Genomic DNA, 72,089 nt, shown 5'->3' on the forward strand with positions numbered 1-72,089 from the left:
CCCCAGGGCCCCCCCACAAAGCTTTCTCCAGCTTCCCCCAGGGCCCCCCCACAAAGCTTTCTCCAGATTCCCCCAGGGCCCCCCCACAAAGCATTCTCCAGCTTCCCCCAGGCCCCCACCCCAAAGCATCCTCCAGCTTCCCCCAGGCCCTCTCCCCAAAGCATTCTCTAGCTTCCCCCAGGGCCTGCCTGCCTGCTGCCTGCTGCCGCGGTGTCCTCCGGTATGTGCCGCGGCTCCCAGCTACTTCTGCGCTTTCATAAGGTTGCGCCCCGTGCGTGTGATGTCAGCACGCACTGGCGCAACCTTATAAAAGCGGAGAAGTAGCGCCACATAGCGGAGGACACCGCCAGAGCCGGAGGAAGTGAGGGCCCGGACTTGATTAAAGGGGGCCCGAGCTAAGAAAACTTTAGCGCGGCCGGGCCCCCTTTAAAGCTAAAAATGTCCGGGCCCGGGATGATTGTCCCCCCTGTGCCCCCCTGATGGCGGTCCTGCGTGTAGCTACATGGAATGGAAGCAAAGATTGGCCTGAAACTATGAAAGCAGGCATTTTCTCCACTTTGCTCCGTGTAGCTACACTCAGGCAGAAGATGTGATTGTCAATACAGCTATACAGAGATGCATAAGGGAGCGGATCGGTTTCTCCCAGCCTGCAGAAAAAACATAGGCAGAAGGCAGTAGAGCCAACACCATGCCCGGATTTGTGGAGAGGCCACAAAGGCTCACTTGGCGAGGTCGCCGAGTGAGTGGATCTTCTCCCGATATCCCCACCTACAGGTGTGCGTTATCAGGCAAATGTAGGCTAATTCGAACATGCAGAAGGTTCTGAAGCAATCTTATCTTTCCTTTTCATCCTATTCAACAATCAGTGCACCTGATGAATCTGATGGGCACATATACTAGCAAAGCATAGCCGTTTGTTAAGGGGATCAACAAACAAATTTGCTGTATCCGGTTAGTGGCAAAACAATTGAATTGTAACGGCAGCAATGGGTGCAGTCGGTTCGGGGACTTCATCAACGCCAAAGCGATCGAATTGTAACGGCGGCAATGGGCGCAGTCGGTTCGGAGACTGCATCAACGAGCCAATGCGGGCCCTGGGCCAAACGATCGAATTGTAATGGCGGCAATGGGCGTAGTCGGTTCGGGGGCTGCATCAACGAGCCGATGCGGTCCCCCGATCCGACTAAATCTTTTAACCTGCCCGATCGATATCTGGCCAATTTCAGGCCAGATATCGATTGGGCATGCCCCTCGTTGGTGCCCCTACACGGGCGGGAATGCTGTCGAATCGGTCTAAGGGACCGATATCGGCAGCTACAATCGGCCCGTGTATGGCCACCTTTTGTGGCCAGCACCTACCAATAGCAATGGCAGGTACATGAAATTCTAACAAATAACCCCTGAAAAGCCACTGGTTGCCTATATTTGATCTATCCATTGAAAATTTTTTGTTTTTGTTTGTTGATCCCCTTAACAAATGGCTATGCTTTGCTAGTATATGTGCCCATCAGATTCATCAGGTGCACTGATTGTTGAATAGGATGAAAAGGAAAGATAAGATTGCTTCAGAACCTTCTGAATGTTCTTGTAAAATCCAAAGGCATGTAATGCTTGATACAAGACCCCTGTCATACCGCTGGATATGGCTGCATGGTCAGTGATAATAGAAGCGTCTCCAGACAGACAAACAGTCCCAACCCCCACCTGAGACAGGAGCATGAGTACACAAGAGATTGCTATCAGCATGGAGCCTGCAGCTTTCTCTATATTACATGGGGTCTCAGCCCCTCACCCTGCCCTTGGAGGGGGCTGTCTAGACAATGTTATGCTGAGAGTACTTGAGACCTGCCTTCACCTTATCACTGACAGTAGGGGCCCTTAGTGCTTTGTAGGACTGTTCATTCATTACCAGAGCCTCTGGCAGTGAACGTGTTAAATGAAAAGGCTTGTCTTTTTGGACTAAGCTGTCTTTATTTAAGAAAAGTTTTAATAGCTGGTTTGTTTCTTTTCAGTAAAAGAACTGAAAATTATTTTCAGGTATTAAAAAAATCTGTAAACAAAGTATATTTGTAAGGTCTTAATGCCCTCTTGCTTTACAACAATTTTGTGGGGTCAGAGAACATTTTAAAGAAAAAAGAACATTACTACTAATATTACTAATAAGTCAAGAGGGATTCTGGGAACAAATTTCTTAAGGCTCCTAGAAAAATCCCATTTACATGGGTTTATCCTATAGGCTAAAGCTCACCCACTGGGTTATTAAAGCAAAAGCCAGGATAATAGCTGATCAGATTCCCAACTACAGACCGGTTTCGCCCTTCTTGGGGCTCATCAGTGTAGTGCAGGGTTTTCTGATCAGCTTAGGTAGAGCCAGGAGTGGGGATTCACGAACAAGTCAAAAGGGTTGAATATAAAAGATACTGTACCCCTTGGAGAACAAATTCACACCATGAGTGTGCATGTGTTCCTTTATGGCCGCAGCATGGCATAGATGTCAGCTTAGTACTTTTTGAAAAGACACTAGGCGTCAAATGCACTGAGCTATGTGGCCTTTCAGCCAGTTGCTGGAATTTCAATTTAAGCAATGAAATAGAAAAAGCTGGGTTCCCCTACCTGCCCCCGTAGCAGAATCCATCACTGATGTAGTGTAAAGGAACCCTAAATCTAAAATAATCCAGTGATCCAGTGAAATATAACGTTTTGAATTTCCCAATATAAGCTATTGTATTTAGTAGGCCAGGTAAGGCATAATAATAATATTTGTCATAATATTAATTTTGCCATAAATGTATTTGCCCAATGCTTTTACAAATTGTGGCACTGGCCCAAAAAGCAGCCCAAAGCAATTGATGGTAAAGCAGCAGTCTAATTAAACTAATAATTATTTTAGCATTTTTCAAATGCTTATTTGCTATCTTGCATATTAGTAAAAGCCAAGCCTGGTGGGTAGACACATTGGGATTTGGGGCTAATGCTTATTTAGCACGCTGGAAATTCATGTAAGGCTTGCCCAGCCCCAAGGCCAACAGACATATAGATATAACTACAATGAATCTGGACACTGCTGTTTAACTGGGACATCCAACCTACCTATATATGTAGGGGAGCAATTAACTCTAAAATAAGTTACTGGTTCATATCATGTTAAGCAGGTCTGGGGAAATAAATGTGGTACAATTCACACTAATAATAAAAAAAAATATTGTACCATGCCTGCCTGGTGATAGAATTTGCTGAACAGTGACCCTTTAGGGTAGCAGAATATGAAGGTAGTGAGAGCAGAATTCCTAAAGTAATAGTTAAATGAAGATTTAAAGAAACTGCTCAGTTCTGGATAAGTTAATTCTTGAGAGTTAATATTACTATCTGACAATAACAAGTATAGCTACAAAAAGTTTCATAATATTATTTAATTGCCCTATGCCTACTGATTACTAGTGGTGTTATAAATGCACTTGCCACAGTGTGATCTTTATGCTTTCTTTGCCTTTTCTGCCCTTATAAAGGCCTAATGCCAAAACCTTTATTATTTGTGACTTTTTCCAATTTATTAACATTGGAGACACACATCACTGGTGATGTTTGTCTCCAATGTTAATAAATACACCCATCAGTGTATGGCTGTAATGGTGAGAAATGCATATCATCGTTTTAACTGTTGATCACAAACCAGAAGAACTAGAAGGGGCCCTGAGGTATTTGCTGCTGTCAGTGGACTACTTGAAAGGATTGTCCTTTCTAGTGGGTGCTGTCTTTTTTAACATAATGTTTACAATGTATAATTGAAATGTTAGGCTTTATGTTTCAAAGGTGTGATATTCTTCTCCAGGCCATTTTTGAGAGAATCTTTCTAACTGAGCCTTTCTTGGATGAAGGGCTCTTTCTACAGCCAACTTAGTATGATTATCCTTTGCTTTACCAATAAATTGTCTCGCTATATGAAGTTTCCAGCTTTATTGCTGCAATGTATTCATAAGTTACAAGCACTGCATTGTTTCACAAATATGTGTTTTTATCCATCTACAACCAATCGGCAAGCGATGACTGGGGTGATTGTTCTGCAATTACTCTTCTGCCTCCCCCACTCTCACTGTGCAGTTGCCAGTCAGTAGTGGAAGACCTTTTTTTGACCACAACTTTGGCATGATGGTGCAAGTGGAAATTGTATCTGACCACAATGCAGGTAAGAGGATGTGATTTCTCAGTGCACTTGTGAGTTCCTGTAATTTGATTGCATTTGCCTATAAAGCACAGATGGGCTGGTGGCCTACAGATACATAAACGAGTGTCTCTTTGCTGCCCAAGAACCATTTAGCTTCTGTTGTGTCTTTACTCTGACCCATGTGTATGAAAACAGTAGTTTAAAACCTATATGGTTCTTAACAGATTCTTGGATTAGTCTTCAGAAATGTTCCCTATATATATATATATATATTCACAAAACTTGGACATGTAGGCAGCAGAGGTAAATGGTTCAGTAATGGAAAAAGGATGTCTTTATGTGTATGTGGCCTGCTAGGGCCAGGGCATGGCATGCCAGGCCCGCTGCAATTATACAGAGGTATAATGCACAGGCTCACTTATATCCTAAAATGCATTTTCATGCATTTTGCATAGACAATTTAAAATTGGGGCTGAGCTTTACCCAAGCAACAAGGTAATGTCACAAGAACCAATGCTTCCGTCAAATACTTATATCCCATTTCAGGTCAGAGACTGCAACCTGAGGGTTTCCTGGTATGTTTCTCATGTCATGGCAGAGAGAGGATTATTCCATTCATCCGCCCCCAGCCTCAGGCTGAAAAGGAGGGAGAGTGAGGGTCTAGGGAGAGGGAGGTGGCAAACTCCCCCAGCTTGGCTATCCAAGATCCTGACTAATAACATGTCCTGGCTTCTGCAGACTCAGCAAAACCGTATACAAGAGTTACTGAAAAACAGAAAGGGTAATTATCAGAGTGAGAAACAGAGTCATTCTCACCCTACAGCAGGAACACATCACTGACCAAGTATTCCCACTGCTGTTCCTTTGGCAGTTACTCATATAAGTGCATTGCATAGTAACATGATATTCCAATTGCTGTCACATATATTGCTATTCTTTTAGCTGTGGCAGACAAATATGATATATTGCTAACTCTCATATTCACCCACATTAATCTCGCTCCTTTGCTCTCATATATGCTACTGCCAATCTTATTGACCACACAAGTTGCTCCTTTTGCCTTGACTTCCCATCCAGGCTCTATTACTATATGAAATATAGTACAGATTATTTATTCCAACTACCCCCTTTTCTAAACTAGGGTTGCCATTGGGTACTATTTCAGGAGGATGCACATGATCAGGATCTTGGTCCCCAGGAAAAAGTGTCCCTGTACAGTCGTCACCTTCAGCTACTGGCTTACGAATTTCCATATTCCTTGGGCTATAATATTATATATTATAATATATATATATATAATAATACCACATATCATCCTATAAAACTATACCTATCTAAGTGTACATGTGTGGAACCTTTTATCTGGAAACCCATTATGCAGAAATCTTCGAATTAGAGGAATGTCACCTCATATAGACTTAATTTTAATCACATAATTCACATTTTTGAAAATGATTACCGTATATACTCGAGTATAAGCCGAGTTTTTCAGCACAGAAAATGTGCTGAAAAACTCAGCCTCGGCTTATACTCGAGTATATACGGCTGACACTGCTGACATTCAGCGCTCTCTGACACACGCAGATGTGATGGAGGACGCAGGGTGGGGGCCGGGGCAATTCACGGGGCGCACGAACGCCACTAAGCGCTCTGATACTGGGGCTGTTCCTGGAAAGACGAGCCTGTGCCTCAGAGCCTCATGTTAGAAGTCAGCTCTAGAAGTTGCCAGTTTATCTGCACATTAACACTGATGGGAAGATCACGCGCGCGAATGTCAGGAACAGTAATTCTGAGCCATAGCCGGCACTGTAAATAATAGTGTTATCAGCGTTCTTCCCATCAGTGTTAATGTGCAGATAAACTGGCAACTTCTAGAGCTGACTAACATGAGGCTCTGAGGCACAGGCTCGTCTTTCCAGGAACGTTTGCGTTCGCAAATGCGTTAGTGGCGTTCATGCGCCCCATGAATTGCCCCGCCCCCCCTGCGTCCTCCATCACACCAGCCAGCTGAGAGAGAAGACGCGGTAGTGGGAGCAGTATGGGGAGCGGTAAGCCTCTGTACATAAAAGCTTTATTAAAAAGCCTAACCATTACAAAGGAAATAAATTATTTAACAGAGACAGATTGTTGTTTGTGCACAGGCTGCAATATATTGATGGCCTCCTATCGTTCAAACATTAGTAGGGCATCTTTAGTTACAGTATCCTGATGCACCACAGTTTCCTTAATATTGTTCTGATCCTGTTGTTTATCTGGAGTCACTACCAACAGTATAGAGCACATTCACTAAACATCATTATGGGTAGAGCGATAATAATCCATTTATATTGATTTTCTCATTTATTCATGAAAATAATAAATGTATTAAATCAGATTAATTTAGGACAAATCTAACTCTCACATATACCTTCATAATAATTTATATAGACCAATATCAACACTGATTAACTATACAGGAATGATACGTTGGGAATAAATTGCTTAGATCTGTCTTTTCTTTCTTTCTATATTGTTTTCTAAACCTATATTTTGTCAGTATAATAGATTTTTAGTGCTGGTTTTATCTTACTTTTACAGCTATAGCTGGCAGAAGTTATGTAAATTTGAATTAAATACAGTAACATACAGTACCGGTACTTAATAGTGTAAATGACTTTCATATATGCATAGTGCCCATAATGACATAAGGAAAAAGGACATACCTTTCCCACCCTAGGCTTATACTCGAGTCAATAAGTTTTTCCAGTTTTCTTAGGTAAAATTAGGTACCTCGGCTTATATTCGGATCGGCTTATACTCGAGTATATATGGTACCTTTTTATTTGTAATAATAAAACAGTACCTTGTACTTGATACACAACTTAATTCAGGCTTAATTCCCCTGCCCAGAGTCTCAGTTCTCTCCTCTCTCCTGCTTCTCCCTCCCACCAAAATGCTAAGAAATCCCTCCCCCCTCCCTTGGGAATCTGTGATCTCAGCTATAATGGCAAGAGCTGCAAACAGGAAGCAATGCAAAATGGCAGCTGCTGTCTTAAGCAAGTGGAGAAAACTTCTAGGGCTCTTTACTCAGGTATGGTAATGCTTTCTGCAGAATAAATATATTGTTCTAGGTGGCACTAATGTGGTGAATCTATTGGCAGTAAAATGTTTAATTTATTTTTTAGTAGAGTTGTAGTAGTACGGAGATCCAAATTACAGAACGATCATTTATCTGGAAAACCCCAGGTCCTGAGCAGTCTGGGTTACAGGTTCCATACCTGTACCTTGTTTGCTTATATATTTCAAAAAATGTCAGTTTTCAGTCCCAGGATGCTCTCTTTGGCAGATTATGGACTGGCACCAGCATGGTATGTAAAAGTGTATTATCTGCCTTGTGCAATATCAGTCTGCACTTGTGAGCTGAAATGGAAGTATGTTGTTTTTGAAGCTACAAATAATACAAAATTGGTAAATAATTAATTGGCTTTAATGCGTGTATGAATTATTTTTTTATTCTTTTTCATCAGGTATTTATTTCACATTATCACATTTTGCATTGCTGTATGATTTGGAATATGTTGACCTGGGAAGTTGCCTCTGCAATGGGCATTTCCCATTTTATAGAACAGAAAGGGTTCATGGGTAGCCCATGGTCATAACACTAAAGGTAGGGCATAAAGATCCATGTAAGAAACAAATAGAGACCAGTAGAGAAAGGTGCTCCGCAAGCCTCCAGGTTCATTTTATCAAATGTAAATAAAGTTACAAACATAACGTGTACATGCATAAATATTTTTCTTTTCGTTCAGGGGGTTATATAGAATTCCTATAAGAGAGAGTTAAGGGCCCATTCAATAAAGGACTTCAATGTGCAAATAAAATTAGCACAGTTCTCCATGATGTTATCTACAATTCAATATATTTTCATAGAATTCTAGATTGTGTCTACTGTTATTAGGCACAAATTCTGTGCCAGATAGAAGGAGCTCAAAAATGAGTGATGATGGGTAAATTGTCAATAAATGGGGTTTTGTGTGTGAATGAAGGGGTAGCATGCAGGTGAGAAATCAGTATGCAGTTACATGCCATTAAAGTGTTCAATAGGCAAACAGAGCAACCACCCAACAACATCTGAATGTTGTTATATAGTGTATGATACAGAAATAAATCCTCCCCTGGGGTCTGTACATAAGAGAATGAGAGCCTCAGGTATCTTTCTCTGACATGTTATAGTACCTGTTACAGTGTAGATCGGGAAATATCATAACTTTACCTTTCATATACAAATGTTACAGTTTTCTGCTGTGATTGAGTAAATATCTTTGGAGTAAACCATTAGCAGCACCTGTAAGTAGCATGGATGGTAAGCATATGTGATCAGGTACAGCAGATCAAGATGACAACAGCAAGCCAGATAGATAGATTCGTTGTTCCACATGCAGCTTTTCAGCTATTGTTGAACTATCCCCCTTAGCACCCACTGCTGTTAGTGGACTGGTAGTTGTAGTGCAAAAACAGATTTAGGGTGTAAGTTGGACCATCCTACTTTTTAGAAGTATTATAACCAGCAAAGTATTTTTTGCTCTGGGAGCCAACATAACTAGAGACTCCCCTGGTAATTTTGGCTGTTCTTATCCTAAATCATTTTAAAAGAATGTTCACACACTGCTGCCTCTCTCCCAGATGCCCTGCTCTCCTCCCTGCAGAATTGAATGTCTCAGACGCTGGTTGGCCTCTCTTTACCCTGTAGACTGTTCTCCCAATAATAAGCACAGCAGTGTGATGGATCACTTAGCACATGAAATGGACACAATACAGCTGTGTGATGCACTACACTCTTCTCTTCTCTCTTTTTAGATGTGGCTTTGGATTGCTCTGTGAGGTCACCATATTAGACCAGTGTAGTGCCTGGGGTTTTACGTGTATATATGTGTATGATGTGGACAAGGAACTCTTTTATGTTGAGAAGGAGGTAGACTCTTTGAAACTGCAGATGTTCAGGCCACAGCTGGGAGGTCTCTGTGATGAAGCAGTTTGGTATGTTGCGGTGAAGCCAACATAAATACATACATGTACATAGAGTTGTGCATATATTTAGATCTTTTTCTGAACAAAAGAAAATCTTGAAGCACAGCTGAAGAGCATGTAGTGTAGAACAAGGACAAAAATGCAAGCTGGCTCTCGGGTGGCACAACTGTCAGGCAATAATTTAGAGTAGCAATTTCAAACATCACTCTATCTATGGCCCAACTGCAGCAGCTAGTTAACAATACTCCCAACATTTCCTAACACAACTAACCTGCTGGAGATGTTAGTATTTGTAGTCCAGTAACAGTTGGACAGGGCACAGTTTTGACACCATTGGCTTAAATATGCTTGAGGTCAGATGATGAAGCTGTGCAGTGAGGCATATAACTAGCATAGAATGGGTTAACTTTTTTTACTTTACAGACCAATAAATGTAAAGAGCTGTAATCTCTGTGCAATGCTTTCCTTCTGTCAGGGTAAAGCTGAGTCACAGGCAAGATGGCTACACAAACAATATTACTGCTAGATAATAACTGCCATACAGTTACAGCAAGCAGCTAATTTGGGGCATTCCTGTGGCATCTATAATAATATTACAGGGACCCAGTCTATGTAGTGGTGTAAGGAGATTATTCCAATATCTGCAATATACGTCTGCCTGCACCTGGGTGGAGGCAAAACTTCCAAGAGCAGGCAAAGTAGCAAGCTGGTGCCAGTGGAGGGGCTGATTCTTGACCTGCATTTTTTTTTTACAGTGAGACTAGGCTTAGGTGTTTTCATAAAGTCACAAGTAAATCGATTATTTAATTTTTCTTATTAAAATTATGTATGGGTCTATTTGTGTGTGCTGGGGTTTGCTTGGAAAGGTTGAACTTGATGAACTTTGGTCTTTGTTCAACCCAACTTAACTATGTGACTACAGTGTGAAATATCTGTAGTCTCTTTGTCTTCAGGGTGAAAAGAACTTAAACGGTTGTTTGGAGGTCTTTATTTGGACGCAGTAAGCATTTTGTGGGCACTGTTATTACAGGAAACTTTGCATCATCATCAATAAACATTATAGGCGATAAGGAGGGGGCAAAATATGAAGAGTGCAGTGACATCTAGGAAGTGCTGAATAGAAAATGAAATAATTGTCTGCCCATGCTCGGTGTTGATTTGTAGCAAGTTGTCCCAAAAACCCAATCAATTTATCGCTACCAATCTTCTCATGTGACATTACCCTAATGCATCTACACTCCTGGGCCCCTTCAACTGCATGGGAGAGATAGGTAGAACTTGGCTGGTCAGGAGTTGAGTGGAGTGGAATAAGACTAGGAACTAAGAGAAAGCTGTTAATACTGAGAAAATCAATTATAGTCTAAAATAGGTTATGAAAAAGGTGTTTCACTTGCTTTGGAATAAACTTGATGAAGACTAGTACGGAATACAATGGATTACCAGACTGAGCATAGAAAGTAGATGAAGTATAACTATTGTGGAATTAAAGGACAAGGAAAATTAGTGTCACTGCAGATTGGTGGCATCCCCCAGAAAGTCTAATCACACTACCCCCTTCCTTCCTGGGGGCGAGGTGACCCAGCTCTGGCTACTGCCTGCACTTTCTGCCCTCCCGACCAGATTCTATCCAGATGAGGCCTCCGGTTCCTGCCTCCCCCCCAGTTCCTCGAGGCAGATCTGCAGCCTGCTACCCCAGGATAGTCTCACACACAAATACAGAAACACACACATATTTACACACATGCATGTGCAAACAACATGCATTTTGCCAAGGGCACACACACAGTATAATTTTGTGATTTTTATTTTACTGCATTGTGTGTTTGTTTTGCCGGAAAGAAATGATTTATTGCTGTTGTGAAAAGCGTTTACACAAACTGCACTGTGCAATACATTTTTTTGTATGTTATTTTGGTGATTATTTTTCCATTTTTGGTGATTTTGTTGAATTGTTTTCCATTTTATTGTATTTTCAGTTCTGCATTGGCTTGATTGCTTGTTTCTGTCCGTAAATCTTATTTGGCTAAATAGAACTATCATGCCTGGATTTGTGACGAGGCCACAAAGGCCCGGGCCTAGGGCGGCAGAAAGTTAGGGGTGGCATGCCGCCCCGCCACAACAAAATTGTGACATTTTGCTCCCATACGGAGCAATGGGGACTTCTCCCCACTGCTCCGTATAGGAGTTTAAATTCCCGCACATGGCGGTGCAGCGGGGGAGGTTTGTTCACGCGTTCGTGCATGCGTGCACGGGGGGGGGGGGGGCGCGAATGGGGGGCGGCCTCGGGGGTCCAGATTTGAAATCCGGCGCTGAGAACTATTCAAAATGTGTTTAGGATTTATTTGTTTATTTAATTTGTTTTATTGGGTTTTTTGTGATTTTTTTGTATCCTGCATTGTTCTTGATCACTTGTTTTTGTACTGTGAATATTCAGTGTGCTACATTCTTATTTGGGTCCTCTGCCCGACATGTAGTTTGATAAATCTATGCATAAAACCACTATGTTTAGCATAGCTTTGCAGTTTAGTAGTTTGCAACAGAAAGATGAATAAAAAGATGAATTTACCCATTTTGGATTCAACAGAATGTGTACATTTCAAAATTTTTTTCTCGGGGTTGACATACTTATTAGCCACTTTTACTAACCATTTATCAGGCAGTCTATTTTTTTACTAGAAGAAATATATATGTGGGTTATAAATTGGAAGCACTTTTCAGGTATTTCATCAAAAAAAGTTATTTTGAAAAAGCTTTTTGGAGTAGAAAGACAAGGTTACCCATTTTGGATTCATTCAAATGTGCACTGTCCAAAAATATATGATTTGGGGGGTAAACATATATTTGTTGTTTTACCCCATCATAAAATGTGGTAAATGTATTGATTTGAAGTGGCCTCCAGGACAATTTTAATGCACTAACTTTATTTTAGGGTCTCTATGTGCTAAATTCTATGGTAATCCTATGCATAATGGGCATCACACTGTTTGATGGACCTCTGGGAGATGTGATGTTAGAAAGTGGAAGCTTTTAGACGATTTTTCATAATTTTCATAATTTTTATAGACACTGCTAAGTTCAGAAAAACTTTGATGTTTGGTAATTAGAAGTAGAAAGACATAGTTACCCATTTTGGATTTTCAAAAATATGTGGTTTTCTTGGGTAAACCTACTGTTCCAGAATTTACAGTTACAGTATGCTTATTTCTGCTGTAATGCTTTGGAATTTTAGAAATTTACCACAGGGAATTTATGATCTATATACCTCCTAAATCTCCCTAAACCTATACATTGGCACGTTGGATAGATATAAGGCTTTCCAAATCAGTTGGATTTTCATGCATATAATAAAATATTTTTCTGGTATAAATCCATATGTCATGAAAAGTAGCAATTTTTAATTTTGTTTTTGCTATTTAGAGCTCTAAATCTTGTTCCAGATATGGAAATACACAATAACTCAGACTTTAAAAGCCACGGTTTTACTGGAAAACCATCCCCCCCCAAAAATGGATAGTTTTCCTAGGAAATGTCCCTAAAGTGAGAAAGCACATAATGTTCAAAATTCTGCTGGCAAGTGAATTCTGCTGCCAAGTGTTTACTTTTTGCTCATTAGTTCTCCAATTTGGAATATGAATTGATAGAAATTGTCATCAGGTTGTTAAGGTCTTGTTGAAGCTAGCAACAAAGCAATGATAGGCATGAATTTGCAGTTAAATTCTGCATTTCACCATCAGTGAATTCTTTGCGAACCGCCACAAAAAAAATTTTCAGAATTTTCACAGATGTTTTGGCTAATGCCTGTGGCAGTAAACCATAGCACCCAATAGGCTGTTTTGCTTTTAAACAGGTGACAAGATGACCAGTAAATTTTACCTGCTGATTGGTTCCTATGGGTTAAGGCTCCTGTGCAAACTTAGTGGCTTTTATTACATAACCCCCTAGTCTATCTCAATAAAACAAGATACCTTAAAGTGTTTATAAAGTTAGTTAAAATAGAAAAATAGTAACAACTAGGGTGACACAGTGCAACAAAAATGTATAAATAATAACCAAATTCAAGTAACCACATGCGATACTAGTTTATATATAAAAAATGTATTAAAAGGCTGTACTCTTGCCCCATCTGCAGGCCACCATTATTTTTTACATTTTAAAAAAAAATGCTCTGAATATCCTCACACAATATTCAGAAGCAAAAAATGTGTTACCTATTGGCAGTAATCCCATTAGGCATTATGTCAAAGTTATTCTGAATTCAATGTTGGAACCCTGATATAGAAATCAAATTAAAAGGGCACAAGAATGTCAGCTGTTACCATAGCAAAGTCACAGTCTTATCCAAAAATGCTCATATTATAATCCAAATATGTCAATTTGTTTTTTAGGTTATATGATCAATCAATTCCAACTAGGATGTTCCTAAACTCAAAATACAAAAATATAATCCAAAATTCAAACAGAGCCCAATTTAATAGACAATCACCAAGGCTAATACAGACCATGATATTAACTCATCATAGTCATATTGGCAAAAATCCAAAGTTAGGATCTGTGGATAACCCCCACATTGCTCAAGGTATATAATTGATATCACAACCCCAATCCCCACAATACTTGGGGAATATGCTCACAGCTCCAACTTTTACTATATCATGCACATTATACCATTATACATGATGACGCAAAAAGAAAAGTGTTGCTCTGCACAGACTCACCCCTTATTAAGTGCCCGTATGTAAACCAAGGAAGAAGCCAGAGATGGGTGCTGGCCCATTACATGTAATGCTCCAATGCTATTACAATAGCTAGAAAAAAAAAAAAGGGCCGCAATTCTCTTAAAACTGATCCTTTATTCATAAATTAAATCTACTGTGATGCAGACAGCCTACCGTGTTTCGAGAACAACTCTTAATCCAAAAATGCCTGCATCACGGTAGCCACTTATGATTTTAATTTCTGAATAAATGGTCGTTTTTTAAAGATGAAGTGCAGCCCTCTTTTTCTTTCTCAAGGTATTATACATGATGATGTTAAAAATCATCACTCAGTTTTTAGGGGGAATAAGAAATCAACCCATATCAAGTCATCAGTGACCTGTAACAACAAGAGTATTTCTAAACATTAAAATATTCAAAAAATGCATCAACCAGATATATAGTGTGCATTATCTATAGGAGGATGCACACTGTATATTTGTATTAACCAACTATATATTTGGTTTGATTTGCATTAATTCATTTTTACTGCAGCTTTCATGGGAAGGTACTGTATAGAGAAACATATTTAAGAGAGTGTCTTTCTAAATACTGAAACCTTCTCTCCTTGGTGAATTGAATCCTTATTATTATTAATTATTAACTATTTTTGCTGATATAGGTCTAAGCTGTTATATCTCTCTAATATAATATGCCAAGTGTTCATTCCCTTCAGCCATATTCTGTCCTTAATGATACATTGTTCTGCAATAGCTGAAGCATTTTGTGGTTCTGATTCAGCTATCAAAGATCAAAATGAATTAAGAAATTGTTTTGTTGCTCAACATGCTCATATGCCCCACCTGGTGGTAGATATGAGAATAGCATCCAAGCAGGAGAAACCCAAATCCTGTGTTGACATTTGCAACTTGGGAAATAACATTGAGTAGGGGAAATAAAAGCTTATCTAAAAGTATAGTGCTGGCTCCTTCTGAAAGCTCAGAATCAGACACAGTGCACTGAGGTGGCTGCATATGCACCAATATCACAGCTAAAATAACACATTTGTTGGTTAAAGAGTAACATTTTAAACAGTAGAGTGAATTATTTGCTATGTAAAAAGTGTAATTTAGTTTAAAAACTGCACCATAAAAATCACGACAGAATCCCTTTAATATTCTGGTTAATAATAATGGAAGGCAAGAACTCTAAAACACCTTAAAGATTGCCTGTGTTATGTACTCAACCTCAAAAATAACTCTTTTAAGAATTTCAAGCTATTCTTGTCTCTTTTTGTTCTGTTGCGGCAGGTCTTGAAACTATATGAACTCCAGTATCACAAAAGGCAAAGTCCTCTGGAGCAGGTTACAAATAACTGTCTGGGTTTTTCTATATACAATGTTAGAATTCACCTGACAAGAAGGGTTGATTCATCGCTTACTATTCTATTTAGGAGGCTTAGTCTATAATCTGTAGTGTTTTCCATCCCTTCAGTTTTCTGCTATATGTGGACCAGTTAAACCTCCACTCAGTGGTCTCAACATAAAAAGATGTGCAATGCCTCAGGATAATCGACTCTTTTGTTGAGACACAGTTCGACTCTTGGTGGATGTAGATGGGATTGTTTCCTTGATGGGACGAGATTTTTTGATAACAGAGTTGCGGCCACGCATGTTGGGACGAGATAGTTTCTGAAGGCGCTCTGGGAGAAACAAGAAATAGAGGCTGCAATATTTGTATTTTGACATTAAGGGTTTATACAACATTCTATTTTTAACTTTAACAACCAGATTGAATATAGAGTATACACCCAGGGAGACTGGTGTATGAGGTTGCATATTAAAAGGGATTATTTTTACCACTAAATGCATTTTATGCATAAAATGGGTGCAGTGGTTGTGCATTGATGGCTTTCATTAAAGGTACTTCATTTATGTCCAAAGATGCCTCTTGCACATCCCTATAGTTGCATTTGGCTCATGTGCATCCATCATGCCTCCTGTTCAGACCTGCATGCAGGGGCTGTATCAATACGTGCAGCACACTTGCACCCAAAGAATCACTCACAGATGTCATTGTGAAGCTGGACTTGACGCCATCCATCCCAACAGGCAGTTTTTGGCACAATAAAGCATCCGCTTAACTACAATTGTACTTGTTTTGATGCATTGCCCAATATCGTGTCTTCTTTCTCAAGTTAAAGTACTGTACATGCAGGATATTTGTACTATAAACATTCTGTAAACTATTATGCCTCTGAATGACTCTGCTTTCCAATGGCCTGTTCATACCTGCTAGCTCTGGATGGCGTTTCCCCAAGTTTTCTAACATGGACTCATAGCGGACTGGTTCTGAGCCACCTCCACCTGTGCACAGAAAATAAATTTTATTAATAAATTGCCTTTAAAAAACAACCTGCCTTGACTTTCACTATTCCCACATTCTTTCCAGAAAGCAGCATTGTAGGGAATGTACTCATTTCCCTTAAATCTGCATGGTACAAGACCTTTTCTGTCCAACATAACAAAAAAAAATATATAAAAGGGACGCAGTGCAAATGCCACCAAGATGTTATTTTACCCTGCTTTAGGAGTGTTTTTACTCCAGTAATTTACCTGACAAGTTGCCTGGAATTGCCACAGATCACTAGATTGTACTTGGATTATTTAATTACACTAATGGTACAGGTATGCCACTTCCCTGTCTAGTGGACTACCCTAATGGTGTTTCACCTGAGAGTTATAGTTGCACAACACCATCCACCCTATGGGAGGGCTCGCGTCTGAGAGAAATAATTTCATCCCAGAGATTTGGTGTAATGCGGTTGGTTTTGAGGTAAATAGATCGGCCCCAGTTTACCATAAGCTTATACCTGCATGGCCATGTCTACCATTTTTGTAACCAGGTATAGTCCCAGAACTGAATTCCTTTTTCTTTTTCTATTGGAAAATAATTTGTTGTAGCTGCAGAAATGGAGACTTTAATTAAAAGAGGTGAAATATTGCAGAACTAACTTTAGGAGTTGCTAAATCTAGAATTTCCCTCCTAGTGGGGCTATTCAGTAGGTAGGTTAAGTGAGAATTGTAGTTATGTCCAAAAGCAGGGGGTTCTGGGAGCTGTACTTCTGCTGAATAGCTATAAGTTAAAAGCTTGCCTTATCCTATATCTCACCAATGCCTCAGAATATATAAGATTTTGATAAAATATTGAGCTTACGAATAATTTTGACCAGTACGTAACAATGCCGTTCCTTCAGGTAATTGGTAGCAATATCTTGGGATCCCTCCAGGTCACTGAGATTTACTAAATTACCAGATTCATCCAGGAGATCTAGGGAAACTGAAGTGCATATGTTAAGGAGGAGCTACAAAGATAAACTATTACACAGTAAATCTATTTATTGATTCTGTCTTTAAAGCCTGGAATGCACAAGGTTTATTGGCAGATCTGTAAACAATCATTTGTTGGGCCAGACCTGTATCTTTGCAGTTGCATTAAAGGCCAGATCAGGCGTGGCAGCCAAGTACTTTATTGGGCTGACAATTCTAAACTTAGATATATGATATACTATGATATACAACTGTTTAGGCCATCAATCACAGGTCGTTGTATTTTTTAATAGGCTGCTGACAGAAATCATTACTCCATGTATAATAGTGACATGGCTCTATAGGAACAGATATTGTTTACCATTTTGTGTATGGATATTTACTGAATGTTCTATTATGTGCATGAACAATGGCTGTTTGCATGTGGCTTTCCTGTAATTCTTACTTATACAATATAAATGGACATGAGTGCTTTGCTCCTGACTCAACTCTCATTCTTAGTACTTACCCTCGGGCCCACATTGACTCCTCTCCCTTAGACTCTCTACCAGGTTTACCACTTTGGAGTTTGGGTTGAGTATAATCTGGTCATCAGCTGTGAAAGAGTTAACATGCTGGAGTTAATTCATTGGCGGAAACCCTGCTTGTTATTTTCCAAGAACAGAGAACTCTGCTACCCTCTTTATCAGTGCTTTGAAAACTGCTGAACTATACTGCTAACATAAACGAAAAAGAAAATCTGTGAATAGCTCCTTGGTAAAAATACAGAACTCCATTCTGGAGTGCAAGAATCTTCAACTCTGGGTGCTCATGGTGGCGCAGGGTGCAAAGTTCAAAATATATTTAACCCCTTTTGCATTTCTGTAAATTGAGTTTTGGTTTAATATGAGCTGACAGCTCTGTGTTGGAATGTCTTGGTAAACTACAACAACAACAAGAGGTTCTCCACTTACCCATTATCAATATATATAGAGCATTAAGGGGTTTTTAACCTTAAAAAGCAAGTAAAATGCAGGTAAAACTCAGTCCCTTTGTTGTGTATGATGTATATTGAAGCAGTAGAATTCTTATTGAATCTGATAAAAGTGAGTGTAGCACTGGCCAGACCGGGCATGACTTTGACATAGTTGGCCAGCTTGAAGTTTATTGAAATATATGGACAAACAATCTCTGTTTTGCTTTAAGGGGAGGGCATATCTTGGTAGCTTAATGCACAGAATGTCTTAATGTCCTATATATATTGGTAATGGGGGAGTGGAGAGGACCTCTTGTTGTTGTCTATATGAATTTTGTGGACACAGCCTCATTGCACCCCTGCCTTATGGTTTAAAATTTGGTGGTGAGCACAACTTTCCCTTGTCTGGTAAACTATGAAACATTACTAACTCTATATTGCCTCAATATACACAGTATTCCATCGTGGTGCTTTTGGGCCAGCTCTGCACAGATATAAGTACTGATTTATGCAGATTACAACACAATAAGTTCATCAGAACCACTGGCTAAACTGCACTTTCCTGGCCCCCTGTCCCCTGCACTATCTCCCTCACGCACAAGTAAATGGATCTGACTGCATGGCTTCAGGCAGGATGGAGGATGCCAGGGGGATGAAGGGCCTTTCTGCCCCCCCCCCCCAGACCTACTATAGCGCTAGTTACGCCAATAAGCTGAAGAACAAATTTGACAACTAATCTGGCATTTCCTAACACCCCATCAATGGTTTCTGCTTATGCAAGTCCTTCTGCTCACATCCTTACCTCCAAACTTCACAGTTATAAACATTGCTGCTTTCCCTTCTGCTTTGTCCCAGCTACCGATGTTTGCAATAGGCCTTTAGTCCCCAGCTCCCTAGAGCCTTATTGGTACAGATCCGGCAGTGCTCTGTTATAGATCTCTCCACAGTTATGCGTTCAGTCTATTCAGAATAAGGTCAGCAGCAGCATTGCAGAAAGTAGGCAACATGCCCATATTTTCAAGGTTTCTGAGATAAGAAGGAGAAAACCGACTGAAATGGCTTTTCAGCCAAACTGAGCAGATTTATGTCTGTAGCAAAATCTGTTGACTGTGAGCTGTCTGGAACTAGTCAGCATGGAGGATTTTTGTCTTGGTATCTAGAGGCAACAAAAGGTTGTGTTTGGAAGCTTGTAAATAACCCCTCAGGGCTTTCACACTGACAATAGAGGGTGTGAAAGGATTTCTGTCTCTAGTTTAACTGGCTTCCCATAGCAGTATGGTATAAGTGTGCATTCCCAGGCCGCCCATATAACTGTACATAACAAAAACCCCAGTTTATTTGCTGGCCGTGACTTTGGAGGTGTCATTATAACCATTCAGCACAAACTGTAATGTTTTCGTACTTGTTTAGCTGAATAACATGACACTTTGTGGGGGTAAGATAGGAATTCAGCAGTCAGTAATAACTACGGACATTCCAGAACAGCTGTCAGCAGATTATAATGGTAACTATAACACAACACAGGGAACGTATGTGAACAAGGATAATAAGGCACATTATACATATATGAAGTCTTACAGAGGTGAATAGTGATCATATTACCATCACACTTCACAGCATGTAACTGTATTATATTTCATATTATTTGTCAGTAGCAGAAGCATTAAGGGAAAAATGTGTGTTGGATGGGCTGCAACTTTATGGGCCCTCCTTCTGAGCACAAGGACCCTTCTTTCAGCATTTGCCCTCCCCCCTACATGCCACCTACTGTTTATTCCTTAACTTTGCAGCTGTGATTCAGGGAGAGAAGATGGTACAGGCAGGGGCGCAGACCCAGGTCAGTGTGGCCCATGAAGGCTGGGGTCCACTAGGTTTTTCCCCAGTATGTTTCCCCACTGACAATTAATTAATACTAGTGGGAAAGGATTTTCAGGACTGCCCACAGCAGCACAGATTTACCGCAGGCCACTAAACTCCTAACATGCCAGATAAACAACAAACTGCAGAGAGGTCTATAGCAAGAGAACATAGATAAGAGAAATTAATTCATACTTACCGAGATTTTCCTGGCCATCCTCCCTGGCAGCATAGCATTTGGGTTTATCCTCTACCAAATGTTATGCTGCCAGGGGATGGCCAGGAAAATAAAAACCTGGCTTCACTTGCCTAGACACAGAGTACACAGTGCTACATCCCTCCCAACTGTCCCGATTTTCACGGGACAGTCCCTCTTTTGACAGCTCAACCGGCAGTCCCGGATTCTTACTGAAAAGTCCCTCATTTCCCTTTAATCTCCTGCACTGAAGCTAAAAAAGATACAAATTTAATTAAAAGTAGCTTTTGGCAAAGAGCCCAGAAATCTTAACGAGCATCAAATGCACTTGGAAACATTGTTTCTTACTTTTAATTAAATAAGTAGCTTTTGGCAGAGAGCCCAGAAAGGTAAAAAGCCCCCCCTGCACTGAGATACAATTGTAACTAATAAGCCAAAAACAGGTCTTTTGGGGGAACTGAGACTTGCAGCTTAAATGGCAATTTCACCTTTTTCAGCAAAACTGTAATAACATATAAAACTGGACCCCAAAACCCCCAGAAATGTGTTCAAACTTTAAATAACCTGCCAAATTTAGTCAAATGGGAGTGGCATTTAAGGGGTGTGGCCACAAAAATGGGCGTGGCATTTGATTTTGATCCCTCTTTCCATTTTCAAAATGTTGGGAGGTATGGTGATACAGCCATATTTTTCCCCACAATGCACTGTTTTTTCTCAGAATTCCGACATCATTGCCTGATTCTTTTGATGCAATTTTGCAGTCATGTCTGCTCCTGATTCTTTAGGCGAAAGGGTGCTGAGGGAACCCTGGAGTTACTGATGGGTCAGGAGGTGGCAGCAACTTTAGTGTTCCCCTGCATCAATAGGTGCATCAATAGGTGCAGCAGCACCCGATTCGGAACAGAAGGCAAGATGGACTGAGCAGCACTGAGCACAACTAAAGGGAACTGCAAAGAGCGCAGGTTGATGCAAGTGACTTAAATAAATTACTGAGAAGAAAAACTGCAAGTTGCACTGCACTTAGAGACATTAAAGGGCCCCAGAAATGTTTTGTATAGTGTAGACTTTTTAATTGCCTCGAGAGGGCAGCAAAAGACTAACTTTCATATTTACTTTTCTGAAGTGGTGCATCCAGAAGACAGTTAAATAAAGGGAATGACATTTAACCTACTAAAGTGACCACCAAAAGCCCTATGTGCAAGCAAAGAGGTTGCTGTGGCATGGAATGCAAGCTCCCTACAATGGGAGTCAGGGATTTATTCCACTAGCCTCAACACCCAGTGGTGGGAAGCCATTCCTGCCACATAAACAGAATTAGAATAAACCAGGCAGAAAGCAACCAGCAGGGGTACACACACACTACAAAGACCCACTGGGGAAGCTTAAATAAATCCACTGCCACCCTGTTCCATTTTAGACCGATGTGTAATATGGGCAACCATTTTGGCTAATCATATAAGCCAGATTCAATGCTGCCATGTGGAAAGGTTTGAGAAAAACATTACTTTTGCACAGACTGCTGCTTCCAGACACTAACGTGCCATACTGATTTTCTCTACATCAGCTAAATTATGTAATTGAAAATATCTGTTCTATAAAATGTGGGAAACATATCACTAGCCAAGTCTATGGTGGAAAGATTTAAAAAAACTATAAAGTGATCCTTAGCGTTAAGCAGTATGTGGCATTCCTATCTGACAGCTTCGGTTTTGAACAGAACTAGAACACAGTGCTTATAGGCTATGCACATGAGTGTAAAGATCACATTTGCAACTATTACTGCATTTACATTATCAAACCTATGTGTGCAGCCCAGTGCTTGTGTAAATGAGAATTTTGAGCTACAATAATCTCAAGGAAGTAAAAAAACTTTGAATGACTGCAGACTTCTGACTATAAAAGGAATTAAACATTCAGATGTAGTCAGCATCAAATTGATCCATTATGGTCTATTGTAAAATCACTGTGGGTTACAAAAATTCTGCCCCACTAGCACTCTAATATTTTATACAAGGAATACATATTTTGAACTTTTCAGAAATATGACAGTATAGGAATTACTAAGGGGAACAGATCTATATTTACTGTATAAATCATTAAATTACCCTTAGCAGACAGGCTTATATCTTTACATTATAGGTAATTACAGGTTACAACTAAATATCTGAAGCCATCATGTATCGAAATGGCTCAGAGCCTACTATTCTCCTCATCAACAATACCTGAGAATCATGACCCAGAAGCCTATTCATCCTCTCATAACTGAAAATTCTATGTTTTTGGATTAGTCACTTTTACCTGACATTCAACCCTCTTCCTTTGCTCTTTCCTGCTAACTCCTCCTCTTCCTTCCTTCTTAATTCAACTTCCCTTTCTTCTCTCCTCATGTTCTTTTCTCTGTTATATTGTGGGCAGTTTTTTAGGAAACGTAAATAAACGGCACTGTTTAAATTTTTCCCGTTTCTATTAATACAATTTTAACTGGCAGTTATATGTTTAGAGTGTTAAGATGAAGATTTTTAGGATCATGTAGTCTTCCTCCATAGATATAATGGCAAAATCTTTGTGCTGTAGTAAAGCCTAGAGCTTTAAAATAGGACATGGCATTTCAGGTACACAGAGGCCTAAGCAGCACCCCCCATATGCTATGGGATATCTATGGCATCTTGCAACACTGTCTTTGGCATTTGCCAGAATTTACAGATTGACCCAGCCTGTAGCATAACAAATTTTATCTTGAACTTACAAGAATTAAAATGGTCAGCACAAGAATAACCTAATCTAAATGACCCACAAAAGAGCATTTTCTTTATCTGTTGAAATATTTTCATAAACCCTACACAAAATCATTACAAAACATTACATGTAGGCCTGTGGCACTGACAGAGATTTATTCTACCCTCAGAATACCCCCCCCCCCCCCATTGCCATCAACACTGAGTTGTGTAAAAAAGCTGTGACAGGCAGCACAAAAGCCATAAACACAGAACAGGAAGCCACATGTAGGTGCAAGTAAGATACCCCTGGGGATTTGTTCTGCATCGGCAATGAAGCTACCAAGGCTGCCAATCCTGTACAGATGGGAAGGGCATAGAGTGCAAGGCACAAGCGGATCAAACCACAGTAAATATATGTTGGAGTTCTCAGAAAATCAAATAGAGCTGATATTAACAGCATGTTTTATGGCTTATATTAACTATAATCCATTTGCCTCCCTCTGCTTTTTGATGTTAACACGCTGAACATTTGCCAGAAAAAATACACAGTGGTAAACAGAAATGTAAAATCTATGGTGCTAAGCTGTGGTGGAAAAGCAATTCCCCAACTAATAACAACCTAACTTCTTCATTTCATGAACTGCATCAGTGTCTGAACCGAGCATCAAACACTAGATGCTTGGTTCATGGCATCCACATTTTATGGGACAAACCCATTTATTTTTCAAAAACAAAGTGGGAAAAATATAAATACACCATTTATTTGGGAGAAGTGCTGGGTTAATATTAGCACTGAAAATCAGTGTTGTATCTACATAGGAAGCAGACCCCACAGCTTTGGGGATGCCCAGGCCTGCTTCCTTTGTAGGGGGCCCGAGGGTGACCCACAATTTACGTGAAATCGCAGGTGACCCAAGACATTTTGCTTGCTGCAGGTGACCCACAATTGTGCTCAGGCCACCAAGTTACTCCACTGCTGAAACTCTAACATACAACCCACAAGAACACAAAAAGGTAGAATTAAAGGGGCGACTCACTGGAACCATTAATGTAATGAAATGTCTTATTTTTATTTGCATAAATGGGAGGGGCAATTATGTATAACTTGATGTGTAAGTGATTGAACTGACAGAACTCACAGGTTGACAGGTTTTGTGGTTCCCCTGTGCCTGTCTTATGCAAGATGGACCTTTTCCAGAGTCTTTGCCTCATGTCCGTCTTCATATCTGGTAATAAGATACTAGGGGATGGTTTTACATTTGAAATACAAAAAATAAGAGTGAAAGAGTCTTTAATTATATCTCTTACTTGCTAACTATCAACAAATATAAAAATTATCCTTACTGTTATTAATAATCATATAATAATTATTATTACCTGCATTCAATTCCTTATACCCACTTAGCAATTAGTTGAGGATGTTCTGCCATTTAAGACTAGATATATGCACTTTGAGACAAATGATCACTCTAGTAAAGGTCCTTAACAATATGCCAATTTAAGTTTCTGTTTATTTCTGTAACAGGATGTTTTGCTCAGCACTCAGTGACACAGTCTCCATCAGTGACCGTCTCCCCTGGACAAAATGCCAAATTGGGCTGCACCCTTGGAGGGGGTCTCACAGTTGCTGGAAACAGGGTGGTGTTTATACAGCAGAAACTAAACAGCATACCCAGATATATTCTATACTATTTCACAGAATCCAGCAAGGGTAAGGGAGAAGGAGTCCCAGACCGTTTTGTAGGGTCAGGCTCAGGCAGCATTGGATACTTGGATATCTTTGGGGTCCAACCTGAGGATGATGCCATTTATTACTGTGCAACATGGACTGGAAGCCAGTACACAATGACATTTAAGCATAGGGAAGTGAAACAAATACTTTTTCCAAAGAACAATGCTCTTTTAAAGATATAATACATTTTCTTTTGGTGCAGCTAGAGTGAAATCTGAGGAGAATAACTTTCTGCTCTCATAGCTAAACCAAAAAGCCTACCTTGAAAGTCAGCTGGGGTAAGATTTCAGCTAAAAATTTATTTTCTGTGCTAGATAAGTAAGGGGGTTTGAAATCAAACTTTCCTGCGACCACTACAATTATTTTTGCATTATTACACAAATACCCATGGGCAGATATATTTCAATATCAGTTATGTATGTAGTGCCTGACATAGGCACACTGCAACCTCTAGACTGTGCAACTAAATGCCCAACAAGCTAAAGGACAACCGAGGAGATGCTCCATATACCTACTCTACCCCACCCTCACCAATACAGCACTGCCGAATACTGCGTTGCATTCATGTGAGAAGCACATGTCCATTCTGGAGTGGTAAGAACTGTTTCTAGGGTACTAAATGCAGGGCAGGAAACAAAAAAATGGCAGTTTGCGCCTGCACACTACCCCACACTTTTCCTATTCAAAGATCTGTGCCTGAATCTTTAGGCACAAGTCCACTGTGCACATTGGTGCTGGCCCCCATGGGAACTCTAGAGCTACTGCCAGCTTGAAAGTGGAGGTAGATCCAAGTTTCCCCTATGTCAATACGCATGCTGCATGTGACTTGGAATGAGAGGTTGGGCAGGTGCCCAACTATATGGAACTGCAAGGAAAGGCTCTGGACGCAAGTACCTGTAATGAATGAGATCAATTCATGCAACATTTACATCCAATTTTGGTAGACCACAACTGTAGTTGTGGTTGTAATTGAGCCCTATAAATTGCAGAGGGCAAAATATGCAAAATGGTAGCAAAGTGCTAGTGCACTATGCACCACTGTGTTATTTTTTAGGTGGAGTTCACTACCCAAGTATCAACAAAACACCAGTGCATAATGAAATGAATAAATATAAAAATTTGAAACATTGATACAAAACATTTATACACAACAAGATTTATCACACATACTGGCGAAATTCAGTTTAATGCAGTGTTAAAGCACTTGGCAGAACGATTCTATACCTTTCCTATTTTTTAATGTTCTCCACTTTTCTTTCTTTGTTCTTTTTTCTCCATCTTTCCTTTAACCTGTTCTTTGATTTCACTAAAGGGGTCATTTATCAATGTTTGAAATTCATTTTTTCTTTTAGTATTCAAGGTTTTTTTTTTTTTTTGCAATAAAATTCCTAAAATGTAAATTATGGTTCAAAAACTTGAATTTCCGATATTTATTAAGTGCAAAAAAACCCCATAAATTTGAATGTAAAACCTTGGCATATAAAAGCTTACGAGTTTAAGTAGAAGTCTATGGGAGTTGTCCTAGGCAAGCCATATTTTCAGTTGTAGATTTTTGAGTTTTTCAAGTTTTTTTTCAAGTTTATCAACAAGTTTAATATTATTCAAACAAGTTTAATAATAATAAACCCTTGAATTCACTCGAAAACTTCATGGATGAAAATCACTGGTGCTCAGTTAATTTATTGAGTACATAAGTATTAAGAGTTAAGGTTCAACAGCATCTAATTACTCAGTTGCCAAGAGCTTAGCTGAAGGTAGTGAAGTTTGCCTCTTTACCTGTCCTCAACCCAGTTGGATGAGCGATAGTTTTCTCCCTACAGACCAATCAAAAATGGGACTCTCAAAATCAGGTTGGAGCCACGCGGAGTTAGTGGAGGAAGGGGGTCGTTTAGCTAGAACTCTCAGGAGAATAAATCAGTTGGCCACCGGTGCTTCTTAAAGAATATGATATTTCTCATTATTAACAGAGATGTAAAACAATTTCTTGGGGGACATTCATAGATGATACAAAACAATTATTTAGCATTTATTCATAAATATATTTTTTATCAGAGCTTGATTAAATCAGGTTCCAATGACAGAATGAGAGATAATTTCTGTCAGAAGTAACCAGCCCCAAGTACGGCCCTCCAAGTACTCCCTCTATGGAAATACCTCTATCCCAAGATCTGTACGCTTGAGTCCCTACGCTGCCAGGTGGCACCCAGGATTACTAATCCTTCTGTTTTCCTTGTCGGAGCATCAGGCTACTCACTAGCTACCCTAATCCTAACTCTTACTCCTAGAGTGAGCTCTAGGAGCAAGAGTTAGGATACAAACCTACTGGGCCTACCTCCGCCCAGGCTCTATCCACCTTTTCTAAAAGGTGGGATCCAAAGAGGCTTCTACTTTTAAACATTAGAAACATGGCATCTCCTTGCCAGTTACTGAATTGCTAGGAAAATACTTTAAATCAGGATAGGGAAACATATCACCAGTCTAACTGTAAATTTGGAGCAGCTCTTAGCTGTTCAGGACCTGCCTGCCTAAAAAGTGTAACAAAACCTTGAGTCCCATACTCTGTTATTATACCTTCTAATACAGCGGTTCTCAACCTCAACCCTTTTGGGTCGAACGACCCTTTCACAGAGATCGCCTAAGACCATTGGAAAACATATATTTCCGATTGTCTTAGGAATAATTTTATGGTTGGGGGTCACCACAACATGAGGAACTGTATTAAAGGGTTGCGGCATTAGGAACGTTGAGAACCACTGTTCTAATATTATATCAATGCCAGAACAATGACACTCTGGTCTATGGGAGGAGCTTCTTAACTGCACTCAAATTTACAAATAATTTGCATACAAGCAAAGAGTATTTCTTTGAACATTTAAGGAAACCACTTTAATTTGAGCCCTCAGTATTTACTGTAAATCTACGTTTCTGTGCACAATGTCCAACATACTCATACTCCTTCTTCTGATGTCTTTCAGCTCATGTAAGCTATGGAAATGCATATCCAGGACTCACCAGGGATGTTACACATTTCTACTTTCTATAATCATTTCACCATCTCATTTCAGGTTCTGACTCTCAGAATGTTGTGGCTCAGGAGTCTGCAGTATCAGTTCTCCCTGGTGGAAGTGTCGGTCTTTCCTGTAGTTGGACAGGAGGCTCGGTAACTGGCAATAACCACCCATGCTGGGTACACCAGACACCTGGCAGTACCCCTAAGCTTGCAGTTGGAAGTTATGGTACTGGCAATCAGAACTATAGACCCTCATGGACCCCAGAACGATTCACTGGCTCAATCTCTGGTGGAAAAGCCATTCTCTCTATTAACAGAGCCCAGGCAGAGGATGATGGTGTATATTACTGTGCTCTGTGGATTAGTAGTGCTCCCACAGTGTTACAACTTATTGCACAACAGAGACATTAACTTCCTTTTTTCTTTTTCATAGAGACTTTCTGTAGAAGCCAAGTAAGACAACTCAAGATGTTCTAGCAGAAACACCTGAAAATAATTTCGTTTGGGGCTATTCCAGTATTGCCTCCTCCCCAAAAACGGTGCTGATATATAGACAAATTTATATAAATATATGCACATATTTAAAACTCCATGCTAACCCTATAATACAATAATCCACCACAACCATAAAGATAGAAATACAGAGATGTGGGTTACTCACCTGAAACAGAATGCTCCCAGTTAAAAAAAAGTAAAAAAATCTAAAGGAAGTCCCACACCAGAGAGGCCAATCAGAAAGGGCTATCTAAACGTGGCCATACACAGCTGATTCTAGCTGCTGATATCAGTCCCATAGACTGATTCGGCAGCTAATCAGCCCATGTAGGGGCACTAACAACGGCCTGAAATCAGCCAGAAATCAGCCAGGGTTTAAGGGAGGCTCAATAGAAAATGTAAGGTTTGATATAATATCCTATATTTTCATATCGATATAATCATATATTCATATATGCATGTATTTTGATAACTTTGATACACTTTGATGCTTAGCATATCATACTCCATTTTAGAAATGTATCTCCATTTTGTAACAGCAACCAGCAAGGCTTGAACATCCCATAATAGTTGTTTTTCCCAAATAGTACCCTTGCACAGCTTGCACCTTGCGAAATATATGCCTTGAAAAACAAGTTAATCTTATCTATGCACTGACGCATCTTCTACTCCTTGTGTCCTCCTTAAAATTCCTGCCCTGCATTAGCTGTCCTTGAAGGCCATCTTTGAAGCTAATGAGGTTCTACTCTATTTTTTTATAATGATTCCTTTGTATCTCCAGTGCACAAGGGGTATAAAAACTATGATCACATAAGAATAAACTGAACAAGTTTGAACTTCCATTGTGGTTGTGTCCTTCTTGTTCCCGTATATATATCCTTGTCCTGGCAGGAGGTCTCCCACGGATTACTAAATTTACAGTTTGCGGTCAGGAACTGTAACAGAAAACATGCACTATAAAGACGCTCACCTTGCCATATCCATCCTCTGCCTCTCAAAAGAGCCAGTCTTCCGAAGCTCACCCAGTATGGTACCTGCCACCTCTGAACAGGGGAGAGCTATATGCCTAGTAGGAACCTGACACCATGCATTTCAAGTGTAAAAGTGGACTACAGAACTAACCAGAAAAAGTGTGCTTAACTCAAAACCCTGGCACCTGAATGCTCTGGAGAGCCTCTCCTGGTTATTTTAATAATACCCAAGGAAGACTTTTTGTATACTTCAATGTTAAAGGGACATTAAAGCAAGAAGTGGTTCATGGTCTCCACCATCCCAGAGCACTTCTCTGTAGTCATCGGCATGCCTGTTCTTCAGGTTTACATTAATATAAAGTTCCTGTGGAAGGAGCACCAGACGATATTCCTTATTTTGTGTGTGTGTGTGTGTGTGTGTGTAGGGGGTGACCTGGAAGAATTTACTAAAGAGAGCCCTACTCTTAACAAATTGTCTCTTAGGGGCAGATTTATCAAAATGGGAGTAAAGAACTTAATACATAAAAACACACCCACGTTCTAATCATTCCTATAGGGTTTTTAGAAGCGTATTTATCAGTGGGTGAAAGTTAGAACTCACCATTTGATAAATACACATACACATGGTGTAATCAATAATTGCAATAACACAATACCATTCTCACTTTAGGTAGGGAGATGTGTCTGACCAGCAGGAGTCCTTACATCTATATAGCAAGTGAGTGTAGTAATGGAGGCAAAAGAAATAGGGCAAAATGATGCAGGCTAAATAGAAGATAACAGCTAAGCTCTGTAGAACACCATTATATTCTATATAGCTTATCTGCTATGTGCTATGTAACCTGAGTCTTTTCTCCTTTGAATGGCTGTCCCCATGGCTACACATCAGCTTATTTATATAAACTAAGGTAGTTTTACTGAAGTAAAAACACAACTGTTACAAGTACAGGGGAACAGTACATTATATTTTAATTACTTTAATACACTTTAATTTTTTGCTATTACTGTTCATTTAATGAGCCTAAATACTATATCAACTGCCAGGGACCTAATGGCTATGACATACCATGCCACTTTCCAACTGTTGCCACACTATTGCCACATAAATGAATATGGCTAGAAATACCATATATCAGTGCTGTCCAACTTCTGCGGTGCCGAGGGCCGGAATTTCTCTTGCATACATGGTGGAGGGCCGCTAATGGAAGCCAGTTTTGGCCACTCCCCCATTTTAAACCACACCCACTTTAAACCACACCCATTTTATCACAATGGTCGCTGCAGGGATATCAACCATCATTCATATGTTAAAGAATTATATTATGTCATATTAAGACACACCCTTAAATCCATATGCCTCCTCCTCCCCTGTGGATAGCACAGCAACCCCCAGCACATAGTTACACACCTTAGGGACCATTTAATGGCTATTTCCAACTGCTAACAAACTCCCAGAACAAACCCCTGCCAGGTTCACCTCCCACAGGCAGCATAGGGCAGGCAGAGTCTGGCACACACAGGCAGCACTCTGCCTGTCCTATGCTGCCTGTGTGTGCCATATTCTGCCTGTACTATGCTGCCTGTGGGTGCCATACCCTCCCTGCCCTATGCTGCCTTTGTGCCTTACTCTGCCTACCCTATGCTGCCTATACACAGGCAGCATAGGCAAGGCAGTACATACTGAGGTGTGAAGAGGTGAACAATGTGGGTGATTACAGCCTGAGCCTGAGGTGTGAACCCTGCAGGGGGTGAACAATGCAGAGATTAAAAGGTGTGAACAACACAGGGGATTACATTTTTAAACAATACAGGAGGATTACAGCCTGAATCTGAGGTGAGAACCATGCAGGGGGGGCAGTTAATCTCAGTACTGATACTATTTAAATCTTACACAAAATTAAGCCATCAAAGCAGCCAGACAGGTGGGGGGCCACACAGAGGGGGGTTGAGGGCTGCATGTGGCCTGCGGGCCGCCAGTTGGACAGCACTGCCATATGTTATATACTGCACAAACTGCACCAGTCTAAAGTATTGGCATCTCTATATTAGTGTAACCCTTTTCTTACCACACTCCTGTAGAATCGGATCACACTCTCTTTTCCTAGAATCCAGTAGACCCTGAAAACCTCTTTGCTTATTTGAAAGATACTGGGGAACTGGGATTTGTAGCTCAGTACTTCCACCTAGTGGGCACTAAGGAGTACACCTCAGAGGAATTCCACTAGCAAAAATAAAACACACAGCGCAGCAACAAAGATTAACTGTATGTGAAATGAAAGATATGCAATGGGCATCTAATTCAATTAAAAATCCTGCCCTGGGGACATGTGGGGCCTATCTGTCTCACTAGCAGATAAAACACATTGACTGTCTACCTAGCACTGCCCTTTTAATATCACAGTCCCACACTCTGAAGGGGATTAAATGATGCACAGTTTCCTTCAATGCAAAATGTCCCTTCCCAAAGAGAAACACCTGTCCTCACACAGAGCACAAACAATGATGGCAACCGGCCTCCACAGCAACTTAACTGGGGCACCTTTATAACCTTTTAATCAAACTCAAGGATTTAGCTTCAAAGGAAGACACTCCTGGGTCCTCCTCTTTTCCCAGTGGTGCACTGGTGCTCCCAGCCAATCAGATTTCTCTCCAGTCTGTAACCAGGCAGGATGATGTGACAGACAGGAAAACAGGGGGAAGGTTTCTCTGACCCCCTAAATTAGTAATGATCCAGGCAGGGCCACTCTTGCCATTAGTTAGTAAGTTAGAAAAACCACCAGGTAACTGTATCTTTTTTTATGGTAATTATGGGTATTGCGCTATGTTTTTTTTCTAAAGATCTTTTGGACTATGAGTATATTTATATTATGGACTCTATTTAAATGCACTTTACAGTGGTGTGAAAAACTATTTGCCCCCTTCCTGATTTCTTATTCTTTTGCATGTTTGTCACACTTAAATGTTTCTGCTCATCAAAAACCGTTAACTATTAGTCAAAGATAACATAATTGAACACAAAATGCAGTTTTTAAATGAAGGTTTATGTTATTAAGGGAGAAAAAAAACTCCAAATCTACACGGCCCTGTGTGAAAAAGTTATTGCCCCCCTTGTTTAAAAATAACTTAACTGTGGTTTATCAATTTCAATTTTCAATTTCAATATCAATTTCTGTAGTCACCCCCAGGCCTGATTACTGCCACACCTGTTTCAATCAAGAAATCACTTAAATAGGAGCTTCCTGACACAGAGAAGTAGACCAAAAGCACCTCAAAAGCTAGACATCATGCCAAGATCCAAAGAAATTGAGGAACAAATGAGAACAAAAGTAATTGAGATCTATCAGTCTGGTAAAGGTTATAAAGCCATTTCTAAAGCTTTGGGACTCCAGCGAACCACAGTGAGAGCCATTATCCACAAATGGCAAAAACATGGAACAGTGGTGAACCTTCCCAGGAGTGGCCGGCCGACCAAAATTACCCCAAGAGCGCAGAGACAACTCATCCGAGAGGCCACAAAAGACCCCAGGACAACATCTAAAGAACTGCAGGCCTCACTTGCCTCAATTAAGATCAGTGTTCACGACTCCACTATAAGAAAGAGACTGGGCAAAAACTGCCTGCATGGCAGATTTCCAAGGCGCAAACCACTTTTAAGCAAAAAGAACATTATGGCTCGTCTCAATTTTGCTAAAAAACATCTCAATGATTGCCAAGACTTTTGGGAAAATACCTTGTGGACCGACGAGGCAAAAGTTGAACTTTTTGGAAGGTGCGTGTCCCGTTACATCTGGCATAAAAGTAACACAGCATTTCAGAAAAAGAATATCATACCAACAGTAAAATATGGTGGCGGTAGTGTGATGGTCTGGGGTTGTTTTGCTGCTTCAGGACCTGGAAGGCTTGCTGTGATAGATGGAACCATGAATTCTACTGTCTACCAAAAAATCCTGAAGGAGAATGTCCGGCCATCTGTTCGTCAACTCAAGCTGAAGTGATTTTGGGTGCTGCAGCAGGACAATGACCCAAAACACACCAGCAAATCCACCTCTGAATGGCTGAAGAAAAACAAAATGAAGACTTTGGAGTGGCCTAGTCAAAGTCCTGACCTGAATCCTATTGAGATGTTGTGGCATGACCTTAAAAAGGCGGTTCATGCTAGAAAACCCTCAAATAAAGCTGAATTACAACAATTCTGCAAAGATGAGTGGGCCAAAATTCCTCCAGAGCGCTGTAAAAGACTCGTTGCAAGTTATCGCAAACGCTTGATTGCAGTTATTGCTGCTAAGGGTGGCCCAACCAGTTATTAGGTTCAGGGGGCAATTACTTTTTCACACAGGGCCATGTAGGTTTGGATTTTTTTCTCCCTAAATAATAAAAACCCTCATTTAAAAACTGCATTTTGTGTTTACTTGTGTTATCTTTGACTAATAGTTAAATGTGTTTGATGATCAGAAACATTTTGTGTGACAAACATGCAAAAGAATAAGAAATCAGGAAGGGGGCAAATAGTTTTTCACACCACTGTATATGGACCCAATTTGAAGAATTTTTTTATTTCTGTATATGGACACTAGAGGGCATTATGTACTATATATAAATAGCTGGTGATCTTGTTAAGTTAATCGTACCTGAGGAAGGGACTGGGTAACACACCCACCCCATGAAATGTTCTGCAGGGTGCCTGTGGTGTCTGGCTCAACACAGGGAATAAACGCAGTTTTTGAATTGCAAGTGGTCTCTCTTTCTATTCCTTTGGCACATGATACTGGTTGGAAGGTACCAGGAGTATCCACTTGCACCTCACTGCTCTTTTTGGTACAAGATGAGAACTTTGCCTCAGACACAGTGAGGGGCCAGTTATCAAGGGCAGCAAAAAAGGGACAAGTTTTCATTTTTTAAAATGAAAATATGGCTCTGCTAGTGCAGAGAGCACAGCACTAGCTCAGAGCAGGAGACAGGAGACGGTATCATAACTGCTGCTACTGGATCCAGGTCTTCACAGCATCATAGGAGCTCCCCATCTTGGATTCTGTTAGGAGTGTCGGTGACACACATGCTCAGTGTGCTTTGGGCAGCTGTTGAGAGGTCTTCTGATATTATCAAGTAGAAATTGAGGTTGTTCTCTAAGCTCAGTAAGTGACAGCAGCACAGAGCATGTGCAGTGAATCAGCGGAAAAGAGGATGGGGAGCTACTGGGGCATCTTTGGAGGCACAGATCTTCCCTGCTAAAGGGCTGTGGTTGCCTTGGGCTGGTACACAAGCTGAAAATATAATGTACAACATTTCTGCCCTACTTTTTTAGATAAGCTTTAGTGCTCCTTTAATATTTGCCAATGACAATTCTGTTCACCTAATGTATTCCATAAACCCTGCCTGCCTATAAAGGGATACAAGACCTTGAGTCCCCACTTTTTTAATACTTTCTAATATTATATCAATGCCAGAACAATGACACTCTGGCCTATGGGAGGAGCTTCTTAACTGCACTCAAATTTACAGACAATTTGCATACGAAGAGTATTTCTATGAACATTTAAGGAAACCAATGTGATTTGAGCCCTCAGTATTTACTGTAAATCTACCTTTCTGTGCACAATGTCCAACATACTCATACTCCTTCTTCTGATGTCTTTCAGCTCATGTAAGCTATGGAAATGCATATCCAGGACTCACCAGGGATGTTACACATTTCTACTTTCTATAATCATTTCACCATCTCATTTCAGGTTCTGACTCTCAGAATGTTGTGGCTCAGGAGTCTGCAGTGTCAGTTCTCCCTGGTGGAAGTGTCGGTCTTTCCTGTAGTTGGACAGGAGGCTCAGTAACTGGCAATAACTACCCTAACTGGGTACATCAGACACCTGGCAGTACCCCTAAGCTTGTAGTTGGAAGTTATGGTACTGGCAATCAGAACTATAGACCCTCATGGACCCCAGAACGATTCACTGGCTCAATCTCTGGTGGAAAAGCCATTATCTCTATAAACAGAGCCCAGGCAGAGGATGATGGTGTATATTACTGTGCTCTATGGATTAGTAGTGCTCCCACAGTGTTACAACTTATTGCACAACAGAGACATTAACTTCCTATTTTCTTTTTCATAGAGACTTTCTGTAGAAGCCAAGTAAGACAACTCCAGATGTTCTAGCAGAAAGACCTGAAAATAATTTGGTATGGGGGCTATTCCAATATTGTTCCTCACCAGAGAGGCCAATCAGAAAAGGCTAGCTAAGTGTTTAAAGGAGGCTCAATATAAAACATGCACTATAAAGACGCTCACCTTGCCACATCCATCCTCTGCCTCTCAAAAGAGCCAGTCTTCCGAAGCTCACCCAGTATGGTACCTGCCACCTCTGAACAGGGGAGAGCTAAATGCCTAGTAGGAACCTGACACCATGCAAGTGTAAAAGTGGACTACAGAACTAAAGTGTGCTTAACTCAAAACCATGCCCCCCAACTGTCCCGCTTTCCGCGGGACAGTCCGGGTTTTAATAGCGCATCCCGCTGTCCCGGATAGTTCAATGAATGTCCCGCATTTCCGTAATAGATTGCGTAAATGCGGAACATTCATTGAAGTATGTGCGATGCGCTGGTCATCCTTCTTCTTCAGCGGCTCCTCTACATATAGGCTCCTTGCATGGTGGTGACAGACCCTTTTATAAGGTTGCCCCCCGTGCGTATTGACGTCACACGTACCCATGGGGCGCAACCTTATAAAAGGGCCTGTCACCGCCGTATAAGAAGCCGTATACGGAGAGGAGCCGCTGAAGAAGAAGGAGGCACTGTGTATGGGGGGCATTGTCTCAATTGGGGGCACTGTGTATGGGGGGCACTTTCTGTGGGGGGTACTGTCTATGAGGGTACTGTCTAAGGGGGCAGTTGGGGGCACTGTGTATGGGGGGTACTGTGTATGGGGGCACTGTGTATGGGGGGTACTGTGTATGGGGCACTTTCTATGGGGGGTACTGTCTATGGGGGCACTTTCTATGGGGGAACTGTGTATGGGGGTACTGTCTATGGGGGCAATTGGGGGCACTTTCTATGGGGGGCATTGTGTATGGGGGCACTATGTATGGGGGGTACTGTCTATTGAGCCATTGGGGGCACTGTGTATGGGGGTACTGTGCAAAACTGGTACATAGTTATAACTCACTTATAACTGACTGCCTTCTCTCTATATTTGTATTTGTACAAATGTAGGAGCTGCTATATTGTTTTCCTTAGGTAGTACAGTATGAGGGTATAGCACATTTGCGTCTGATCCCGCCATTTCAACTATATAAAAGGAGTATTGTTTGAAAAAAGAAAATGGATGGGGTGTGGTAATTGGGGCGTGGCAACAAAAGTGGGCATGGTCAAAAAATTGCCATGCTGCGGGCGCCAAATCTTTTTGTCCCTCTTTTCATTTTTCAAATGTTGGGAGGTATGCAAAACTCTGGTGACACCTGAATGCTCTGGAGAGCCTCTCCTGGTAATTTTAACCAGAGACCCAGCGAATGTTAAAGGGACATTAAAGCAAGAAGGGTTCCATGGTCTCCACCTTCCCAGAGCACTTCTCTGTAGGCAGTCATCGGCATTCCTGTTCTTCAGGCTCACATTAATATAAAATTCCTGTGGAAGGAGCACCAGACGATATCCCTAATTTTGTGTGTGTGTGTGTGGGGGGGGGTGACCTAGAAGAATTTACTAAAGAGAGCCCTACTCTTAACAAGTTGTCTTAACAAGCTGTCTCTTAGGAGCAGATTTAAGAAAATGTGAGTTTAGAACTTAATACATAAAAATTCACCCACGTTAAAATCATTACTATAGGGTTTTTAGAAGCGTATTTATCAATGGGTGAAAGTTAGAACTCACCATTTGATAAATACACATACACATGGTGTAATCAATAATTGCAATAACACAATACCATTCTCACTTTAGTCTGTTTTGTATTATTTCACAATTTTTATATGATGATTATTTGCCTGTGGATGGTTAATCCACAGGGACGTCAAGACACACACTGTGACAAAAAGTCGCTAGCGGTGGAGCTCACATGCACATCAAAGAACCCCGAACTGGCAGCCAGCCAGCGCGTCTAAAGGTAGGGAGATTTGTCTGACCAGCAGGAGTCCTTACACCTATATAGCAAGTGAGTGTAGTAATGGAGGCAACTGAAATAGGGCAAAATGGCTCAGGCTAAATAGCAGATAACAGCTAAGCTCTGTGGAACACCATTATATTCTACATAGCTTATCTGCTATGTAACCTGAGTCTTTTCTCCATTGAATGGCTGCCCCCATGGCTACACAGCAGCTTATTTATATAAACTATAGTAGTGTTTGTGAAGCAAATACACAACTTTTAGGAGTACAGGGGAACAGTACATTATATTTTAATTATTTTAATACACTTTCATTTTTTGCTATTACTGTTCATTTAATGAACCTAAATACTTTATCAACTGCCAGGGACCTAATGGCTATGACATACCATGCCACTTTCCGACTATTGCCACACTTACTTAAAGGAGAACTGAACCCTAAAAATGAATAATGCTAGAAATACCATATTTTATATACTGTACTTACTGCACCAGCCTAAAGTTTTAGCATCTCTATATTAGTGTAACCCTTTTCTTATCACACTCTTTTCCTGCAATCCCTGAAAACCTCTTATTTGAAAGATACCGGGGAACTGGGATTTATAGCTCATACCTCCACCTAGTGGACACTGAGGAGTACACCTCAGAGGAATTCCACTAGGAAAAATAAAAGACACTCAGTGCAGCAACAAAGATTACCTGTATGTAAAAGTAAAGATATGCAACGGGCATCTAATACGATTAAAAATCCTGCGGGGACATGTGGGGGCCTATCTGTCTCACTAGCAGATAAAACACATTAGGGCTGATTCACTAAAGTGCGATAAAACGTGCGCTATTTATAGCGTGCATTAAAAATTTTATCGCCGCACGTCCAAAAATTTGCCGCGAATCCATGCCTGGCGAAACATTTCATCAATTGTAGCCGCATATAAATAGTCGCGCGAATAAACGCACGCCATGTTAGCCATACACGCCAATACTTTAGTAAAATTACTGTATTAAAAATGACCATTTCCCTGCAAACTGGAGGCTGCGTCACTCTAGGGGAAACACATACTTGAATAAATAGCAATAATATAGTCCATATTTTATTGCCAAAAGCTCATTAACTGTACTTTTCTATAATTATCGCCTGCCTCAAGTAGGTGTTATTTTTTGCATAGCCTAATGCGATATTTAGTGCGCCTAAGTGATTGTGAATCATGCGTTAGTATTCTTTTCAGCGCGCTAAATAACGCATGCGTTAAAACTAACGCATGCGGTTGCGTGAAAAATAGCGCATGCGATACGCGACTTAACGCATGCGCTAATACTGTAGTGAATCGCGCGCTAATTTTCGCGTCTATTTAAACGCAAAAAAAGTGCGATAAAATGAATCGCACTTTAGTGAATCAACCCCATTGACTGTCTACCTAGCACTGCCTTTCAATATCACAATCCCACACTTTACTCTGAAGGGGATTAAATGATGCACAGTTTACCTCAATGCAAAATGTCCCTTTCCCAAGAGCTCTCTTACATCCCAAGCACCGCTACCTGCCCCAAAGTACCTCTCCCTTTGGACAAGGCAGTTGCTCCCACATAGCAGACTCACAACAAACACCTGTCCTCACACAGGGCGCACACAATGATGGCAACCGGCACCCACAGCAACTTAACTGGGGCACCTTTATTACCTTCTAGTCAAACCCATGGATATAGCTCCAAAGCAAGACACTCCATGGGTCCTCCTCTTTTCCCAGAGGTGCACTGGGGGTCCCAGCCAATCAGATTTCTCTCCAGTCTGTAACCAGGCAGGATGATGTGACAGACAGGAAAACAGTGGAAAGGGTTCTCTGATCCCCTACATTAGTAATGATCCAGGCAGGGCCACTCCTGCCATGAGTTAGTAAGGTAGAAAAACCACCAGGTAACTGTATCTTTTTTTATAGTAATTATGGATATTGTTTTTTTATCTACAGATCTTTTGGACTATGAGTATATTTATGTAATGGACTCTATTGATATGGATTTTATATGGACCCAATTTGAAGGGGGGGGGGGAGCTCCCCATCTTGGATTCTGTTAGTAGTGTCGGTGACACACATGCTCGGTGTGCTTTGGGCAGCTGTTGAGAGGTCTTCTGATATTATCAAGTAGAAAATGAGGTTGGCCTGTCATATAAGCTGATGCTACAGGGCTAATTATTAAATCCAGATGTTAATTTCACTGTTTTTAGAGCTGCTGTATAATTTGAACCTAAATAAATTACTAATCAGCCTTATATTGTGACATTTATATTATATATATACAGTGTTACAGTTTTGAGTTATTCCCTAAGCTCAGTAAGTGACAGCAGCACAGAGCATGTGCAGTGAATCAGCAGAAAAGAAGGTGGGGAGCAACTGGAGAATTTTCAGAGGCACAGATCTTCCCTGCTAAAGGGCTGTGGTTGCCTTGGGCTGGTACAGAAACTCTAAATATAATGTACAACATTTCTTCCCTACTTCTTTAGATACACTTTAGTGCTCCTTTAATATTTATCATTGACAATTCTGTTAACCTAATGTATTCCATAAACCCTGCCCAATTGTGACAAATGAGACAAAAAGCTAAAAGAAGGGGAGGTGGAACTTGCTTACTTTTCCTAAAATTGCTGCCTACCTTGTAGTTACCTTGTGGTTACTGCTCAGCAATGCCTAAAAATGGCCATACACTGTAAGCTGATCTTCTCCCTATATGGATTACTAATCCTTCTGTTTTCCTTGTCGGAGCATCAGGCTACTCACTAGCTACCCTGATCCCAACTCTTACTCCCAGACTGAGCTATTACAAAACCTACCAGGCCTACCTCCGCCCAGGCTCTGAGTTCCATCCACCTTCTCCAACAGGTGGGATCCAAAGAGGTTTTTCCTTTTAAAGACTAGAACCATGGCATCTCCTGGCCAGTTACTGAATTGCTAGGAAAATACTTTAAACCTGGATAGGGAAACATCTCCCCAACCCAACTGTATTTTGGAGCAGCTCTTAGCTGTTCAAAACCTTAGGGGGACCTGCCTGTAAAGGATTACAAGACATTAAGTCCCCCACTATTTCAGTAGCTTCTAATATTATATCAATGCCAGAACAATTACAGCCTGGCCTATGGGAGGAGCTTCTTAACTGGCACTCAAATTTACAGATGATTTGCATACAAAGAGTATTTCTATGAACATTTAAGGAAACCAATGTGATTTGAGTCCTCAGTATTTACTGTAAATCTACCTTTTTGTGCACAATGTCCAACATACTCATACTCCTTCTTCTGATGTCTTTCAGCTCATGTAAGCTATGGAAATGCATATCCAGGACTCACCAGGGATGTTACACATTTCTACTTTCTATAATCATTTCACCATCTCATTTCAGGTTCTGACTCTCAGAATGTTGTGGCTCAGGAGTCTGCAGTATCAGTTCTCCCTGGTGGAAGTGTCGGTCTTTCCTGTAGTTGGACAGGAGGCTCAGTAACTGGCAATAACTACCCATGCTGGGTATATCAAACACCTGGCAGTACCCCTAAGCTTGTAGTTGGAAGTTCTGGTACTGGCAATCAGAACTATAGACCCTCATGGACCCCAGAACGATTCACTGGCTCAATCTCTGGTGGAAAAGCCATTCTCTCTATCAACAGAGCCCAGGCAGAGGATGATGGTGTATATTACTGTGCTCTGTGGATTGGTAGTGCTAGCACAGTGTTACAACTTATTGCACAACAGAGACATTAACTTCCTATTTTCTTTTTCATAAAGACTTTCTGTAGAAGCCAAGTAAGACAACTCCAGAAGTTCTAGCAGAAAGACCTGAAAAACAATTTAGTTTGGGGGCTATTCCAATATTGCCTCCTCCCGAAAAACGGTGCTGAAAAAAATATGCATTCTACATATTAATTAAAAGAAAAAAACAACTAAAGAAACATACAGATACAGTATAATACAGTTATAAAGAAAAGTATTTCCTTGTAAATACATGAATATAAAACAAAATGTGCATCAGTAAACCTAAGCTTTTTTATAAACAAGTGAAATATAGTATTGTACCTACTTTCAACCAAATTCCAAGTGTTTTAGAATCCTTTGTTCATAAATGAATGGATGTTGTCATAGGATAACTCTACATACATAGACAAATTTATATAAATATATGCACATATTTAAAACTCAATACTAACCCTATAATACAATAATCCACCACAACCATAAAGATAGAAATACAAAGATGTGGGTTACTCACCTGAAACAGAATGCTCACAGTTAAAAAAAAAGTAAAAAAAATGTAAAGAGAGTCCACACCAGAGAGGCCAATCAGAAAGGGCTAGCTAAGTCTAAAGGTTTAAAGGAGCCTCAATATAAAACATGCACTATAAAGACGCTCACCTTGCCACATCCATCCTCTGCCTCTCAAAAGAGCCAGTCTTCCGAAGCTCACCCAGTATGGTACCTGCCACCTCTGAACAGGGGAGAGCTATATGCCTAGTAGGAACCTGACACCATGCATTTCAATTGTAAAAGTGGACTACAGAACTAACCAGAAAAAGTGTGCTTAACTCAAAACCCTGGTGACACCTGAATGCTCCAGAGAGCCCCTCCTGGTAATTTTAACCAGAGACCCAGCGAATACCCAAGGAAGACTTTTTGTATACTTCAATGTTAAAGGGACATTAAAGCAAGAAGGGTTCCATGGTCTCCACCTTCCCAGAGCACTTCTCTGTAGTCATCGGCATGCCTGTTCTTCAGGTTTACATTAATGTAAAGTTCCAGTGGAAGGAGCACCAGACGATATCCCTAATTTTGTGTGTGTGTGTGTGTGTGGGGGGGGGGGGGTGACCTGGAAGAATTTACTAAAGAGAGCGACTAATCTCCCCGTGTGCCAAAACCCTAATACATAAAAACTCACCCACGTTCTAATCATTCCTATAGGATTTTTAGAAGTGTATTTATAAATGGGCGAAAGTTAGAACTCACCATTTGATAAATATACATACACATGGTGTAATCAATAATTGCAGAATACCATTCTCACTTTAGTCTGTTTTGTATTATTTCACAATTTTTATATGATGAGTATTTGCCTGTGGATGGTTAATCCACAGGGACATCAAGACACACTGTGACAAAAAGTCGCTAGTGGTGGAGCTCACATGCACATCAAAGAACCCCGAACTGGCAGACAGCGCGTCTAAAGGTAGGGAGATTTGTCTGAGTCGCAGGAGTCCTTACATCTATATAGCAAGTGAGTGTAGTAATGGAGGCAACTGCAATAGTTCAAAATGGGGCAGGCTAAATAGCAGATAACAGCTAAGCTCTGTAGAACACCATTATATTCTATATAGCTTATCTCCTATGTGCTATGTAACCTGAGTCTTTTCTCCTTTGAATGGCTGCCCCCATGGCTACACAGAAGCTTATTTATAGAAACTATAGAAGTGTTTGTGAAGCAATCACACAACTTTTAGGAGTACAGGGGAACTGTACATTATATTTTAATTATTTTAATACACTTTAATTTTTTGCTATTACTGTTCATTAATGAGCCTAAACACTATGACATACCATGCCACTTTCCCACTATTGCCACACTAGGAGAACTAAACCCTAAAATTGAATATGGCTGGAAATACCATATTTTAAATACTGTACTTACTGCACCAGCCTCTCTCTATATTAGTGTAACCCTTTTCTTACCACACTTCCGTAGAATCAGATCACACTCTTTTCTTGCAATCCAGTAGACCCTAAAAACCTCTTTGATTATTTGAAAGATACTGGGGAACTGGGACTTATAGCAGTGACACAGCGCAGCAACAATGATTACCTGTATGTAAAAGTAAAGATATGCAACGGGCATCTAATACGATTAAAAATCCTGCGGGGACATGTGGGGGCCTATCTGTCTCACTAGCAGATAAAACACATTGACTGTCTACCTAGCACTGCCCTTTTAATATCACAGTCCCACACTTTAGTCTGAAGGGGATCAAATGATGCACAGTTTACTTCAATGCAAAATGTCCCTTCCCAAAGAGAAACACCTGTCCTCACACAGGGCACAAAAATTGATAGCAACCGGCCTCCACAGCAACTTAACTGGGGCACCTTTATAACCTTCTAATCAAACTCAAGCATTTAGCTCCAAAGCAAGACACTTCCCAGAGGTGCACTGGGGGTCCCAGCCAATCAGATTTCTCTCCAGTCTGTAACCAGGGGAAAGGGTTCTCTGATCTTCTAAATTAGTAATGATCCAGACAGGGCCACTCCTGCCAAGATCTTTTGGACTATGAGTATATTTATATTATAGAATCTATTTATATGCACTTGATATGGACCCGATTTGAAGATTTTTTTTTTCTGTATATGGACACTAGAGGGCATTATGTGTTCAGGTAGAAATAGCTGGTGATTGCGTTAAGTTAATCGTACCTGAGGAAGGGACTGGGTAACACACTCCCCCTGAAATGTTTGTGGTGTCTGGAATAAATGCAGCAGCAGACACAGTGTCACCACTGGATCCAGGTCTTTACAGCATCATAGGAGCTCCCCATCTTGGATTCTGTTAGAAGTGTCGGTGACACACATGCTCAGTGTGCTTTGGGAGTTGAGAGGCTAAGCTTAGGTGTCATCTGATATTATCAAGCAGAAAATGAGGCTGGCCTGTCATATAAACTGATGCTACAGGGCTGATTATTAAATCCAGATGTTAATTTCACTGTTTTTAGAGCTGCTGTATAATTTGAACCTAAATAAATTACTAATTAGCCTTATATTGTGACATTTATATTCTATATATACAGTATATTTTGAGATATTCCCTAAGCTCAGTGACAGCAGCACAAAGCTTGTGCAGTGAATCTGCAGAAATAAAGATGGGGAGCTACTGGGGCATCTTTGGTGGCACAGCTCTTCCCTGCTAAAGGGCTGTGGTTGCCTTCGGCTGGTACAGAAGCCCTGACATAATGTACAACATTTCTGCCCTACTTCTTTAGATACGCTTTAGTGCTCCTTTAATATTTACCATTGACAATTCTGTTAACCTAATGTATTCCATAAACCCTGTACAATTGTGACAAATGAGATAAAAAGCTAAAAGAAGGGGAGGTGGAACTTGCTAACTTTTCCTAAAATTGCTGCCTACCTTAATGGTTACTGCTCAGCAATGCCTAAAGGTGGCCATACACTGTAAGCTGATCTCCCGATATTACTAATCCCAGGGCCGGATTTGTAATCCCGCCGCCCCAAGGCCGCCCCTGTCCATCTTGCACCCGCGCATGCGTGGACGTACACCCGCGCGCATGCGCGATCGACACGGCATGTAAACATTCGCATATGGAGCAGTGGGGGAGAGGTCCCCACTGCTCCGTATGGGTGAAAAACCTTTAGATTGCGGTGCGGCGGGGCGGCATGCCGCCCCCAAATTTGTGCCGCCCTAGGCCCGGGCCTTTGCGGCCTCTCCGCAAATCCGGGCCTGACTAATCCTTCTGTTTTCCTTGTCGGAGCATCAGGCTACTCACTAGCTACCCTGATCCCAACCCTTACTCCCAGAGTGAGCTATTACAAAACCTACCAGGCCTACCTCCGCCCAGGCTCTGAGTTCCATCCACCTTCTCCAACAGGTGGGATCCAGAGAGGCTTCTGCTTTTAAAGACTAGAACCATGGCATCTCCTGGCCTCTTTGCTCTTTGCTGTTCAAAACCTTAGGGGACCTACCTGCCTATAAAAGGTTACAAGAGTACAAGAGTCCCTACTATTTTAATACTTTCTAATATTATATCAATGCCAGAACAAGAACACTCTGGTCTATGGGAGGAGCTTAACTCAAATTTTCAGATGATTTGCATACAGACAAAGAGTATATCTATGAACATTTAAGGAAACCACTGTGATCTCAGTATTTACTGTAAATCTACGTTTCTGTGCACAATGTCCAACATACTCATACTCCTTCTTCTGATGTCTTTCAGCTCATGTAAGCTATGGAAATGCATATCCAGGACTCACCAGGGATGTTACACATTTCTACTTTCTATAATCATTTCACCATCTCATTTCAGGTTCTGACTCTCAGAATGTTGTGGCTCAGGAGTCTGCAGTATCAGTTCTCCCTGGTGGAAGTGTCGGTCTTTCCTGTAGTTGGACAGGAGGCTCAGTAACTGGCAATAACTACCCATGCTGGGTACATCAGACACCTGGGAGTACCCCTAAGCTTGCAGTTGGAAGTACTAGTACTGGCAATCCAAACTATAGACCCTCATGGACCCCGGAACGATTCACTGGCTCAATCTCTGGTGGAAAAGCCATTCTCTCTATCAACAGAGCCCAGGCAGAGGATGATGGTGTATATTACTGTGTTCTGTGGATTAGTAGTGCTCCCACAGTGTTACAACTTATTGCACAACAGCGACATTAACTTCCTATTTTCTTTGTCATAGAGACTTTCTGTAGAAGCCAAGAAAGAAAACTCCAGAAGTTCTAGCAGAAAGACCTGAAAATAATTTGGTGTGGGGGCTATTCCAATATTGCCTCCTCCCGAAAAACAGTGCTGAAAAAAATATGCATTCTACATTTTTGTTGAAAAACAAACAACTAAAGAAACATGCAGATACAAAGAAAAGTATATCCATGTAAATCCATGAATATAAAACAAAATGTGCATCAATAAACCTTTTTTTTTTTTTTATAATAAAAAAAAATTAAATATAGGTATTGTACCTACTTTCAACCAAATTCCAAGTGTTTTAAAATCCTTTGCTCATAAATAGAAATTTTGTCATAGGATTACTCTCCATACTAACCCTATAATACAATAATCCACCACAACCATAAAGATAGAAATACAGAGATGTGGGTTACTCACCTGAAACAGAATGCACCCAATCGGAAAAATCTGATCAGTTAAAAAAAGTTACAAAATCTAAAGGGAGTCCTACACAAGAGGCAAATCAGAAAAGTCTAGCTAAGTGAAGGGTTTAAAGGAGGCTCAATATGAAACATCCATCCTCTACCTCTCAAAAGATCCAGACTTCCGAAGCTCACCCAGTATGATACCTGGCACCTCTGAACAGGGGGTGCCTATACACTGGCAGCTGCTGGATCGGTCTATCGGCAGCTAAAATCAGCCCTTGTATGGCTGCCTTTACTCCTCTCCAACCCACTATATTTTACTGTTTTAACCCTTCCCTGTTGTCCTACCTTTTCATTAACCTCTAATGATGCACAAAGGGTTTTTCCCTCCCTTGATTATACTGGATATGCAGGTGGCTGGCAGCCTGGCATAGTCTATTTTTTCAAAACATATCTGCTAAATTACACAAATGCAATTACTCATAGAAACCAATCAGATCTTTGATTTCATTTTCTAATGCATATACAGGATAGAAAATGAAAAGCAAAGATATGATTTGTTGTTATGGGTAGCTGCACTGTTACAGTTTAGCCCCTATATTAGCAAAGGTGCCTACTTATTATTATTATTATTAACATGCATTTCTAAAGTACCAACATATTCCTCAGCTCTGTACAATAGGAGGATGTATACATCACACATACCAATGTATATACAAATGCTAATTGATACCTAAGGCAAAGAGAGCCCTGCTCAACAATGGTAATTGATGATTCATCCCTATGGCTAGAATTGTGCAATGCGGTTTACAAAATGACAAACCTGTATAAAGTTTTCTACTTGTCGAATAACTAATAGCAACCAATTAATTCATAGCATTTACTGTATATATTGTTTAGCCGTTTGAAAACATTCATCTAATTTGTTGCTAAGGGTTACTAGATGACAGTAGACCTTTTAGCTACTATTTTAAGTTGTCCTGCCCTTCTCATTTGATATCAGTGCCAAAAAAGGACAATATGGTCTATGGGAGGAGCTTTATAACCAGCACCCAGATTTACAGATGATTTGCATGCAGGGATAAAGGACAGTCTTTTAAACATTTAAGGAAACCTCAGTGATTTTAGCCCACAGTATTCTCTGTAGATTGACCTGTGCACAATGTCCAGTATACTCATACTGATTGTTCTGGTGTCTTTCAGCTCATGTAAGCTATGGAAATGCACAACTAGGACTCACCAGGGATGTTACACATTTATCTGCTATAACATTTTTTCCTTCTCATTTCAGGTTCTGACTCTCAGAATGTTGTGACTCAGGACTCAGTAGTATCAGTTCTCCCTGGTGGAAGTGTTGGTCTTTCCTGCAGTTGGGCTGGAAGCTCAGTATCTGGTGGTAACTACCCACACTGGGTATACCAGACACCTGGCAGTATCCCTAAACTTGTTGTTGGTAGTTCCGGTACTAGCAATCAAAACTATAAACCCATCTCAGACCGATTCACTGGCTCCATAAGTGGGGGGAAAGCCATTCTCTCTATCAATAGAGCCCAGGCAGAGGATGATGGTGTATATTACTGTGCTCTGTGGATTGGTAGTGCTCCCACAGTGTTACACATTAATAGGCAACCAAGATAATAACTTCCCTTTTTCTGTCTTAATGTATTTTTAAAGTAAACACACAAAGGGGCTGATTTACTTACCCACGAACGGGTCGAATGGAGTCCGATTGCGTTTTTTTCGTAATGATCGGTACTTTGCGATTTTTTCGTATGTTTTGCGATTTTTTCGGATTCTTTACGAATTTTTCGGATCCAATACGATTTTTGCGTAAAAACGCGAGTTTTCCTATCCATTACGAAAGTTGCGTAAAAAGTTGCGCATTTTGCGTAGCGTTAAAACTTACGCGAAAAGTTGCGCATTTTTCGTAGCGTTAAGTTTTAAATGTTCGTTTTCAAGTCGGAATTTTTCCAATTCGGGTCGGATTCGTGGGTTAGTAAATCAGCCCCAAAGACTTGATGTGGGTGTTTACCAGAGACTATTCCATATAGATATTTCATCAGAATTTTATCAGAATGACCTGAATATAAATAGTTTTCTAGTCTTATCCTTGTCCTGCCCCTTGATTAAAAAACACTCTCATCATCATATCTGCAGCGCTTTACATTAATTTAACAAACAAGGGATACAGAATAAATACTGTATAGGATCAGAGGGCCCAACTCACTAGAGCGCACAATCTAAAGGGCTATGTAGCATTTGAAATATAGAAAAACATGAAAACAAATGTTGATTTACGATAAGTTGATTCCTGATCACTCAAGATGCATTGAATATGCTACTCAAAGCAAATGTGTCTTTAGGGAGCATTTGAAGGTTTGGAAGACAGGGGAGAGTTCCAGAGATAGGCAAAAGCACACAACTGCAGGTGGGATTGTGATCATGTGATGAGTAGAAAGGTGAAGGTCAGAAGCAGAGTATATATAGCTTTTTGAAGTTTGAAGTAGAGAATTTTGAGATCAGGACTAAGTTTAAAATAGGAGTTTAATTGTTCAGGTTCTTTAATATGAGTGTTAGAAACCTGAACTTGATTTAAGAGGAAATTTGGAGCCAGTGAAGGGATTTGCCAGCATAGGACATGCAAAGTATGGCAGCATAGGGCAGGCAGAGTATGAAACACACAGGCAGCATAGGGCAGGCAGAGTATGGAACACACAGGCAGCATAGGTCAGGCAGAGTATGGCACACACAGGTAGGGTAAGGCAGGCAGAGTATGGCACACACAGGTAGTAGAGGGCAGGCAGAGTATGGCACAAACAGGCAGTGCAGGGCAGACAGAGTATGGCACACCCAGGCAGGGTAAGGCAGGCAGAGTATGGCACACAGGTAGCATAGGGCAGGCAGAGTATGGCACACACAGGCATACAGGCAGCATAGGGCATGCAAAGTATGGCAGCATAGTGCAGGCAGAGTATGAAACACACAGGCAGCATAGGGCAGGCAGAGTATGAAACACACACAGGCAGCATAGGGCAGGCAGAGTATGGAACACACAGGCAGCATAGGTCAGGCAGAGTATGGCACACACAGGTAGGGTAAGGCAGGCAGAGTATGGCACACACAGGTAGCATAGGGCAGGCAGAGTATGGCACACACAGGTAGTAGAGGGCAGGCAGAGTATGGCACAAACAGGCAGTGCAGGGCAGACAGAGTATGGCACACCCAGGCAGGGTAAGGCAGGCAGAGTATGGCACACAGGTAGCATAGGGCAGGCAGAGTATGGCACACACAGGTAACATAGGGCAGGCAAAGTATGGCACACACAGGCAGCATAGGGCAGGCAGAGTATGGCACACACAGGCAGCATAGGGCAGGCAGAGTATGGCACACACAGGCAGCATAGGGCAGGCAGAGTGTGGCACACAAGGCAGGGTATGACACACACAGGCAGAGAAGGGCAGGATGAGTAGATCCAATGTTGGATCTTACAGGTCTGAACACAGATGGGTCTTGAGCAATGGTGTGAGCAATGAAGAGGCCAGTTAATCTCAGTACTGATACCATTTAAAGCTTACACAAAGGTAAGCAGTCACTGCAAGAGTAAGTTGCAGTAGTCAAGGAGAAATAATAAGAGACTAAATAAGTGTTTTATTTGTATCTAAGTAAGATACAACCAGGGGCGATTCTGGTCATATCGCCGCCTGAGGCGGCTCCTGGATGCCGCCCCCCCACTCCCCAGTGCTTACCTTCTGAGCGCAGGAGCGGGTCCGGGGGCGGTGAGATCGCTAGTGCAGAGAGCGCAATTGCGCTCTCTGCACTAGAAGAGCCAAATTTCCGGTTTAAAAACCGGAAATTCGGCTCTTAAAGCTACCAGGAGCGGCTTTTTGCCGCCCCTGGTAACTGGGGCGCTTCTGCCGCCTGAGGCGAGTTTCTCAACTCGCCTAATGGCAGAAGCGCCCCTGGATACAACTAAGGGTAAGGTTAGGTCATGTATGGGCAATGTTGTGCACATGAAAGCAACGCAATTGGGCAAGGGTTTGGATGTGTGATATAAAAGACAGATGGGAGTCTTAGATCATTTTTAGGCAGCATGTTTATATGGTTGAAAGGTGATGTTGTTGACTGTGGATGAAACCTGAGGTACAGGGGAAGCTGTTAGTGGAAATATAATGATTTCTGTAGTTTCACGTGTTGCTGTGACATCAAGGAATATATAGCAGAAAGGCAATCTGTTACTTGGAAAAGGACAGAGAATGAGGTGGAGGTGGAGAAAGCAACCTTAAAGAAGCAATCAAAAGGATAAGGTTTGAACAATGAAAGAGCAGAGTCTCAACTGCTAGTTTAGTATAAAAGGTCTAGGAGGAGTGAGTGGCCAAATGTGTCAAAGGCTGCAGAGAGATCTAGAAGGATGAGTATGGAATAGTGTCCTTTAGACAGGAGAAGATCATTGGTTACTGTGGTGAGTGCATTTTTTTGTTGAAATATTGATAAAAGCTAATACATATAACCCTCTCTTCAGTCCTCCCGCTAGCGGCCCGCAACCCTGCCACCCCGTGTGCACACATTGTGCGCTTGTTTGCTCATGCGGGGGGTAGGTGGTAGGCTGGCCAAGCCGACCAGGTTGCCTAGGGCGCCCGCCCAGCTTGGCCCAGCACTGGTGGTAAACTTTTACGGTAAGCTATAAACAAGAGGAATCCAAAAATAAAATATCCTTTCCAGGTGATTTGTAAAATCCTTGGTACCATAAAGGCAAGTGATTAGCTGAATGGAGCATCAAGAACAATATGAAAAATGTGCAGAAGTGGGTAATATAAATCTTTGTGTATTAGGGAGACAGTAGTTGGAGGAAGAGCTGGGATCAAGAAAAGGACGTATTCTGGATGAGCAAAGAGTTTTGTCTTCAGGGACAAATCAATGGGCAACATGAAATATGATACTTTGCACCAATGAAACATTTAAATAATCAGTTGGTACCAGGAAATGACCCTTCACTGTTAACATTAAAGGAGAAGGAAAGGCTAATAAAGCGTTAATCTCAAGCTGCAGGCATACCTTCAGTTCTCTCAATAGTGTCCTTAAGTCTCCCCGTATTTCTCCCTTTCAGATGATCAGAAGCCAAACAGGAAGAAAAAACACTGAGCTGTGTAAAGAAAATTCCCATAATGCCTCACTCCTGCACCAAGAGCAAGACCGGTGTACATGCTCAGTTTGTAAGACTATGAGTCAACTTCCTGCTGATTGGCTCAGATCCAGATTCATAAGGGGGGGGGGGGGGAGTGTGTTCTTAGCATTCTTGAGGGGGGGGAGCAGGAGAGGGGAGAGAGCAGAAAGCTGCGTGTCTCTCGCAGAGGAAAACAGACACAAGAAATCTTGTGTACAATGCCAATGGCTCTGTTCTAATATTAAAAATATCTGGACTACAAGTATTAGAAAATGGTAACAAGGAATACAATTTAACCTAAAAATAGAATATACACTTATGTTACAGGGACATTAATGACGTTATCTTATAAAAGAAAACTACCTTAGGGCAATGGCACATTAGATTTGTTGGTGAAAGCTCTGATAAGGCCTAATGCCATTGAGGCTTTAGAGCAGCCACTGCAAAAGGGGATAGTGTGCAGGTAACAAAGGGCATAATTTTAAAGGAAAGAAGCTACAGGTTCACAGGTGAAGTCTTTGCGGACTCTAGGCAGACAAAGGTATGTTTGTTTTAATTTATTTAGTTATTTAGCACCACAAATGTATGCAGTAAACTCAAACAGTGGTACATTAGACAGTGAAAATAAATAAATACATTTATACTTTAGTGCTTAGGTGTTTCAATAAACAGTTGGGATGAGAGCAGCACCGAAATCCACACCATGTGTCTGCACCCGGGCCAACATGATGGATCCTGGTGCAGGTACATCAGTAAGATTTTTAGAGTGCAGGGCCTAATTCTCAATCTGTGTTTATCCGCAAGCCAAAAATCTGCCCCATGTAGCAGTGCCCATACAACTGTAGAATCTTCATTAAAGTGGAATGAGCATGAGCCACCATAGTACTTTGCTAGAAACAATTATTTATTTAATACAACATGTTTCAGGTATTAGTGACCCTTTCTCAAGTGCAAATTTCACAGGCAAAGTGCTGACTGAAATTCTTCTGTTTCCCTTTCTCCTCTGCTTTATATCTATTTCCCCTTCTGCCTCCTATTAGTTTGTCTCCCTATAACTAACTTCTCCCACCCTGGCAAGGTCCCCATTCCAAGAAAAACTTTTCATGAGTTTATTAAGACTAACCTAGCCTCCTAGTCCCAAATATATGCTAAATGCTTTTAGTAGTATTACTAGTGTGAAATGTGCTGTAACCGTATGTAGTATGTTCAGACTTTAGCTGAATCTGGCCCTAATCCAGTGATGGTGTGAGCCTACTAAATAAACTGCAAAAAAATGAATACATTTGTGCCCGGGGGACGCGTTTCACATCAGTGCCTGTGCGACTAATACAAATGTTCTGTGAGAGGGAAGTTGATTTGCATGTAGGAACATAAACCCAGTTCTGCTGAAAATAAATGGACGTGTGTGGGATCATGAAACTTCTGTCATTGGGCAGACTTGAGTGTTCCGTCACTATGTCCCCACATACCCTCTTGCTTACAATCCTCTCCTTCTTTGCATGTATGTAATGTTGTGTACCATAATGACTTTGCAGCTGAAAGGCTTTAATCCAGCATTTAATTCCATGTTATATTTCCATTCTAGGTTCCAGGGCTCAGCAGCTGATTCAGCCACCCTCTGTATCGATTTCACAAGGAAATCAGGCCACAATGTCCTGTGAACTGTCTAAAGGGACCAGTATTAGTAGCTATAGCATCAGGTTTTATCAGCAAAGGTTAGGAAATGTGCCCCAGTTTGTCTATCGTTATTTTACTAACAGTGATCAGCAGAGAGGCGCTGGGATCCCTGAAAGATTCTCTGTGACTGCAGATATATCCAGAAATCTCTAGGAATTAGTGATCTCTGACGTTCAACCTGAAGATGATGCTAGATATTATTGTGATTTTTGGAACAGCGGAACATTTAGCACAGAGATGAGATGCTACAAGGAAGTAATACATAAACCCAGATGTTTATTAACACACTTCACCTGTGTTACTGAGCAAATAATATAATATTCTGTACTGTCTCAAAACCGAGAATGTAAGCTTTTTTCATCATATACATGAGTACAGAAGTGAAGCACCAAGAAAGAACATCATTTATTGCATATATGGTATAAACATACATACAGAACTAATATAAATCCCTTCAAGAAAAAATAAAATGGCTCCTTATTTTAATGTTAACCAGATTATCATTAAAAGTTCCACAGCTAAAAACAGGCACATTTTCACCCATTTAAGGTAGTGATGAACCAATTCCAGGAATCAGTTCGGGATTTGGCCAAGACTTGGCCTTTTTTGCCAGGATTCAGATTCAGCTGACTCCACGCCACTGGATGAACCAAATCCAAATCGTTAAAATCACTTGACTTTTATCACAAAAAAAAATTTTTTACGAATCTTTTACGAAGGATTTGGGGTTCGGTGAATCTGAAAAAAGTGGATTCAGTGCATCCCTAATTTAAGGACTGGTCAAGGATCTGGCACCACAGACAATGTAAAGTAAGAACCACAAGGTTTAGGTTTCCCAGTATTGGATAGCTTAGTTCTGTTTTTACACTAGCAGGCCCCCAACTGAATATTAGCAAGCTAACAGGTAAGTCAATGGGGTTGGTTGTTCAGTTTAGCAGATTAGTACACAGATTTATGTGCACCTTGTAGTAACTCCCTTAATGTAGACATACTTGGTTTGACAATGTAATGTATATGACCAACCGGTCTGTGGGTTTGGCCACCTTGCCATCATTTGGCCACCTTCTATTGTTTGTCCAGTGAGCCTGGAGCAGAAGGATGGGAAGAGGAGCTGTGGCTCCATGCACTGGCCAACATGGTGCAAAGGCAGATTTGATTTTTAAACCTACCCAGTCCCTTAACTGACTGATATTCATAGTACATGGATATCAGTTGAGATCTAAAGGTTTCCATACATATATCAAAAACTGTAACTGTATTTCTATGGCAAGCTATAAACAGCATAGGAGTCAAAAAATAAAATATCACACAGGTAATATCAGACCTTTCCATGTAATTTGTAAAATCCTTGGTAACATAAAGGCAAGTGATTAGCTGAAAACAGGCCATGTATCAAGAACAATATGAAAAATGTTCAGAAGTGGGTAATATAAATCTGTGTGTAGTCACTCACTTGGAGAAAGGGTAATCACCTACAGCTTGTTGCTCTCCATTAGCAAATACTTAGTAAATGGTAGAGAGATTGCCATGTGTTTGTTGTTGTCCATAATGTTCAACGTATTAATCTCCTGCCAGTCTTCTGTCTCTCTCTTCAGCAAATGCCCTTGCTACCTTTCTCACCTCCTTAGTTCCAACATTCTATCCTGTCAGATTACAGTCATTCCCATCAATTACTCTTCTTCCCTTCCTTCCAGCTGCTCTCCTGTATTCTCTAGTAAAAAGATGAACTAGTGCCTCCTTAGCCCACTGTATCACTGTACATGTCCATCTACAAGTAGGTCTGTCCCTCCAACATATTTGCTATTTGTCAGTATGGCTGTCCGGCAATAAAACATAGATGTTTCTTATGTGCAGTCACGCAGATGTTACTGCCATCTTGCAGGGATAATAACTCATTTTAATATGAATTGTTTCTATATTACCAATAGTATATGTTGTTGAGTAGGTGCTATTTAAAACTGCATCTGTCTTACACTTCCAAAAAAGAACTCAGAAATAGAAACAACGGAATAGAATAGTTACACCCCTAGCTGTCATATATAAAAGCTCTATATACAATTTGATAATAGCAATATAATAATGCCACACCGAAACACCTAATACTCACCATATGTGTGCCAGCCAGTTTCAGCCTCAGGCTTCCCCTCTCCTCTTTTCCTTTTCCTTTTTCTCACTCTTCCATAGGTGGTCCGTGACTTTAATAAATGTCCTTTCTTGTTATATATACCTATTTTTCTTTATTTCAATGTTACTTAAGATTGCAATATGACCGACTGTGCAAGCACTCATATAAATGAAACTGTAATCTTTGATATGCTGTAACAATAAAGTCTTGTTGAAATACAAAAAAAAAAAAAAGGTCTATATACAAGTTAATAATGCTTTAAAAAGTAAGATTTAATTCAAATAAGGAAGTTATACATAGAAATCTGTGCTAAGGAAGGTTTGGGGCCATGATAAATCTTCTTGTTTGGCCACACCTGGACTGTTGGTTTCCTGCTGTAAGGAATATAAAACTCAATATGCAGAGTAATTTTCTTTAAAGAAAAAAAATGTATTGAAAATGCCTTTAAAAAAGAGACCTTTAAAATAAAATGCTTTTACATAACTATCCTGTAGGAGGAGCTTTAGCCATGGTGATCTCCATAACACTTATTGAAGTCATATTTGCATGACAGTTTTAGTTTCAGCAATGAAATATTTAAATTGGGGTTACATTTTGCCAGTTTTACGAGACCTGTGATTCTTCCTACAATGATCTGGGCACCTGTTGTAACTATGCTGTTGGCTTGCTGCGCGTGTAAGGCCACTGCTGGGTCTGGAGAGATGTTTATTATGGGTTGCAGGAGGGCCCCCTTCCTAGTGCTGTGAAAGTCATATTTAGTGCAGAGCAGATAATATAACTGACTGGTTGCATGCATGACAAATGGAGTGGAAGCAACATAAAACTTCTTCATCTTTGCAGCTTTAATAATGACATTTGTAAATTTAAAAATCGATAAATTAGAGATTATCTAATTGAAAAAAACGTTTTAAAGAATTTGTAATTAAAGGGCAGATTTGATTAAAGGGCAGTTTAGCAATACATTTATCATGGTCTTTATAAAAGTAGGTGCAGATATACAGTTTATATGATTTTTATTGTAAAAAATGATTCTTTCTTCTATAGATGGAGCCTCTCAGCCGGCGCTAAATCAGCCTCGCATTGTTTCTGCCTCCCCTGAGCAGGATATTCAGCTCTCCTGCACTATTATTTCTGGTGATAAGTTTGACATATACAGAGTGATCTGGCTGCAGCAGAGTCTGGGCAAAGGTCCGCGGATGGTGTATCACTATCGAACAGGTAGCACACAGGGCAGAGGGCCTGGAATCTCTGAGAGGTTCTCAGTAACAGATGATGTACCCAACCGGCAATGGAACCTAATGATTCATACAGTGCAAAAGGAGGATGATGGGGATTATTACTGTACTTCATGGGTTGATAATAAAAATGGGTATCACAGTAACAAAATAAACTTCTGCATTGAGCAAGAACTCTTCCTCTTTCTCTAAAGTGGGAAAATATCAAATCAATTTCTCATCTCACAGGCACAAAACATTTATAGAACACTCTATGTGCTGGCTTGTATCTCTCCACAAGAAATACTAAATACTAAATACTAAATACTTCTTATATAGAGAGCCATGCCTAGGCATAATAATCAGGTACAATTGTATCAGTTTCAAAAAGCCTTTTAACAGACAGAAATTTCATTAAAACCACTTAAAAAATTAGAACCCAGCACCATCGCATCTACCACTACCCCAATGCTCCAAATACATAACAGTAGCCTAAAGTAACTTATTTAAAAGTAACTATATTCATCCCATGTATAATCCAAAAGTAACAAAATATAACAGCAGTAAATGTTTAAACCAAAATGTTATAGTAGTTACAATGTATATAGATACAGTATAACTGGAGGATTATTATTAGTAAGTATAATGCATAAAACAGGTGACAGCTGTTTACAGAAAGCAGGAAATAAAAGTATTGGAAATTATGGTGGTAGCAGTTCCAACCTGATATAATTAGAATTTGTAAAATATCACAATATCATAATATAACAAAAAGTCCTAACTGTACAAAGTATTGCTAAAGTAAGGAGGGTGAAAGAAAAAATCTTAGGGGGTAATTCACAAAAGTGGAGATAAAGTTTTGTGAATAAGGTGGAAAATCCAACAAATCTATCTCCATTTTTTCTTTGTCTCAATATCACCACTTTTATGAATTCCCTCCTAAGTGTCCGGACACATGAATAGATCTAATGCATTTGAGTAAGTAAAACCAGATGCTCAGAATCAGGTGGAACATTAAAGGAGACATATCATATAAAAATTAGGAATGTACCAGTGAATCATACTCCTCTAGATATAGAAGGATTGTGCTTAAAAAAGTTGTGTTTCGGACCAATCAGCAGCTAGGCTGACCTGATAGGGAACTGGAGCCTGTCTTTGCTTGTGTGAGTGCAGGGCTGTGATTGGTTATCCCCCTCCTACTGTGCTTCTGGCAGGGACTGTTAGGACACGCCCACCCTTCATTTGAAACGCGGACAGAGAATGGAGAGGATCTATAGGGAGCTCCAATAAAGAGTTGTTTAGCACAAAGTGAAACCAGCACCATATATTATTCATAATTGCCTACAAAATTAGGGGTTTTCCATTAATCCAATATGTCTCCCTTAAACAATAACAAGCCAGTCATACTCGCCTGCATCTGATAGTGTATAGGCTTAGAGTCCCTCTGAACCACGTGAAGGAGTAGATATGGTCGCATGGTGCTGTAGAACCCGATGTGCGTTTCTCTCTACAATGGCGCTTCTGAAGTCAATTTCTCATCTCACAGGCACAAAACATTTATAGAACACTTTATGTGCCAACTTGTATCTCTGCCACATGTTACCCTGATATACATTTTTTTTATATTGTGCAGTTAAAGGCTTCTGTCTTCCATCAAATACAAGGGCCAGAACAAGCAGTGGGATATACACCATAAATTTTTACAATGCACTAAACCATGTAAAAAACTGTAAAATAGAAGTAAGTGCTTTTATTTTAATACATTTGGGTTCGAATATGTCCATAACTACTTGAAAACTGTGCTCTACCCAGTCCTTTTGCAAGCTTCCGGTTTAGACTCTTCAGTATGAGGCTCAGAGCAGCTGGCCCCATAGACTTCACTGACACAGCAGAGCTACTTAAAGTGCAGTGAATATGCATAGGGTGGGCGGGGCTTTGTGATGTCACAGGCAGTCTGTTCCTGCTCTACTTGCTCCTCCCCCCCTCCTGACAGCAGCACAAGCAGAGAAACACAGAAGGAGGGAGGGGTTTTCCCTGCTGCTGCTGAGTAAAGCCTGTCAGTCAGTGCTGTGACCACTTCCTGTGGTAGACTGGCCCGACACTCCCATGTTTCATTTCACTCTGGCTTCTGATTAGAGAGGTCGTGTATGCAGCTTTCATACAATGGCAGTTTTAGGAAGTAAAATGTTTTCAAAATATCTTTCTTTCTGCATAATTTCACATTTTGAGGGAGTGAATGAATATTATAACTGAATACGAACTTTATATAAAATGTCTCCTATAAGGCACAGCTATAAGGGCATAATTAGAGGGGAAGTGATCAGTGAGGAAGATGTTAGTAGAAAGCAGCCCAAACAGCAAAAAGGATTGGGGGTGCAAGTGAGCAAGCAGGGCACCGGCAGAGTTGAATGCACCTTTGGTACCAACATTACCCAGCTCTGTCTATTTTTACTAATAAAGTTTACTTTGCCTTTACAAACGCCTGGGATCTATGACTGTCTGCTGTTCTTTGGTATTCATAGAAAGCCAGTGGCTCCCAAACTGATAGACTTTTGATCCCTGGGGGATGTAGGATATTGTCTGTGGGTGCAGGATTTAGAACTGAAGGGGGCCTCAGTGCAGGAGGGAGAGCTTGCACCATTTTCACATATAACTAAAGGGATACAAATATATTGGTTTGAGTCTGGTCCTATATTGGCATATAATTACATTTACTTCAAACAAATTGGCTGTTGGACCAGACTAAAACTGACTTATTCGTAGTAAATTTGATTATATGCCTTTATTGGCATGCTTTGCTTGCTGGATGCCTAAATATTTTAAATGTCTGACTGGGACAATATAAAGACATTCTTTTTCATAAACTGTTTAGTATGTGTATAAAATAAATGTAAAATGTTGCAACCCTAAGGCTTCAGCCTACCTGATACCCATTTACTGATATAGATAAATGAGCAGAGATACTAGAAATGTTGCATTAAAGTTCATATACAGACAAGTCACTCACATATATGATAATGTACATTCCCATGCATAGAGACCCATAGGGTTAACAGTCCTTATGGATTTAAATCACCTATAGGTGCTATTCCCCTGTGTCTATTGGTTATCTTATTTACATATCTTTGTTATTGGTTCTAAGAAACAATGACCACTTCCTGTCATACTTTTAATATAGTGATTGGAAAGGGGCCTCCTTAAGGTGGCCATACACGAGCAGATCCGCTCGCTTGGCGATGTCGCATTTAGGTAAAAAAAAAATAATCCTGGGCCCTGGGGCCAAACGATCGGATTATGTGGGCGGCAATGGGGCAGTCGGATCGGGGACCGCATCAACGAGCCGATGCGGTCCCCGATCCGACCAGATTTTCTAACCTGGCCGATCGAGATCTGGCCAATTTCAGGCAAGAGATCGGTCGGCCAGGCCGCTCTGCTCTCCCCATGCACGGGCCGATTAGCTGCCGAATCGGTCCAAGGGACCGATATCGGCAGCTATAGTCGGCCTGTGTATGGGGACCTTTAGGCCTCTATCTTGTGACCCAGGTGGATGTGTCTGGGGACAAGTACTAGTAAAGAGCTCTGCCTGAGAGGGACAACCCTTCTAGTGAAAGTCGGGAAGCAGGGACCCTGTGAGGTTCAGTCAGATTACAGAACTAGTTTTGTCAGAGTACATTCTAGGAACATAAGATAGAAAGGCAAGCTAGAAAGAACAGCTTGTGCTCCAATAAGGATTGATAGTTGGAGATATTCTCAAATAAACAGATCACAGTGCTGAACAGGGATTCAGGTTTTAGCATATTGCTACAATTTCTACTGGTGGTGATGCAGAACACTAACTGGTACTTTAAAGGTGTATATTAAATGTAAGAACTTAATTGTACAACATTAGATTTTTTAAGTAATGACAACTCTAAAAAAGAACAAAATCAAGTCACTTAGAGCAGGAATGTCAGGGACAGAGTGAGCCAGCGGGACACCAGGAATAAACCTGATCAGACTTGGCCTTTGTGGACCGCAGTTTTCACATGCAAAGGTATGTGGTGATGTGGCACGTGGTGGAAAGGGTTCTCGACTAGAGTTGTGTTCCCTTGAGGTGACAGCCCCAGATAATCCTTTCATTGGGAATGGCATTATGTGATCTGCCAGACAAAGTTTCTGCTGGTATGACAGTGTAGGAAGGTCAGTCACTGGTGCTACAGGGTTTATATCATTTAAACAAAGCCCAGGATTGTATAAAAAACTCCTCTAGAATTGCTGGGCATTTCCCTGGCAAACTGCACTTTCCGAGGCCTTGAATAGGAGGAAAGCTGTGCTGTGGTTATACAATATTAAATACACTGAAATATATGTAATTTAAAGGGATTCTTTTTTCTTTTTTTAAGGTGTACCTTTTATTTCTAAATTACTCTGTTTACATAGCAAATAATTCACTCTACCATTTAAAAGGTTATTCTTGAAACAACAAATGTCATTATTTAGTTGTAAATTGGTGTGTAGGCGCCATCTCAGTGCATTGTGCCTGAGTCTTTCAGAAGGAGCCAGCGCTACACATCAGAATTGCTTTCAGTTAACCTATTGTTTCTCCTACTCCCATGTAACTGGAGGAGTCCCAAGCCGGACTTGGATTTCTTACTATTGAGTGCTATTCTGATATCTACTGGGAGCTGCTATCTTGCTCCCTTCCCATTGTTCTGCTGATCGGCTGCTGGGAGGGGGTTGATATCACTCCAACTTGCAGCTCAGCAGTAAAGTGTGAATGAAGTTTATCAGAGGACAGGTGAAATTTCAAAATTACATTTTAAAATACCTGTTTGTGTTTTTGAAATGCTGATTTCAATGCAGTATTCTATACATAGTTATATACATAGTTACATAGGGTTGAAAAAAGACCAGAGTCCATCAAGTTCAACCCATCCAAGTAAACCCAGCACACACAACCCACACCTACCAATCTATACACTCACATACATAAACTATAAATACAACCACTAATACAAACTGTAGATATTAGTATCACAATAGCCTTGGATTCTGCTGGAGAAGCTCTATTAACTGAGGAGTTTTAACAAAAAGACATGTTTTCCCATGACAGTATTCCTGAAGTAAATTTTCTGTTTATTTAATGGCTGTGACCTTCTTTGCCATTCAAATGCAGAGGGGAGAGGAGCTTGCAGAAGTGGTGTTGAACTCATTTACATGTTGTGCTTTTTCTGTTTATATATAGAGAACCTTAATCCAGTCACCTCATTGTGCCAAAGCTAACCAGCCTCAGCATGTCCTGGCTTACTTTCCTACTCATTCTTAGCACACTCTATACATGTAAGAGTCTGTGACAAGGATTTTGCTTGGCATCATATACAGAAGAGATAATCCGCATTAAATAGTGTTATCCTAATATGACCTCACTGAATTTGTTCTGTCCAGTTAATTCTCTTTATTTTTATGTTACAGATTGTGCAACACAGGTCACAGTTAGTCAGCCAACTTCCGAATCAGTTTCCATGGGGAAAACAGTTACACTGCCTTGCACCCTCAGTGGGTATAGCTTTAGCAACACAGCTGTACGGTGGTTTCAACTGAAGGAAGGAAAGAATCCCAGGTTCCTGCTTTGGTATGGTTCTGACTCAAGCAAAGGTCAAGGAACAGGTGTACCTGATCGATTTTCTGGGTCTAAAGACATCTCCAAGAATGCTGGCTATATAACCATTAGAGGAGCCTTACTAGAAGATGATGCAGATTATCACTGTGCTATATGGCATTCTCCATCCAGCTCGTTGCACAGTGGTGTATTGCTGTGAGGAACTGAAACCAGAAGTGTTTATAATCTTGTGTATTGGGCTGGTCTGCATCTCAGAGGTGAAACTAACTCCATGTTATCAAAGAGATCAGGATTCAATAAAACAAATCTAGAGGCACTTAATGTAAATATGTCAAAACTTCATAACCAGGAAACATACCACATAAAATAATACTGCTTTTTTCAAGACACAATCCCTGTATGGAATAACATATATTTGGTCCTACTTTATAAGAGAAAATGATTGGTACTTTTGAAGAGTTTTCTTTTTCTGCCTATCCTCCTGGTGGCAGAATGTTTGGGTTTCCTTTGTGCTTACATGCTGTAAATCAATCTCATAAGTATCCACATTTTATGCCTTATAACAGTGATCCCCAACCAGTGGCTCAGGGGCAACATGTTGCTCCCCAACTCCTTGGGTGTTGCTTTCAGTGCCCCCAAACCAGGTAGTTATTATTTGTTGAATAAAAACTAGATTTACTACCAAATAATAGTGATAGTGTGCATAGAGGCTGCCTAATAGCCAATCTTAGCTCTTTTTTGGCACCTCCATGAACTTTTATGATGCTTGTGTTGCTCTCAAGTCTTTTTTTACATTTGACTGTGGCTCACGAATAAGAAAGGTTGGGGACCCCTGCCTTATAAGCACACCTAATATTAGCGTAATGGTGGGAAAAGGTATTTAAGATTGCTGAAGCTGCTGCCTTGCAGTTTGCCTCAGGCTGGGCTCCCACTTTTTCTTTAAATGGAGTGGGGGGGGAGGGTGCAGCGGGAAATTCTGTGGTAGACAGGATAGATGAGGTAGTGGGCATAGTAAGGGAAATTGGGGGAGGAGACTTGCTTCGGGATACTGATAATGGCAGGGAGGCCCATAAGTTGTTTACACGTCATTCTCACGCCGGAACCAGTATTAAATGTATGTTTACCAATGCAAGGAGTCTGACTGGTAAAATGGGAGAGCTGGAGGTACTGGCGTTGGAGCGGAAATATGATGTGATTGGAGTTGCTGAAACTTGGTTGAATGAGTCTCATGACTGGGCTGTTAATATTGGGGGGTATACATTGTTTCGGAGGGACAGGGGCAATAGAAAAGGAGGAGGAGTGTGTCTGTTCATTAAGCACGACTTAAAAGCAAATATTAAGGAGGAAGTTATGGGGGGAACAGAGGGAGCTGAATCCTTATGGGTTGAGCTTCTCACAGATAGTAAAGAATCTACCAAACTAATTGTAGGGGTATGCTATAGACCCCCTAATGTAAGCGAAGAGGAGGAGGCCCAGCTCCTGTTGCAAATAGAAAAGGCTGCTAGTTTGGGGCAAGTGATAATAATGGGGGATTTTAATTACCCTGATATTGACTGGGGCAATAGTACTGCCAGGACAGTATATGGGAACAAGTTTATAAACTTGCTGCACGACAACTTTATGTCACAGGTTGTTGAGGAGCCAACCAGGAACCATGCTATACTAGATCTAGTGATCTCTAATGACCCAGAACGTATAGCAAATGTGCAAGTGGTTGAACCCCTGGGTAATAGTGACCATAATGTTATTTCATTTGATGTTTGGTGCAGGAAACAAATTTACACGGGGGCAACAAAGACACTGAATTTTAGGAAGGCAAATTTTAGCTCCTTAAGGGCAGCGCTTCAGGGCATAGATTGGGGCATTATGTTTTCTGATAAAAACACAGAGCAGAAATGGTTGTCATTTAAAATGATATTAAATCATTACTGTTCTCAATTCATTCCATTAATAAGAAAAAGTAGAAGTGTTAAGAATCACCCTATGTGGCTTAACTCTGAGGTAAAGAAGTTAATAGGGAAAAAAAGGAAAGCTTTTAAGAAATATAAGTCAGAGGGGACAGTAGCTGCGTTTAATGAATATAAACACTATAACAAGTGTTGTAAAACAGCAATCCGGAAGGCAAAGATAGAAAATGAGGAGCGCATCGCGGCCGAGGCCAAGACTAACCCCAAAAAGTTTTTTAAGTATATTAATAGTAAAAAGATGCAGGTTGAGGGTGTGGCCCCATTGAGTTATAGTAACAATATGGTTACAGCGGATACAGAAAAGGCAGATGTGCTTAACCAGTTCTTTTCTTCTGTGTATACAGTAGAGGAGCCAGTGGGCCAAGTCCCACCCAATAGCTTCACTGTTGCCTCAGCTCCAACTACACAGTGGTTGGCACAGGATATGGTGCTTAAAGGGTTACACACGATAAATGTAAACAAGGCACCGGGGCCAGATGGAATACACCCTCGGGTACTGAGAGAGCTAGGGGCAGAATTGCAGTGGCCCTTGTTTCTGATATTCTCAGACTCGCTCTCATCAGGTATGGTACCTAGGGATTGGAAGAAGGCGAATGTCACTCCCATATTTAAAAAGGGAGTAAGATCTCAGCCTGGCAATTATAGGCCTGTAAGTTTGACATCCGTGGTGGGCAAGTTATTTGAAGGCTTGTTAAGGGATCACATTCAAAATTATGTAGTGGAGAATGGCATTATGAGCAGTAATCAGCATGGCTTTATGAAGGACAGGTCATGTCAGACCAATTTAATTGCTTTTTATGATGAGGTAAGTAAGAAGCTGGACAGTGGGGATGCAGTAGATATAATCTATTTGGATTTTGCCAAAGCATTTGATACCGTTCCCCACAAACGACTGCTTTCTAAGCTAAGGTCTATTGGTCTTAGTGAAGTCGTTTGCACATGGATAGAAAACTGGCTACAGGATCGGGTACAGAGGGTGGTTGTTAATGGCACATTCTCTACTTGGAGTAAGGTTCTCAGTGGGGTCCCTCAGGGTTCTGTACTGGGTCCACTTTTGTTTAATTTGTTCATAAATGACTTAGGGGAGGGTATTATGAGTAATGTATCAGTGTTTGCAGATGACACAAAACTCTGCAGACCAGTCAATTCTATCCAGGATGTGACATCCCTGCAGCAGGATCTTGACCAACTGGCAATCTGGGCAGCTAAGTGGCAGATGAGATTTAATGTGGATAAATGTAAGGTCATGCACCTGGGATGTAAAAATATGCAAGCCCCGTATACCCTTAATGGGACTGCACTAGGAAAATCCATAATGGAGAAGGACCTTGGAGTCCTTGTAGATAATAAACTTGGCTGTAGCAAGCAATGCCAGGCAGCAGCTGCAAGGGCAAACAAGGTTTTGAGCTGTATTAAAAGGGGTATAGATTCACGGGAGGAGGGGGTTATTCTTCCCCTTTACAGAGCGCTGGTAAGGCCCCATCTAGAATATGCTGTTCAGTTTTGGTCTCCAGTGCTCAAACGGGACATTATTGAGTTAGAGAGGGTCCAGAGAAGGGCAACTAAGCTGGTAAAGGGTATGGAAAGTCTCAGTTATGAAGAAAGACTGGCCAAGTTGGGTCTGTTTACACTGGAGAAGAGGCGCTTAAGAGGTGACATGATAACTATGTATAAATATATAAAGGGATCATATAATAACCTCTCTAATGTTTTATTTACCAGTAGGTCCTTCCAACGGACACGAGGGCACCCACTCCGTTTAGAAGAAGGGAGGTTCCATTTAAATATTCGGAAAGGATTTTTTACAGTGAGAGCTGTGAAGTTGTGGAATTCCCTCCCCGAATCAGTCGTGCTGGCTGATACATTATATAGCTTTAAGAAGGGGCTGGATGGATTCTTAGCAAGTGAGGGAATACACGGTTATGGGAGATAGCTCTTAGTACAAGTTGATCCAGGGACTGGTCCGATTGCCATCTTGGAGTCAGGAAGGAATTTTTTCCCCTCTGAGGCAAATTAGAGAGGTTTCAGATGGGGTTTTTTGCCTTCCTCTGGATCAACTTGTAGTTAGGCAGGTTAGGTATAGGCATTATGGTTGAACTTGATGAACGTATGTCTTTTTTCAACCCAACTTACTATGTTACTATGTTACTAAGTAAAAACAGAAGGAGGGAGCAGATTCCATTGATCAGTGGGTCCTGTGGGATGTCACTAGAAGTGGGGGGCAAGGTTACAGTATGCACAGTATGTGCGCGAGCATGCATGCTTCTGTTGTAGAGGGAGAGTCATTGCCCTACTGCGCAATGACAAGTGGTGGGGACATTGACAAGGGAGCATGGTAGACTAGGGGTGGGCAGGAGAGGTATGCTTATGTAGGAGGGTAAAGGTTTTGTTAGCCATTATTTCTGGTAGTCTCCCAGACAGGCCCAGATTTGTGGCAAGGCCACAAAGGCCCGGGCCTAGGGCGGCACAAATTTAGGGGCTGCATGCTGCCCAGCCGCACCTCAACTTTGTTCGCAGGTGGAGGACAGAGGACAGGACGCAGAGAAAACTTCAGCATTTCCCATCCCCAGTGCCCTGACCGTGAGCTAAATGGATGCGCATGTGCGCAATACTGAGTGCAGGGGGGAGGGGTGGGTAATTATTCGGCCTCTGGGCGCTGTAATTCAAGATCTGCCATTGCTCCCAGATGGGTTTTGGACAGCTAAGAGTTGTGCTTGATTTACAGTTGGGTGGGGAGCGTTTCTTATTCCTGGGGTGAAGTAGTTCCCTGTCAGTTCAGTAACTGGCCTGGGGTGTTGGGGTGCTCCTTAAAAGCGAATTCCATCAAATGTTATGTCTCTTTGTACTACATTCACTGGAGAAAGAGGTGTGCTGAAGAATCTGGGGTGGATGTAGGCCTTACTATGTGAAGTAAGTGTTAGAAAGACTTGTAATAGCTTGAAACAGAAATTCAGCTCTTCTAGTGCAGAGAGCCCAATAGCGTGCTCTGCACTAGCGACACTACCCCCCCCAGGACCCACTGTGACGTGGAAGAGGTAAGCATGGAGCTGGGGCGGCTTTGGGCTGCTGTGTCAGGTGGCAGCAGCCCCAGAATCACCACTGAGTGAGAGGCAGGATCAGGGTAGCCAGTGTCTCCAGAAAGGAGGCCAGAAGAGTTAGTATCAGTGCAGTAACTAGTTGGTGTTAGGGCCCCCCAGAAAAAAGACTTTGAAGGGGGGTATCAAAGTTTTTCAGCATTTATGAAATGATTGATGTTTGTATCATCAAATCAGCACCAGACAAAAAGATTGGGATCCATTCAGTTAATAAAAAATTATTTTATTTCATGACTCACTGGTGTCCAGGTTATTTAAGAGATCAAGTTCTGTGTTTGAATTCAGTGTGATTTACTCTTCCTCCACTAGTACAACAAGAGCCCATCTAAGTCACATGTAACACATGCTCTACTGGGAGTTGCAGGGAGTTGTGACTTGTCTAGCCAAGTCTGAGGGCCTGCATCTGAAAGTAAGTCTGAGCAACCCATCTTAAAAAAGGCTGTTACATCTAAATTAAGCTAGATTGAATGTACTTTTAATGACTGTGATAGTTTTGATGCAAATTTATAAGACATGAACAACCGTTTTCCCATCCACTTAACAGATTTTACCAATGAAATAAAGTGTAACATTCTGGCCAGAATTCTGGTATAATAAGTGCCCAGCAGCTCTGAGCTCATTTCCATACAGGGGCTGGGTCAGATCTGTGCAGGGATTTAATAGGGATCCTGATAGGAGATACAGTACCATAGTAGCAGAGCCATCCTGTACTGAACCATGTCCTGGGCTGCCCTCCTCCTCTCTCTCACCTCTCTCTGCACATGTAAGAGCACTTGGGAGAAACTGGGTTTTGTATAATAGTTTGGTATTTAATGTTTCTAACACTTCTGTTTCTGTGTTGCAGATTCGGCCGCCCAAGTCTCACTAACACAGCCGGTGTCTGAATCAGTGAAGCCGGGGGAGACAGTGAGAATCTCCTGCACACTCAGTGGTTCCAGTTCCAGTATCAGTGATCTCCATGTGTACTGGTTCCAACAGAAATCAGGGAATCGCCCCAGATACTTGTTACGTTTCTATTCAGACTCAAACAAACACCAGGGAGCTGGGGTGCCTGATCGGTTCTCTGGATCCAAAGATTCCCCTAATAATGTTGGTTATTTAACCATTAGAGGAGCCTTACTAGAAGATGATGCAGATTATCACTGTGCTATATGGTATGCTCCATCCAGCTCGTTGCACAGTGGTGTATTGCTGTGAGGAACTGAAACAAAAGTTCAAGATGCTTCCCTGCAGCAATGTGTCTCACCACAGATGCATTTAAGATTTGACAAATGTGTGCACTTCATATTTATCTAAAACATAGCAATCCGCTGTGCCTTACATCGTAACAGATAATTTTTCCTGTCTCCCTCCTCTATGAAGGTTTTAGCTTCCTCCAAAACCAGCCTCCTTATACTGGCTGCACAAATCTTTATTTATTAATATATTTATTATCTTTTATTTTATAGTGCTGACACATTTTCACAGCCCCTTACAATATTCACATTAGTCCCTGCCCCAGTGAGCCTTTTAGTCTAATGCCCTATCACACTAACACACAGGTCGGTTATTTTTAACAGGAGCCAATTAATCTGCCTGTAAATCTTTGAAGAGTAAGAGGAGACCAGCGTACCTGGAGAAAATCCCACACATATACATTCTTTACTTGTAGTAAGATATGACTTGCAGACAACAGACTAAAAATTACTATTATAATTACTATTATTTTGTTGCTACAATTGGGCATCACCATTATCTTTTATAATGGAGCCTGGAGGAAAGGAAATGTTCCACATTTAAGACCACCCAGGGACCTTTGGTCTTTCTGTGGTTTGCATATGTGTTGATTTAACAAATCTGTTAACTAAGTGCCTACCTTCTTGGACTCCATCTTGGAAAGGAGTTTTCATCCGTAAGCTGTGAACGATGGTCAGCAATGTTTCCTATCTCTGGCTGTCACGCCTTGAAATATGGGCCAATGCTGGTTATCAGATGGTATGTGCCATTATGGTCTTCTTCTCTGTTCCAAGAGTCCACACATATTCATTAGGTGTCATCAGGGTGCGTGCAATATGGACAGAGCCAGATTTTACTTTCCAGTGCCTAGGGTTGCCATCATTTATTTTTACTATTATACCGGCCTTCAGGTTGGGAGAGCAGGCGGGGGCATCACATTTGGTGAAGAAATGGGTGGATTGGGTGGAGAAATGGGCAGAGTATAGGTGGGTCTGGCCTTATAAGGGTTAATCCATCTACCAGCAATTATTTTGTCGGTAAATTTTTAATTCCAGCCCTAGCTAGTGAGTTACTACCTGGGAGGTAACCCTACTTTTGCCCCTAGGCCATGCTGTCCACGTGCCCCCCTTAGAATCTCAAAGATGCTGACAGTATTGCAAACAAGGGACTTACACTGGGAACTGGCTAGTCAGGATCTTTGACAGCTGTTTGAATCTATCCCCAGTCCCCAGTGCAGATTTCTTGTGTTCAATACTAACAATAGTCCGTTTGTGCCATATGTGGCCTCCAGCAGCAACTCGTTACTCTAAACCAGGGGTAGGGAACCTATGGCTCGGGAGCCAGATGTGGCTCTTTTGATGGCTGCGTCTGTCTCTCTGCCAAATCTTCAATAAAAAAAAATAACGCCCTCCTCCGCATCACATCCGACATCCTTGGCACCCACCCTAGCTTGCCCCTGCGCTCGGTGGATAAAAGACGTGTTCTAAGCCTTAGAACATGTCTTCTATCCACCGAACGCAGGTCAGGCCCTCCTCTGCATCGCATCTGCATCCGGCATCCTTGGAACCCACCCTACCTTGCCCCGCAGAATTCGCGGGCAAACATATTGTATGGCTCTCACAGAATTACATTTTAAAATATGTGGTGTTTATGGCTCTCTTGGCCAAAAAGGTTCCTGACCCCTGCTCTAAACCTAGGCCCTTTTGTCTTTGCCACACATCCAGGCCTGTGGACCTGTGTTGATAAATTATTTGTTGAATCAATAACAACTATGGATATAAATGTCATCCTTGCCTTCTTTCACTCTGTTTCTAACATATTCCCTCATTTAAGTAGGTTTAATAGTGATGAGCGAATTTGTCCCTTTTAGGTTCGCCAAAAAATTTGCGAATCTTTCAAAAGATTTGCGAAACGGCAAAAAATTATTTGTGAGACAATTCTTTTGATGGGAGACAATTCTTTTTGCCGCGAGAGACAATTCTTTTTGACGTGAGAGACAATTCTTTTGATGAGAGAGAAAATTCTTTTTGACACTCACAACAATTTATGGACATACAGCGAATTTTGCTGTTTCGCAAAAAAGTCCGTCAAAGGCAAAACGGGGAAATTCATTGCGAATCCATGCCTGGCAAATTTTTTCGCCCATCGTTAAGGTTTACCCTTTTGTACCTCCTTACCACAGATTTCTCTGCTGATTAGTCCATATAACAATGTTATCTGTACTTACAATTAGTGATGAGCAAATCTGTTCTGGTTCTGCTGAAAAATTTGCAAAATGGTGAAATATTTGTGAAGTGCAGCTACTGCTTGACTTATGACATGCACGTGACTTTTTTTTAATGTGACTGCAATGTTTTTGAAGCTACCGTAACATTTTTGACTCAACCGCAAATTATTTGGTGAGACCACGATTTTTTCCTTACTCTGCAAATTTTTATTGCGGTGAATTTTTGCAAAAAAATTTGCCAATGACAAAATACATAATTTCACAGTGAATCCATGCCTGGTGAATAAATTCACTCATCACTACTTGCAATGCTTTGTATTCTCCTCAGTAGTCAGTTTGCTATGCCAAGTATTATGGAAGGTGTATAGCAACTATTTGCTCTCAGATAGTGATGAGCAAATCTGGGTCGTTTCGCTTCGCCGAAAAATTCGCGAAGCGCCGAAAATGTGGAGTGTCAAAAAAAATTGTCGCCTGCGACTATTCTTTTGTTGCCAGCGGCTGGCTATTCTTTTGTCACCCGTGACAAGCCCGCAGCTAATTTTTTCATCTGTTTTGCGAAACAATCCGCCAATGGCGAAACGCTGAAGTTCGCTGCAAATCCATGCCTGGCGAAACATTTCGCCCATCACTACTCTCAGAACAATATTATGCTCAGCAGGTTAAAGGCATTGGCCAACAGTACATTTTGTGCCTAAATCTCCTATAGCAGGGGTCAGGAACCTTTTTGGCTGAGAGAGCCATAAACACCACATATTTTAAAATGTAATTCCATGAGAGCCATACAATATGTTTGCCCGCGAATTCTGCGGGGCAAGGTAGGGTGGGTTCCAAGGATGCCGGATGCAGATGCGATGCAGAGGAGGGCCTGACCTGCGTTCGGTGGATAGAAGACATGTTCTAAGGCTTAGAACACGTCTTCTATCCACCGAGCGCAGGGGCAAGGTAGGGTGGGTGCCAAGGATGTCGGATGTGATGCGGAGGAGGGCGTGGCCTGCGCATGTTCTAAGGCTTAGAACATGTCTTCTATCCGCCGAGCCCCCCGTTATTTTTTTTATTGAAGATTTGGCAGAGAGCCAGATGCAGCCATCAAAAGAGCCACATCTGGCTCCCGAGCCATAGGTTCCCTACCCCTGTCCTATCGAGTGGGTGACAAAATGTTGTAAAATGCCTTTCCATTGAAGTCAGTCTGAATCTCTGAATTGCTTAATTGCACCAAAGTGCCAGAGAAGGCACATTATATCACATGATATGGAAATTTAGATGATGTACCTGCAGAGATTTAGAGTGTCTTTTTCAATACTTTATCTTCTATGGTCAAGGAGATTTCGGGTGGGAGGCAGTGTTCTCCCCAGGCCATTTTAACCATGTGCATAATTTTTTTCACTTTGCCCAGTTTCTCTGCGGCCCCCACAGCCGGTAGCTGTATAGCTGCTGCAAAAACTGCTCTTAAGGGGGATGGGGGGTGTTGAAGAAGCTTAATTATTTTTCACCACTGCTAATTTCTTCCTCCACCCACCATGGGGAGGGTTCTGCAGAGCACTGGAGAGGCAAAGTATATCATCCAGTATAGCCCTAAAAAGTAAAGGTTTCTAGTTTGCCATTACAGGTAGAGGATCTATTATATAGAATGGTAAAGACCTGGGGTTTTCCGGATAAGGCATCTTTCTGTAATTTGGATTATCATAAAGCCTATTAAACATTTGCACATTAAATAAACCCAATATGATCCCTTTGCCACCAATA

General features: G+C 41.1%; 2 protein-coding genes and 8 gene segments (V, D, J or C); 9 read left to right on the forward strand and 1 right to left on the reverse strand.

Moving 5' to 3' along the window:
- Positions 1-13,229: 13,229 nt before the first annotated feature.
- On the reverse strand, positions 13,230-19,302 carry c22orf15 (chromosome 1 open reading frame 15). Its single transcript, XM_002931891.5, has 5 exons — positions 18,950-19,302; positions 17,701-17,787; positions 17,080-17,202; positions 16,155-16,229; positions 13,230-15,565 (listed from the first exon to the last, which is right to left on the reverse strand). The coding sequence occupies exons 1-5, from the start codon at positions 18,972-18,974 to the stop codon at positions 15,426-15,428; spliced, it is 450 nt and encodes a 149-aa protein (XP_002931937.2). The 5' UTR covers positions 18,975-19,302; the 3' UTR covers positions 13,230-15,425.
- A 4,761-nt stretch (positions 19,303-24,063) lies between these two features.
- Positions 24,064-24,831, forward strand: LOC101735097. The segment is given in 2 exon segments: positions 24,064-24,146; positions 24,443-24,831. Coding segments are annotated over 2 exon segments (435 nt in total).
- A 2,734-nt stretch (positions 24,832-27,565) lies between these two features.
- Positions 27,566-28,551, forward strand: LOC116407069. The segment is given in 2 exon segments: positions 27,566-27,629; positions 27,715-28,551. Coding segments are annotated over 2 exon segments (402 nt in total).
- Positions 28,552-34,694: 6,143 nt separating this feature from the next.
- LOC116407074 lies at positions 34,695-35,225 on the forward strand. The segment is given in 2 exon segments: positions 34,695-34,766; positions 34,852-35,225. Coding segments are annotated over 2 exon segments (402 nt in total).
- A 5,220-nt stretch (positions 35,226-40,445) lies between these two features.
- On the forward strand, positions 40,446-40,957 carry LOC116412299. The segment is given in 2 exon segments: positions 40,446-40,516; positions 40,602-40,957. Coding segments are annotated over 2 exon segments (402 nt in total).
- A 4,170-nt stretch (positions 40,958-45,127) lies between these two features.
- Positions 45,128-45,759, forward strand: LOC116407072. The segment is given in 2 exon segments: positions 45,128-45,191; positions 45,277-45,759. Coding segments are annotated over 2 exon segments (402 nt in total).
- A 1,469-nt stretch (positions 45,760-47,228) lies between these two features.
- Positions 47,229-47,704, forward strand: LOC116412301. The segment is given in 2 exon segments: positions 47,229-47,274; positions 47,358-47,704. Coding segments are annotated over 2 exon segments (393 nt in total).
- Positions 47,705-55,651: 7,947 nt separating this feature from the next.
- On the forward strand, positions 55,652-56,456 carry LOC108645239. The segment is given in 2 exon segments: positions 55,652-55,704; positions 56,074-56,456. Coding segments are annotated over 2 exon segments (429 nt in total).
- Positions 56,457-61,499: 5,043 nt separating this feature from the next.
- Positions 61,500-62,130, forward strand: LOC116407119. The segment is given in 2 exon segments: positions 61,500-61,562; positions 61,695-62,130. Coding segments are annotated over 2 exon segments (393 nt in total).
- A 5,386-nt stretch (positions 62,131-67,516) lies between these two features.
- LOC105948245 (immunoglobulin lambda variable 5-39) lies at positions 67,517-68,115 on the forward strand. The gene is made up of 2 exons (XM_012969534.3): positions 67,517-67,667; positions 67,749-68,115. Exons 1-2 carry the CDS (start codon positions 67,622-67,624, stop codon positions 68,099-68,101), a joined length of 399 nt encoding a protein of 132 aa, XP_012824988.2. The 5' UTR covers positions 67,517-67,621; the 3' UTR covers positions 68,102-68,115.
- Positions 68,116-72,089: the final 3,974 nt, after the last annotated feature.

This window comes from Xenopus tropicalis, chromosome 1, assembly GCF_000004195.4.
Source record: "Xenopus tropicalis strain Nigerian chromosome 1, UCB_Xtro_10.0, whole genome shotgun sequence".
Lineage (NCBI taxonomy): Eukaryota > Metazoa > Chordata > Amphibia > Anura > Pipidae > Xenopus > Xenopus tropicalis.

What these genes read in the sequence shown, in the direction of transcription:
- c22orf15 (XM_002931891.5), bottom strand. Translation starts at nt 18,974, where the DNA reads ATGTTTATAACTGTGAAGTTTGGAG. An exon ending in CGTACTGGTCAAAATTATTC is followed by an intron (nt 16,230 to 17,079) that starts GTAAGCTCAATA and finishes TTCTGTGCACAG; the next exon opens with GTGGAGGTGGCTCAGAACCA. An exon ending in ACGCCATCCAGAGCTAGCAG is followed by an intron (nt 15,566 to 16,154) that starts GTATGAACAGGC and finishes TGTTTCTCCCAG; the next exon opens with AGCGCCTTCAGAAACTATCT.
- LOC105948245 (XM_012969534.3), top strand. Translation starts at nt 67,622, where the DNA reads ATGTCCTGGGCTGCCCTCCTCCTCTCTCTCACCTCTCTCTGCACAT. An exon ending in TCTCACCTCTCTCTGCACAT is followed by an intron (nt 67,668 to 67,748) that starts GTAAGAGCACTT and finishes TCTGTGTTGCAG; the next exon opens with ATTCGGCCGCCCAAGTCTCA.